The following is a 72,089-nucleotide window of genomic DNA, read 5'->3' on the forward strand; positions in this document are numbered from 1 at the left end:
ATGACTACCAACGACGAAAAACGCCGCCGACCAGACTCGCCGGACTTCTGCAGCCAATCGCCGTCCCATCGAGGCCCTTCCAAGAGTTCCGAATGGACCTTCAGGGCCCGTTCCCTACGTCACAATCCGAGAACAAGTGGATTGTCGTAGCGACAAACTACATGACGGCCACGCAGAGACCACCGCTCTTCCAAAAGGGACTACACAAGAAGTCGCGAAGTTCTTCATAAACCAAGTTGTGCTGCGATATGGAGCGCCTGACGTCCTAATCACGGACCGCGAAACGGCCTTCACTTACGGTACACGGACACGGATCACCGAAGAACGACGTCGTACCACCCCCACACGAACGAACTAACGGAACGTCTGAACAAGACGATCGCGGATAAGCTGTCTATGCAAGTCCACGTTTAACTTAAGACTTTGGACGACGTCCTTCCATATTTCACGTTTGCGTACAACACAGCTATCCAGGAAACTGCGCAGATTACCCCATTTGAGCTTGTCTACGGAAGACGGCCGACTACGATGATTGACGCCATGCTTCCGGACGTAGAAGACGACGACCTCAACGCCGACGTCCAAGGATACCTTCAGCGTGCGGAGGAGGCCCGCAAGCTCGCTCGGGATCGCACAACGGACCAGCAGCTGGTGGATGCCGGACGCTACAACCTCCGATGCCGAGACACCGTGTACCACCCGGGGTATCGTGTCTGGGTGTGGACTCCCACCCGACGACGTGGACTCAGTGAGAAACTTCTGCGATGGTATTTCGGACCCTACCGGATACTACAACGTGTTGGCCAACTTACCTACGAGCTGATCGCAGATGGTGATTCTGGAACATCACGACGACGCACGCGGCCCGAAATCGTCCCCACGGTTCGCCTGAAACCTTACTAAGCAAGATGGTGGACTTTGTTATTGTTTGTTCGGAATGCCTGTTATTTTAGCATCGGATCGATGCACTCTTAAAGGGGGTAATGCTGCGAACGATGACTTGGTTTTGTTTGTGTTTTGCTTTTGCCGACCGGCTGCGCCGGGCTCTGTTATCTGTGTTATCCGTGGGCAAAGTGAAGCGCGTGTCCTATTCTGTATGCCGCACGTGTTATCTCCATTGATTGGGAGAGTGTTTCAAACTAACGTCACCAGTCTAGAATAATATTTGATCTACAGTGTTATGGCTGCAGTTCCACGGTTTCAGAACTACTCGCGCCGACAGATAAATGCCCGCAGAGCATACGCTGCGGTATTCGATTCACCGACACTCTACTGGGCACGTCACTTAGTTGAAGGCTGCTTCGCCGCCTCTGTATTCTTTGTTTTTAGGGGAGCACAAGTTCTCACCAATAAACTTGTTTTTGTAGCGTGCGCTACACTGGCCGAGGTTGAGCAGTTTCGCGTGGCTCCTGGAGAGCCGTGCTGCGCATGCACGAGGCGCAGTGCCATCTCACGGCGCACAGCTGGCACGCCGAAGCCGCCGCCACCGCCGCGACTGAACTGGATTGGTTTGGGTTGAAAATCATTTTAGCAGCAGTACGCATGATAATCAGCTAATCTTAGGCAACCAGGAAACCCAAGAAGAAGAATAGCCGAGCTAAGCCACAGCTAATTTTTCCTTCAAGACAACTGCGTCGTCCTTGGCTTCGTGACAATATTAATTTTCAGGCCCACCCAGCTGCCTGTTCAGTACGGGAATCATTCTTTGCAATTCGCTTCCCGAGTTGCTGATCAAGCCAACGTCATCAGCAAATCTGAGGTTACGGAGGTATTATCCATTAACCCTTACGCCCCCTGTTCCCAATCTAACTTTCTGTATACTTCTTGTAAACATGCTGTGAATAACATTAGTGAGATTGTGTCGCCTTGTCTGACGCCCTTCCTTATAGGTATTTTACTGCTCTCCTTACGTAGGACGAGGGTAGCGCTGGATTCATTGTAGATATCCTCTATTATTCTTAGGTAAGGATCGTACACACCATGATTCCTAATGCCTGAATGATTGCTGAAGTTTCGGCAGGGTCCAATGCTTTCTCATAATCTATGCAGGCTATACATAGGGGTTCGGTATGCTCAGTACACTTCTCTATAACTTGATTGATTGTGTGAATATGGTCCATTGTTGAATAGCCTTTACGGAACCCTGCTTGTCCTTTAGGCTGACTGAAATCTAAGGTTGCAGAAATTCTGTTAGCAATAATCTTGGTATGGATTAGGATGATGTTCGCGTTCTTCCAAGATTCCGGTACACTTGCGGTCATTAGGCATTGTGTATACAGGTTTGCCAGTTTTTCAAGTACAATTTCTCCGCCATCCTTTCAGAGGTCTGCTGTTATCTGATCCTCACCAGGTGCTTTGCCCCGTTTCAGTTCTCTCGAAGCCTTCCTTACTTCTTCTGTCGTTACTGGTGGGATGTTTATCTCCGCTGAACTATTTCCTCGTTCGCCATTATCCTGGATGTCCAGGCTACTGTACAGATCCCTATAGAACTCCTCAGCTAATGTGACTAGTTTATCCCTATTTGTGATGACATTGCCTTGCTTGTCATTAAGTGCATACATCTGATTTTTCCCTACGCCAAGAAGCCCCGTCACTGCTTTCAGGCTACCACCGTTCTTTACAGCATATTCGACCCTCTCTATATTATACTTCGATATGTCAGCTGCCGTACGCTTACTAACTTCGAAAGCTCCGCTAGTTCTATTCTCTCAGTTGGCCTGAATATGTCATGCTTTGCAGTGTCCCAGTTAAATTTTTCGTCTCCGGGGAAAGTTTACCACTATCGTGTTCAGCAATCTTACCTCCGACTTTACTGCACACGCCGCAATAGTCAGTGTAAGATTGTTGCTAACTTTCTGTGTCGTAAACTCTGCTTCCTCAATTCTTCAACTTTTCGTCCTACTGTTAGCTCATTGATCGGCTTCTTTTTCACTAGCTTGTTACGGTTCCTCGTAAAATCTAGCCTGTATTAGAGATCTTACCATACCGTGGTCACTACACCTCACCCTTCCGAGCACTTCCACATCCTGCATGACGCCATTATTGTCTATTTCATTTTTAAGCTCCCCATTCCAGCTCCGCCACGTCCACTTCCGGCTTTCCCGTTTGCGAAAGAAAGTATTCATGAGCCGTAGATTATTTCGATCTGCGAACTCTACTAAGTCCCCCCTGTTATTCCTACAACGCAAACCATAGTTTCTAACTGCCGTGTCTCCAGCCTGCTTCTTGCCTATTTTAGCATTGAAGTCTCCCATAGCTATGGTATACTGTTTTTTTTTAATTTAGCTATTGCCAATTCTGCATTTTCATAGAAGCATTGAACTAGCTGTTCGTCGTGGCTGGAAGTAAGCGCGTAGCCCGGTATCACTTTGGTTTTGTACCTCTTATTAAGCCTAACTAAAAGACCGACTACCCTTTGTTAATGCTATAGCATTCACCTATGTTTCCAGCTAGGCTTTTATTGATTACAAATCCCACTCGCAATTCTATCTTGTCAACTAGACCACGGTAACATAGGACGTGTCCAGGACATGTCGAACCACGTGCTTTGGGGAAATAACCTTGAGTGATAAGACTTTCAAGCATCAAAATATTTAGACAAAGGACGTTAACGAGAGAAACATGCACAACTTCCAACTGTAATTTTATTTTTAGGACGTCGCACGTACAAGCTACAGCATTGACACAAAATAAAGTAGCTGCGCAGTGTACAGGCACGCACTCATGCCGCATCTCCTATGTGATGAGTGCACCCAGGATGGCCACCCCTTTAGTGGCCACAGATAAAGAGGTCATTGTGGCGCAATCTTCACCGTCGCGATGCATTTCAGCTGCTTTACAATCTCCCCAAGATAGCGCCAGCATGACCTCCTCATCTCTGACAGCGAAACAGCTGGCCTTCCTGGGGGCAGGCGCGCAATATTAGGGGTGAGGAATGAGTGCGCGCATGTACTCTGCGCAGCTACTTTGTTTAGTTTGTGTTGTTGCCCACGTGTGTGTCGTTTTGAAAATAAGGAGCCCTATTCTCGACTGAACAAATTCCCGGGAAATCTGGGAATTTGCCGGAAGTCTTTTTTGATTGGCTTTTAATTTTGGTCACGTGCTTCGGGTTGACAAAGCGGTTGTGTGTGCTGTCGTCATTTTGACATTTTATGACGATTAAGGGCACCGTTCTGAAGTTTGCCCTATTTCTCTTTACTCAAAGCACATAATTCTTGGCCGGCAATGAAAAACCAGACTAAAAGCACCAGGCATGCCAACGTAGGCCTGTCTTTGCTATTCGACAACAATAACGCCTGGAATAAACGCCCTCTCTGTGATTGGCTGAGAAGGCATGACGTAATTTAAACAGTTGGCGGGAACGATCACGTCATGCATTGGCAACTTCAGCCTGGGTAAAAGTGACGTAATGTTACGTAACGTAACAGCTTGAAAATGGCGGCTGATTCTGTCGCAAAATAGGGCAAAAATTGCCCCGGCTTTCGGCGCCGCGAAATGTCCGCGAATTTGCAGCAGGCGCAGTTTCGCATGCACGCTGTTTAAAGCATGTTTCCTACCGAAACAATATAGTTTCAACTGCTTCCAAGTCAGCGATCACGGAGCATACAAATAACGCGCAGTATTTTGCTTTTATGTTTGCCAATAAAATAAAACTTTTTTTTTGGCGTAACCGCAACATAAGCGGGCAGTATAAGCCTCTCAATGACGAGGAGAACCAAATGCACGGCATTTGTCCACGCACCTACTAGTAAGCTGCTGGCTCACATGATCGAACTCAAGAGAAAAAAAAACTTCCCCACCTTCCCGAAGGGGATCGTGCGGAAATGCGAATGCATTGGGTGCACCGATGAGTGCGCTGCGGCAAGCAGTCACGGAGAGAGGCGCGCTCTCCACTGCATTTATATATTTTTTTCCGAGCGCAGCGAGCGGAAAGAGGGTACGCGGAGAGGAGAGAGAGACCCGCGCAACACGCCCGCCCCGCGCGCGAGCACTCTCTCCCGCCGAGCTCCGCGATGCGAGCGCATCACACGCCCGAGCGCGCTCCTCCTCTCCACTCACTCTCCGCTACTCCGCCCGAGCTCCGCGATGCGAACGCCCTCACAAGCCCGTGCGCGCTCCTCCTCCCCCCTTGCCCTCCGCTGCTCCCCTCGCCCGAGCTACCACCTGCTCCGGTTGCTAGGCGCGCCACAGCTGTTGCTAGGGCGAGGGGAGCGCGGAGAGATAACAGCTGCGCGCATGCCGGCCAATGGACGCACGACAACCCCCGACTAAGAAATGCATTCGCATTTAATAACAAAAAGTGTCTCGTTTGTTCATTACAGCTCAGATTGAAGTCGCGCTTGACGAATGAGTGAATCGGCGACATCTGTGCGCTCCGCGGTTATCAGGCGTAGCGCTTCACTGCTGTTGTGTGTCATACAAGCGATGGTTGCCGCCGTATTTTTCTGTGATCACGCCATAAACTTGTAACATAGCAGGAGACGATGGCGTGGCGGCGGTGACGGCCGGGAAGGTGATAACGCCACAAAGCTTGCATTGAAGTAGAGAGCCCAGCTATGTTACTAAAAGCGTTTGAAAGAAATAAATGGATACTGGAAAAAAATTCTGTAATGTTCTTTAGCTCGACATCCGCCTTTCGTTCGCTTTTGGATCAATGTTACTCGATCGTCTTGTGGTGTTGCCGCCAATTCTGAACTGCAGAAATGTGTTTCTCTTGCCAGCCTCAGCTACCATCTTAATTTTTATTGTACATGTCAAGTGTTTTTATATATTTTATGCACAATATTTGATATCTTGGGTGTGATCTTTATGAGTGAAGCGTCAAATTACACTGCATGCCGTCAGAGCTATACGTGCATCACGTCACTGAATGCTTACGTTGTGCTTACGCAAAAAACATGGCGAATTTCCCAGGAATTTGTGCAGTCGAGAATAGCGCCCAAGATTTCAGTTGAAAGTAGCGCATGTCTTTACGTCCATCTAAATATTTTGGCGATTGAAACTCTTATCATGAAATACAAACTAGCTCGTACCCACACGTTGTGAACCATTCAAGTTTTATTGAAAGAAGCCGAGACAAAATCAAGAACAAAGTGAGGGGTGTTGGTATGAAAAGCTTGAAGGTGACTTGTACAGTATTTCGTTGAAACAGTGAAGGGCGAAAGTCGCTCTCCTTCACGGCATCTTCGATGATCCTGCAAGTGACTTGCTCTCCGTGTCGGCGCAGTTTGCACCTGAGTTAGGTTGGTTTGCTTGCGGTGGGCTTTGCAGAATGCTTCGCAGGTAGATCACTACAGGCGGCCGGGGCTGCCGCGCTGGGGGAGTGTTTCCGTAGCCAGCAACTGCAAGCGCCGACGGATGCCACGGCTGCCGAGCTCCGGGAGTGTTTGCTTGGCTAGCAGCCGTGAGCGTCGAAGGCTGCCGAGCTGCAGTAGTCTTTCCTTGGGCAGCACACTTGAGCATCGAAGGCTGTGGGGCTGCAGTAGTCGTTCCTCGGCCAGCACCGGCGAGTGGCCACGGCTGCCGAGTTCCGGGAGTGTTTGCTTGGCTAGCAGCCGTGAGCGTCGAAGGCTGCCGAGCTGCAGTAGTCTTTCCTTGGGCAGCACACTTGAGCACCGAAGGCTGTGGGGCTGCAGTAGTCGTTCCTCGGCCAGCACCGGCGAGTGGCCCCGGCTGCCGAGCTCCGGGAGTGTTTGCTTGGCCACCAGCCGTGACGGCCGAAAGCTTCCAACCAGCATCAGTCTTTCCGTGGGCGGCACACTTGAGCACCGAAGGCTGTGGAGCTGCAGTAGTCGTTCCTCGGCCAGCACCGTCGAGTGGCCCCGGCTGCCAAGCGGCGGGAGTGTTTGCCTGGCCAGCACCCGTGACGGCCGAAGGCTTCCAAGCAGCATAAGTCTTTCCGTGGGCAGCACACTTGAGCACCGAAGGCTGTGGAGCTGCAGTAGTCGTTCCTCGGTCAGCACCGGCGAGTGCCCACGGCTGCCGCGCTCCGGGAGTGTTTGCTCCAGCACCCGTGCCGGCCGAAGGCTTCCAAGCAGCATAAGTCTTTCCGTGGGCAGCACACTTGAGCACCGAAGGCTGTGGAGCTGCAGTAGTCGTTCCTCGGTCAGCACCGGCGAGTGCCCACGGCTGCCGCGCTCCGGGAGTGTTTGCTTGGCCAGCACCCGTGCCGGCCGAAGGCTTCCAAGCAGCATAAGTCTTTCCGTGGGCAGCACACTTGAGCACCGAAGGCTGTGGAGCTGCAGTAGTCGTTCCTCGGTCAGCACCGGCGAGTGCCCACGGCTGCCGCGCTCCGGGAGTGTTTGCTTGGCCAGCACCCGTGCCGGCCGAAGGCTTCCAAGCAGCATAAGTCTTTCCGTGGGCAGCACACTTGAGCACCGAAGGCTGTGGAGCTGCAGTAGTCGTTCCTCGGTCAGCACCGGCGAGTGCCCACGGCTGCCGCGCTCCGGGAGTGTTTGCTTGGCCAGCACCCGTGAGAGCCGAAGGCTGGCCAGCTGCAGTAGTCGTTCCTTGACCAACACCTGCGAGCAGGGATGAAAGAACCGCATGCAGGTTAAGGGGGGATGGAGAGCAAAACCGACTAAAAATTTGATTTGTTTATTATAGTGCCAAAATCTAACTCTTCGAGAATAACCCCACGAAGTGGCATCCTCAGATGCGCACACGAAGTCATTTAACAATGGCGCTAAACGCGCCTCACTCAATGCGCCCCTATGTGGCCCCGCCAGGTCACTTCAAGTTTCATGTGATGCAGAGTGGTATTTACGGTGTTATTTTTTCTGTCAAAACGTGGGATAGCGTTTATTTTTAGAATTGCTTACAAATATAGCGGATAGTTGAACTTTTCTGTAGTTCACTGCAAGACACAATGGTGCTGCTTTAGTGTATGCATTGCGAAACGTTTGTTTACGTCAGGTCGGTCGCCTATCATTCGCCTATCATTACATTTCTCACACTGCTAGTAAACATCTATTCCACATACCCTCAGAAATGTGAATCATAGCTCAAAAATCAGCGAAGTTAGCAGGACACGTAGTTGGACACCTCAGTTGACTATCCATCTCCCCTTACACTCAGTACACAATAATGGCAACTCAGAAAAGAAAAGATTGTATCCTAGCACGAAATACTATCAAAAGTGCTAGGAGAGAGCAAAACAGGGTGGAACATGAAACGTTTGGAATGGTGACCTTGCAGATTTGCTTTAAACAGGCTACACACAGAATGAATCAAGACTGTTTGCCAACAAAGCAGTTAATACCATTAAAGGCCAACTGCAACGATATTTTCGGCACCCTAAATGTACTTTTTTCCGGTAGCATGCTTTAAAAGGTGCTACCTGCCAAATTTGGAGGGCCAAAGTTTCGTCTCTGCATTGTTAACGAAGATCCAAAATGCTCTTTTTCAAACCGAAACTGAACAAAAATGGCGGTCATTACGGCCGGCCAGAAGTGACGATGCACTCAGGAATTGAGTAGGCGCGGCCGGCGGATTCATCCACGGTTGCGTGCCAGAATATGTGTTTCGGGTCGTCAGTTTCTTTAAAAACGCAGAACATGCGCGAGAAAGGGTTGGGAGGTTTGCGTAACCATTACTGCTTCGCTGTGAGCAGCTGAGACGGCGTTCGGTATAAGGTAAACACATGCATCGCGAGGCGTCGTGGTGAAGCTGGGAGCTAGCATGCAAAAGGCAGCGTTAAGCGCTAGATGGGCGCTGGCAAAGGGAATATTCGCTGTGCTAATTGAACCAGAGCTTTTAAGAAAGTGAACAAAAAAAACTACCTTGGAAAAAAGCGCCGCAACATGCCGGCTAGCGTGTAAGAATTCGGTTTCAGCACCTATCATCGAAGTTCAAATGCAGACACTGCGCAACCTGTACCTCCTCTGGTCTACTCTGGGGTGGACCGCCAACGTGAGCAGTCCATGTTCAACGGTACCTGGATAAGCTTGCAGCTGCCTTCAGCCTGCATTACATATTATTTTTGTTTACACGGGCAGCCATGTTCCTGTTAGGAGGGTGGCCGCGCCAAATCTTCAGATAAAGGTGCCCGCCTGTATAAAAAGCCGCGCAACGACAAAAGCACATCAGTGTCTTCGCTGGCGTCGTGGACAACCGCTTTACCCAAGCCTCGGTGTTGCCAACCTTGGTATTTCCCATGCCCAATAGACGAGCAAAGTGTTGCCATCAGCAGCTAATTTTTAGTTGTTGTTTTAAAGCGAATCTTTCTACTTCTACCCCCCAAGCTTTCTTTCGCGACCGTTGGTGTCAACAGAAAACTCGCGCGAACAAATAAAAGAAGTTACTGGCACCGCCAGCAATCGGACCAGAAACCAACAGAGTAACAAAGCGAGAGCCTGTTGTCTTACCGATTGAGCTAAGAGCCCACGCGGAGACGGGGAAGACAAGTAGTGCACTCACCAAGCACATCAGCGACTTTACCCCCTGTAGTCTCGCTGAATGTCACGTGATAGCGCCACGCGACCTCTCACGGAGTGCTGCGCTCGGCCAACGGCACGTGTAGCGGCCGTGTGCGCGCGCACCTTGCCCATGCCCTAGGAGTTACAGAAATTAAAGGAAGCTCACAGCAACGCTTGGTATCTCACTTCTAGTACGCCAATGTGCTAAAGCTTGTGGCCTCCTGTGTTCATCTCAAATATCAGAGAACATTGTCGTCCGTCCTCACGCCAAAAGACACATCAAGGAAGACATTCAAATACTTCTCGATGGCCAGGCCATCATTCCAAGCCCCAGGATCTTGCATCCTGGATCTACGACTTGCATCCTGGTGAACAAGGCGTATACAGCGCTCCAAGTCGATCTACCTAGATCTGGAAACCGAACAGGAATGCAGTATGGTAAAGGTCCTTCCACTTAGACGTCGTGATCCTCCAATAAATGTGCTCAACATTTACAGCCCCCCGCACAAGCCCCGCATAACTTTTAACGAAGTTTTCTATCGAGCACTTAAATTGACCGACAAAGCACCCCTTGTGATAGTTGAGGATTTTAACGCCCCGGGCCTTCATTGGGGATACCACTTCGAGCACGCCAGGGGACGTAAGTTAACACAGTTAATCTCCACGCTTCGACTTACGCTTCTAACGGAACCGGCATGTCCCACGCGTATGGGAAACTCGGTTACTCGCGACACGTGTCCCGACCTATCCCTAGTTAGAAATAGTAGAGACGCTACTTGGGAAAACCTGGAGGAGACACTCGGTAGCGATCACTGCCTCCTTAGGATCACCCTCTTGGCGAAGGCTGCAAGAAGAAAGTGGGGCCAGGCCAAATTAACCAACTGGCATGAATTTAGGCTGTCCCAGCATTCTCCCTGTCAGTTTTTGTTAACATTTAGTCCTTTGTTTTCATTTTCAGCTGGTTTCTTCTAAACTTAATATGCACCAACTAGCCCAGCAACAAACTCCTGGATTCGCGTAGGCGCAAGGTGGTGCCGCGCCCGGCGACAGGCTCGCAAGAATTCAGTTCGGCCACTACCCCCACGGAACCACTGGTGCCTCCGTTAGAGACACCGTTAATCCTGGGAGGAGGCCATGTTTCTTAAATCTCAATAATCTTCAATCATGGCTAACCGACCGCAGCGGAAAGCTCGAAGCAAAACTCCAGATGAGAAATTCATGATCATTCAATGGAACTTGAGAGGATTTCGGAATAGAAAAAGAAGGTCCCATCTCCAATTATATCTCCAGTCCCTCGGCCCCGCACCAGCTATTCTGGCTCTTCAAGAGCCTGGAGCAGATGCTAAACTTCCAGGGTATAGCCCATTCCAGGGGGGCCCTACGAGTTGCATCCTGCTGAACAAGGCGTATACACCGCTCCAAGTCGATCTAGATCTGGAAACCGAACAGGAATACAGTATGGTAAAGGTCCTTCCACTTAGACGTCGTGATCCTCCAATACATGTGCTCAACATTTACAGCCCCCCTCACAAGCCCCGCATAACTTTTAACGAAGTTTTCTATCGAGCACTTAAATCGACCGACAAAGCACCCCTTGTGATAGTTGCGGATTATAACGCCCCGAGCCTTCATTGGGGATACCACTTCGAGCACGCCAGGGGACGCAAGTTAACGGAGTTAATCTCCACGCTTCGACTTACGCTTCTCACGGAACCGGCATGTCCCACGCGTATGGGAATTTCGGTTACTCGCGACACGTGTCCCGACCTATACCTAGTTAGAAATAGTAGAGACGCTACTTGGGAAAACCTGGAGGAGACACTCGATAGCGACCACTGCCTCCTTAGGATCACCCTCTTGGCGAAGGCTGCAAGAAGAAAGTGGGGCCAGGCCAAACTAACCAACTGGCATGAATTTAGGCTGCAAGAAGTTTCACCTGTTCTCCTCACAGGCAGCTAGCTATACGGAGTGGGCAAAACAGATCACCGCCTTACAACAGCAATACGTTACAACCATTCAGACCACCGAAGAGAACCCAAGTGTGTACAACCATCTGATGCATATATGGGAGGCACGCCGGAGCCTTACTAAAAGATGGAACAAACAGAAACTTAATCGCAAGCTTCGAGCCCGCATAAATGAACTAACTGGAAAAGCAGCGGAATACGCTGTCCAACTTAGCGACGCAAATTGGATAGAGATATGCAATTCGGCTGCGCGTCAAATGGGATCAAAGGGGACATGGCGCCTTTTTCGTAGTCTCATTGATCCAACTCAAACGAGAGGGGAAACACAACGTCAACTCCGAAGAGCCCTGCACGGGTACCAAGACACGACAACCCAACTCGCGGATACTCTATGTGACAGATATCTCTGCCGCACGGAAGACCCCAATGGACCTGAGTATCAGTACGCTGGCAAACAGAACCCAGACATGAATGCCCCCTTTACACTACAAGACCTTCGGGCAGCTTTAGCTAAGATGCGCAGAGGCACAGCCCCAGGAAGAGACCGCATAACAGTCCAACTATTGGCGAACCTCTCAGACTCGGCCTATTTCCAACGGTTAGATTACATAAATCAAGTCCGGGACGGCCGTCTACTCCCCCAGAATGGAAGACCTCCTTGGTCACTTTTATACCCAAACCAGGAAAAATTGTTAATATTGATAAACTGAGGCCAATTTCGCTCACCTCATGCGCGGGTAAGCTCATGGAGGCGATGGTACGGGATCGTCTCTCTCCACACATTGAGTCCAGGGCCCTCTTTGCTGACACTGTGTTCGGGTTCCGCCCACATATGTCAGCACAGGACGTCCTTCTCCAGCTACAGCGCGACGTAATCCGACCAACTACAATGCCACCAAACGATAAAGCCATCCTTGCCCTCGATCTCAAGGGGGGCTTTGACAATGTCCGGCACAGCAGCATACTACAAAACTTAAGCACAACGGATTGTGGTCAGAAAGCCTTCGCGTACGTCAGAGATTTCCTCTCCAAACGTCAAGCATTGCTGAGGATCGAAGATGAGGAGTACGGTCCATATTACATGGGTACAAGGGGTACTCCACAAGGAGCGGTCCTGTCACCGCTACTCTTTAACATCGCTATGGTGCAGCTGCCGCACAAATTAGCTCGGGTAGAGGGCGTACAACATGCCCTTTACGCCGATGACATAACAATCTGGAGCATACAAGGCAGCCTTGGGGAAATGGAGGACCGCCTTCAAAGGGCTGCCAGCATTGTCGAAAGCTATGCTAATGACTGCGGCTTCCAATGTGCCCCAACAAAATCAGAACTTTTGCACATTAAACCCAATCCTAAAGAGAACACAAGGCTTTACACCTCTTTAACAGGTGCTTCTATCAGAGAAGTGGAAGAAATCAGGATCCTGCGTCTGCTTATTCACAACAAACTTAGCCCAGAGACCACCATTGCCAAACTGAACAGAACAGGTGAACAGGTCGGACGGATGATACAACGCGTATCCAACAAGCGCGGCGGGTTACGGGGCACGGACGCGCTCCGGTTCGCCCATGCCTTTGTAACCAGTAGGATCGTCTTCTCCGTACCCTACCTACGTACGACCAAACAACACGAGAATAGCATTGACGTCATCATTAGGAAGGCCACAAAACGAGCCCTTGGCCTTCCAGTGGCTACCTCCAACACCAGGTTATCGGCGCTGGGAGTGCTCAATTCGTATCAAGAGCTGAAAGAGGCTCATCTCACAAATCAGTACACGAGACTCGCACAGACGACGCCGGGGCGCTACTTGCTTAATCACCTACAAATCAAACACGAGTGCACCCCAGAGGGGACGCGCAAACTCCCGGAGTTGTGGCGGTACAGGCTCTGGGTTCATCCACTTCCGCGTAACATGGAAAAGAACACTCACGAAGGCAGGAGGGAAGCACGCGCTAAGACCCTGGAAAGGAAATACGGAAATAGGCGCGGTGTGTTCTACGTTGATGTGGCAGGACCATCACCTCTAGGGTTCTTCATGCCGCTGTAATTCGCTGTCGCTGTAAGTCGATGGGCTCTCCTACCGGGCTCCTAACTCTACGCAAGCCGAGGCGATTGCCATAGCGCTCGCCGCATCGGACCCGAAGTCAAGAACAATAATCACGGACTCACGCCGAGCCTGTGAAAGCTATTTAGCGGGCACGGTACCACCCTTGGCCTACAGTATTTTAAAACGAGTGGTGCGGTTCGTAGACCCCGCACCTAAAGAAATTGTGTGGACTCCAGGTCATCAGGGTCTGAGAGGTAACGAGGCCGCGCACGCGGCTGCCCGAGCGCTTACCCACCGGGCGCCTCACCCTTGTTCTCCTGGCTCGGAGATTAGCAAACCACTTCTGCGGTTTAGAGAAATCGTAAAACATTACTGCGATAACAGCCGGCTTTACCCAGCCCCTGCAAAGGGTCTGAGCAAGGTCGATGAGCGAACACTGCGGCGCCTGCAGACGAACACATTTATGTGCCCTGCAGTAGCAAAGCATTTCGACCCTAAAACAGATGCGCGGTGTCTGCACTGTGGGGAGGTGTCTGACACCTTCCACATGCTGTGGGCATGCCAGAGCAACCCTGCGTTATCCCCCAACCCTTCCCCTACCAGAGAGGCATGGGAGGCAGCCCTGCTCAATCGCTCGAGGCTGGAGTCTCAAAGGGCTCTAGTTCGACGGGCGAGAGCGGCGGCCTTCACGAACGGGATCCCAGAATAGGGACTGCACCTGTGCGGAAGGGCGAAGGCCCTAACTCTCTTCTATTCTTATCAAAAATAAAGTTTCACTCCTCCCCCTACTCCTCAGCGCCCTTATTTGTACACAAAGACCGCACCCCTACTTACGATTCCGCATCAGTTTTACTTGCGAACGTCCGAAGCTATCTTCCGAAAAGCGCAGCTTTTGAGGCCATCTTGGACGATAATGCCACAGACATTGGAATACTAACTGAAACATAGCTGACTACTTCGATTATAGACGAAGAGCTACTAAAGGATAACACATCATGCCACGTGTACAGACTTTACCGGACCGGGCGTAGGGGTGGTGGTGTCCTAACCTTTGTCAAAACTGCTTTGCCTACCTCCCATGTTAAAATTGACACTAATCATGAAGTTCTTTGCGTAAATACATCCTTTCCTTCTAGTGCAAACATACTTATAGCGTGTTGCCCAGCTCCTGACTCCGATATCGCGTTTATTTACGACCTTCACTCCGTCATGCTTGATATTTACTGTCGCTTTCCTCGTGCCAATTACTTCTATACAGGGATTTCAATTTTCCTGACATCAACTGGAATAACCTGTCCGCACCATCCCGTCATTCAAAAGTTTTTTCTGGATTTCGTACTAATGTTCAATTTCACCCAAGCAGTCAATATGCCGACACGTGACATTAACACTCTTGATTTGGTTGTTTCTTCGAAGCCTGATCTAATTCAACCATTATCGTGCATAAATGGGCTAAGTGACCCCAAAACTGTTTTGTTCTGCATGCCCATTCCGATTCTTCGTCGATTACCCTCCATAAAATATATTCGGGATTACAACAAAGCAAACTTTAGTGCCATCAAAACCGATCTTGAAAACTTCTACAGCTTTTTTAAGGTTTCCGCCCTTACAGGACAGTCAAACAAAATTGGCTACTTTCCAAACATAAAATTCAAGAGCTAATCGAAAAATATGTTCCCCTTATTCGTATTCGCGGCAATTCCAATCAACCATGGTATTCTAATGTCTTAAAAAAACTATCGCAAAAGAAGAAACGCCTCTTTCAAGAGGCAAAACACCGCACAGCCAAGTGGACTAAATACTTCAAGTGCCTTCATGAATACACGCGTCCTCTGCGACGCTCTAAAGACAAGTTTGACCACCATGACATGCTAAACGTTTCACGCGTTAACCCCAGTAAATTCTATCATCTCCTAACTTCGAAAAACAACCACACACATACAATTTCTTTGAGAAATTCCGACGGTTCGGAGGTACCGCAGGACCAACGCTCTGACGTCATGAATACATATTTTATGTCCGTTTTCACCCGTGAAAATGACTTTGATAGGCCCGCTTTACCCATGCCCCATATAGTCAGGTAGCAAGAGGGCCCTGCGTGGCACCCTGCTACCTCCGCCGGAGACTTCAATAAAGTTCACTTCTCTCTCTCTCTCTCTCTCTCTCTCTCTCAACATTTCTCCGAAATGCTTCCGATTTGAATCACTGCTTGGGTATCGCTAAACTTATAGAAAAACAAAAAATATCTTGTGCCCGGGAGCAGATAAAATTACAGCTAAAATACTTAAAGGTACACTAACTCTTTCCAGCAAAATATTGCAAATAATATTCACGCGAACGATAAAAGACATCACGATTCCGCATGACTGGAAGCTAAGCAGCATATCTCCAATATTTAAAGCAGGTAATTCGTCCGATCCTTCAAATTATCGTCCAATTTCTTTAACTTCTATACCTTGTAAGCTGCTTGAGCACATAATCTACTCTAGCGTTGCAACCCAGCTTGAAAACAACTCCTTCTTTTTTAAAAAATCAGCATGGCTTTCGTCCTGGTTCTTCTTGTGAATTACAAATTTTTGAGTTTACTAAGGACCTCCACTTAAACCTCGACTCTTCATTTCAAACCGATGTCATCTTCCTCGATTTTTCTAAGGCGTTCAATTGCGTTCCTCATCAACGACTTATGTTTAAACTTTCCTCCCTTAATCTCGACCCGCTCATACTGTCATGGATACAAGCCTTTCTCACTAATCGATCCCAATACACAGTCATCGCAGGTCACCGTTCTGACGTACCTCTGACGTACCTCAAGGTTCCGTCCTTGGCCCTCTCCTCTTTTTAATTTTTATGAACGACCTTCCCTCAAGTGTTACATCTTCCATACGTCTTATGTCGTTTATTGCCGATTGTGTCGTTTATCGCCGTATACGTGGTAGCTCTGATCAACTTGCCCTCCATAATGATTTAAACGTAATTGAAAATTGGTGTTCTATATGGATGGTGCAAATTAATATTTCTAAATGTAAATTTCTGCAAGTTTCCCGTAAGCGTTCCAACATAATATATACTTATTCCCTGCAGTCTAACCATCTCGCTCTAGCAGAATCGTACCGATACCTGGGTGTACTCATCAACAGCAAACTAACCATATCGCACAGCTTACGGCCGATGCCTCCAAAACATTAGGTTTCATCAGAAGGTCCCTGTCCTGCTCACCGGCCTCAGTTCGTAAACTCGCCTACGAAAGCTACGTCCATAGCAAACTCGAATATGCTTATCCAAGTTGGAATCCACACCAATCTTATGTAATCGACGCCCTTGAAGCCATTGAGAATCGCGCGGCTCGATTCATAACCTCCCAGTACAATTTCCGCACAAGTGTTACTACTATTAAATTATCACTGTCTCTCAACTCCTTGGATCTTAGACGAAAAATAGCCCGCCTTTGTTTGTTTCACAAACTGTATTTCAATTTTGCTTGCTTACATCGCTCCCTGCTTCCTCCACCAATTCGAACTGCGCGCCGTCTCTTCAATTCTTTGAGTGTTCCAAATTTAAAAGGTTCAACTAACGCTTTCAACGAATCTTTTCTTCCGTTAACAATTGAGGATTGGAATCGGCTTCCAAATGCCATAGCCAATGAGCGTAATGCTCTAAAGTTTAAAACCTTACTCGAAACTCATTTGACAACCGCACCGTCGTAATTTCTGTGTATTAGTTGTGTAACCAGTTGCTTTTTCACATTTTTATGCCACTTTGAATCGTGCTATTAGTTATATAACGAGTTTTGTTATTATTATTGCCTTGTAATTCGAATTTTTGAATTGTATCCTACTTTATTTTGTTGGCCTGTAATTGTCTTTGTGTATGCTTGTTTGCTCCCCTTCCCCCTTACGTAATACCCCGTCAGGGGCTTTCGGGAACTCTCACCGGCTGGGAAACAGTACGGTCTCACTCGCGCTGCCGAGAGCATATTGCGTCGCTGCGGGCGACTGCCGCCACTGGCCGGTCTACCGACTGGTGCAAAGTACGGTCTCACTCGCACAGCCGGGAGCATATTGCGCCGCGGTGGGCCACTGCCGCCACTGGCCGGTCCACCGACTGGTGCAAAGTACGGTCTCACTCGCACAGCCGGGAGCCTACTGCGCCTCCGTGGGCCACTGCTGCCACTGGCTGCTCCGCTGTGGGGTGGAGGCTTCAAACCGGCGGGGCTACCGGCCGCTGCTGATGGCGGCTCCTTCGCCATCAGCCACGGCGACTTCGTCTGCGTGGCCAGCTCTCCCCCACGCAGGGAGCTCCTGAAACAAGAGAACAGAAAACGGGGCAAATATTGGAAGCACATTGGTGCAGCTGTGGCCGTTTATGAAAGACCCACTTGGTTCGGTAACTTTAACAGCGATACTCGCGGGAACTGCCCTTTTAGAATTTACACGCCCGCTCTCACGTGCAGCAAGACCCCTTCACCACAGAAACGGTACCCAAACTGCATGATCGGAAGCCAGACCACCCAGCAAAATTGTTCGCATAAGTGAATGGACACGAGCAACGAAGAGCAACCAAGGACGTTTGACTGCAGTGCACGAACAGGCGTAACTGCAGTATTTGCCAATGCGCATGGCATTTTGATCCAACCACTGTACAAGTGCACACAAGGGGAAAAAACACGACCAAGGGGAAAAAACACGGCGGGTAAGTTTAAAGCGCTGGCGGCAATCATCGCGCGCAGACTAGTCGTAATCCGGAACTTGACACCCCCTAGCACTTTAATACAATTTTGTGGGAGGTAGCCGTACGATTGAATTCAACTATGGCTTCCCGTTATTATATACTCCGTGAAGAGCGGCTTTACGCGTGAAAATTTACAAACGTAGGACGCAAAGGGCAAGGACAAGGGCTATATATAAGCGCGTGTACTCTTTATATGTGCACCTGTGTGGCCGTGCGGGTGAGCGAAGGGTAGGTTATACAAGTACATGCGTACTGCTTCAAACAAAGCACAGGGCTAGGAACAGGTCACCGTCAACCGGTTGACGTAGATCGCTTACGGTGGAAACACGGGACGTAGAAAGCAACGTTTTTGCGACGCTCGTACATATGCCTGGCCACGGAGCCTGGCCATAATGCGAACCGCGGACAAAGTCGTGGGCCTTTGAGAACCTGAGATGCCCTGCGGTGGCGTCATTAAAAAGTGCTCCTAGTATACGAGCACTAAGGACATGGCGGACTGGGAGTAGCTATTTAAAGCCTCTGCAATGGCGACTATCGCCGCAAAGCGCCACCCTTTTATGAGACATTAGTTGTTTGGTCCCAGCCAGCTTTTGGGTGGTCGGGCAGAGCCGTTTATGCGGTCGGTTAAAGCGCGGCAATAAGTATTGCACTGCGCAACGGCGAAGGCCAGCACCCGAAATGTGCATACTTGTTGCATTTCATACTTTTCTTTGAAATGGTCGAACACCTGGAGAACGCAAATACCTGAGAAGTGTGGCCTTCAAAAGCTGCTCGGTGGATGAGCCGTTGGGTGCTGACGACGAGGAGGCGGGCTCGGCTCACCCGGCTGCCATTTTTCTCACGTACATCAAAAACCAAAACCTCCATGTGTGGAGCTTTCGACGCACGTAAAGATCCCTGTTTGGTCTAAATAGCTTTACTGGCCTTCAATATACGGTGCGCCTCTTAGCACAGAAGTAGCTTCGAGGAATCAAACGCGCCAATAGTATTCGACAAGTCTGTTTCCTGGGGCCCTTCTTGTGGTTTTAAATTATTCCGCGCCGATTTCCCTACGAATAATTTATGCACTTTTTTGCTGCATTCAGCCACCGAATAAGCGAAAAACCAAAAGGTATATATTGCTCTGAACAGCCCTTCCTTTGTCCAACCTTAACATATCCAAACGTACAAGGGGAATGCACGAGTGGTGTGGTGCTTTATAACAATTAGTTTTTCAGGACGCGTACAGGGTACAACCGCATTTTTAACGGATCCAATTATATCACAGATATAACAGAGGAAGCTGTTAGCGTATGGCACGCACTTTTTCCTTTTGCAAGAAACTTTATTACGCGACCTTGCAGGCCTCACTTTTTTCGTCTTCGATAACATACGGCGCTAATGAAGTAGACGACACATGCAGAAACGAAGGCCGGTCCCGCATTATTCCATTTGCCCAGCGCTAATACCTTGCGCTTTTTCGGCTGTTTTGTCTTTTCAGGGATGCTTTTTTTCGGATATGAGCTTCACCGACTGAAATTCCCTGCTCTGCTGGTACTGCTACTGGTACCGGGGGATAGGTCGATACTGCTGCCGGCAAATTAAAGAGCGCCTCCTCCAAGGAGTTCCATCTCGTGCTGTACAAGTCCCTCCCCCTACTCACCCTCTCCCCCTGGCCTCTAGTCACCGTCCCGCGCCCTGGAGCGTATGCTGGTGGGCTCCCTGCTGCGCTTTCTTTCCTCAGTGCACTCCATTTCCTTTGCCTTTCCCTCAAGCCGCAGTAGAAATGGCAGTCTAATCACTTTTCAGTTTACAATCGCATAATAATCTGTTATAAGATTCCGCAGCTTAGCGGACAGAACGGGCGGGGTGGTCAGGCGTAACAGAGATGTACTCATAGTGACGACCGCGTCCGTAATAGCTATCACAAAATTCATCCCCGTAATCAAAGTAACGATTAGCGACTGAGCGTTAACCCAAGCTCGCTTTTAACAAAATTTTGGTTTGCACCCTCAAGTAGGTAACCGCAAACAAGTTATCGTAGCAGGCCAAATAATCGAATTCATAGGTACCATTTACTTGGCTTCTGTAGGGTTATTTTGATACGCCACAACTGATGAAAAGAAAAGTACACTGCTGGGACTCAAACACGTCCCCTGCTATTCTACCGAGGGGACTAGACGGTACGCCGATCCCAGACCTAACATCCATGGTAATAAATCATCCCAAAGAGGAGATCGCCATTTCAACAAAAAAAAAAAAAAAAAAGAAACGGGCGAAAGTGTATCTCACACCAGGACCGGCTTTATAGATAGCGACCTGCCCATCGCCGCCGGAGATAATGGGAGACTGCCGCCTAGGGACTGCGCGTTCCGTCAGATGGGGCTAATTTTAATCCCCAAACTCGCAGCTTCGCTTCGCTCGCAGTGCGGCCGGCGACTCCTCGCATAAAAAGTAGCGGTCGTACCAATCAACGCCGACTGTAAAGATCACTACGTCTAATACCAGCCCGCAACGAGAATTAATGGTTAAGTCAATAGAACCGTGTCTTTGCTTCGCAAACGTCAACGTATACTACACTGCTACCATTTCCGCCTGCGCGACTGCCATTTTTTATTTCTGAGCATTTTCGTTTATTTAGCCATGCGGAAACTTTGTCGGCTTTCAGTTTAAGCCGAGGAACTTTCTTTTGACGTGAAGCTCGTCCATGCACGTGCAAAAGTACACAGGGAAGGCTCGGATTTGTATATGCACTCGAACAGGGCCCATCCGTGCGTGGAAGCGCTTCATTCTTGCCGGAAAACAATGTTTTTTATCGAAGGGAGCGCTAATCGACGGCTTTTCAGCGGCTGGAGCGCTTTCACCATAACGGAGCACCGCTTTTTCGGAGCGCCGTCGGGGTAGCCCAACAAATGGCAGACTTGAGTATGGCGGCCGTCCCCGCTAAATGCGTGCGGCGAGAACTATAGTTATCTTCGAGATATCTTTTTGAGCCACTGCCATCGTACCGAAGCGATCGGAACCTTTACTTTTGGCTAGGTTTGTCGCCGCGCCTCCTCTCATGGCCGCTCAATGAAGGGCGCACTCGCGCTCTCATCCAGTGAACTTGCTCCTGTTTAAGTCGACTATAACTTGCAACCTCGGTATCACACTCACTGCCTGCACATAAGCTGAACGTAAACCAAGACTGCGCGAAACTTTTCTGACGCACACAGATTGTTTTTGAGGACGAAATGCGGTCACTGACCAAGTCAAGGTGAAAACAGAGAGACGTTTCGGAACCCGTACGGGTTCCGTGATCAAGGAACCCGTACGGGTTCCGAAACGTCTCTGTGTTTTCACATTGACTTGGTCAGTGACCGCATTTCGTCCTCATCATGATACCTGACCAGACGAACTTTCGTCGAACACTTGACTACAGATTGTTTTTCTTGTTATATACTCGTCTATGCATCGTAAGCCAATTGGAACTGGCCACGCGCTGAGTGTTTCTTACAGTGTTTTTCTTTTGTTGCACTATACAAAACAGTGCGCGAAAAGGCTTCTTGTTAATTTCTTTTCTGTTGAAACGCGTTGAATATTTTTTTTTTTTTTGGGGGGGGGGGCTATTTAATCATAACTACGTGCGTTATCGAACGCGTGGAACGCCATGAAACGCGTTAGCCAATGGTTAGCAGCTGTGGACACTTATTTCCGAATTATATCCGAGTGGGTGCGTGTTCGGTGGACGCTGGCCGTGTGCGTGCTTTATCCAGCCTAGCCAAGTAATAATTTCGCGTCAAAAACACTTATTTGAGCACATCGTCGAGCCCACAAAACGTGTGTACGTGCCCGAGGGGGAATCGGCAAAGGCTGAGCACAACGCAGCAAGAAAACGACAAAGTAATAGCGATGGCAGGAGGAGCAAAGGCGTATACGGCGGAAAAAATAGGATTAGTAGCAGCGCCAACCGGTGAAGTGGCATCGAAAAGAACTAAAAAAACGAACAGGCAATAACAAATTCGGCACGCAGAAACAGGGCGCATGGGCAGGTCGCTACGTATAAAGGCGGTCGTGTCCCACACACAGATATGACCCTTGTTGGCTTTATGTAGTCCCTAGGACAACATAAGGGCTGGCACGACACGAAAGCACGTGGCAATTCGTCACTACCTCATATGTTTTTTTTATATCTGTCCTAATGGCTCACTGTTGCCTCTCAAAATTTCCCAACTTTTACTGGGAAAAAGCAGTATTTTGAATGCGCCAGAATTTATTTAGTTTTAATCGTCGGTTTAAACTGCAAAATGTGTTTTCGCCCTTCGCTAATAAATTAACCCACCGAAACGGTTTGCGAAACAGTTCGGGTTGCGATTTAGCGAACCGGAACTGAACCGGAACGGAATGACTTCAGGCGATCGCGTGCCGAGCCGTAACCACCGATATTTCGTTCGGACAGATCAAGAACGTTGTATATATATATATATATATATATATATATATATATATATATATATATATATATATATATATATATATATATATATATATATATATATATATATATATATATATATATATATATATATATATATATATATATAGATATATATAGTCGATCAAATGAAACTAAACACTTCCCTAGCTAACATTTCTGCCTGGTGCGCCAAATGGGGAATGCAGATTAGCGCAACCACAACAAAAATGTATCACAGTAACACAGAAAAAACAGCCCCTATGTTTTAATTACGATCTAGCAGGTCATATTTTACTCAGACGGACAGTGTGAAATACCTAGGTGTAGCAATTGCTAAAAACTTAAAGTGGAATATACATATAAACAATATGTGCGCTAAAGCATTGAGACAACTAGGATTTTTGCCAAGAAAACTATCAGCGGCCCCTCCTAAAGCAAAACTAGCAGCGTATTCAACGCTAGTACGTCCCATTCTTGAATACGCGAGCGTAGTATGGAACCCTCACCAGGCATACCTCATTGATAAGATAGAACAGATACAAAATATGGCCCTCCGCTTCATTTACTCGAAATACTCACGGTACGATAGCATAACCGCACTCCGCGACCAAGCTTGCCTACCAACATTAAAATGCCGCAGACAGGTGTCATCCTTAAAGTTCCTTTATCTTCTTTATCACGGCGCCCTAAACATAGACAAAGACTCGTAAATCCGGCCTCCTTTTTATCATTCACGTAGAACCAGCCATAGCTGTAATATCAGGCCTTTTGTTCCTCGTGGTAACACTTTCAAATTTTCCTATTTTCCACTAACCAAAGAAACATGGACAAAATTACCCAGTGAAGTTGTTGAAGCGCGTTCTGTTGACATGCTTGTTGCTAAAGTTGAAATATTGTATAACTCTGAATATCAATGAAAGTGTGTTAACCTGTGAAATATAAACATGCATCGCCATTATTAGCCCTTCTATGCTAACACCTCTGAAGAGATTTGTTAAAGTGTCGTATTTTTGCACTGTACCACTCCTGTATGAGCATTTAATTAGGCTTACAGTATGAATAAATAAATAAAATAAATAAATAAGTAAAGAGTCGCATACACAGCAAGAACAATAACAAAGGAGGTTTACTCACGTAGCGGCAACGGGACTTGCCTTCATCGGAGTGCAGTTACATGATTTTGCTGCAAAATTATGTAACTGTACTCTGATGAAGGCAAGTCTCGTTGCCGCTACGTGAGTAAATCTTCTTTGTTATGTGAGTTTCATCTTTCTCTAGATTATATATATATATATATATATACATTTAATAATGTAACGTCACTAACGGTAACAAGTAGTCTAACCATTGCCCTATGCCTTTTTTGGCGTTGTAGACTGCCGGCAGTTCTTTCTGTATTTTCTAACGAGCCCCTCATTTCCAAACCCGTTTATCGTGCGAAAGCTTAGCGAGGGCCTCGGTTCTGGCAACTTTGATACCAAGGTAGCATAAGAGGGTTTCCCGCCAGTTACCCGCTTATCAGAGGCTGTAGACGTTCGCGTCACGCCCCGGGGGTTGAAAAGAAGGTCCCCTTCTCCCCGTGTAGTCTGAGTGGTGCTGGCTACCACCCTCAAGCGTCAGATACAATTGTAGTAAATATAAATACCCCAGAAAGTGAAGGAGAACATAGTCGCCCAGATATCCGAATTGGTAAGGCATTCGAGATCTAATCGAAAGGCGTGGGTTCGGGCGCATGTTTTTTAAGTGCGAATGCACTTCTTAAGCGATCCTGAAGCGTCCGCCGCCGTCCGCATAGCAAGAGCTGCGGGTGCGCGCGCTCCTCGTCTTCCTTGGCAACGGGGGGAGATGGGCGCGCGCTGCCTGGCCGCTGATATGGCACATACCCACGTGGGGGATTGGCCAGGAATCTCCTCGTCTTCCTTGGCAACGGGGGGAGATGGGCACGCGCTGCCTGGCCGCTGACATGGCACATACCCACGTGGGGGATTGGCCAAGAATCGGGCGTGAGAAGGGCTAATGCACCCGCTTAAAGGAGTACTGACACGAAATTTCAAAGCTGAGATCCGCTCTAGCAATCAAGTACAACGACAACACAACTAGGTGTCTTTGAATAAATGCATCTTTCTTTCTTTGTAGTTGTGTGTGTGTGTGTGATCTCTCTTTCGCGAACATTACCGAACCGCGCAAATTCAACTCGTGCATTCGCACTTTCACATGCTTCCCCTCGAGGAAATGCGGGGAATTTTTCTTTCTTTCTCACGTAATGAATAAAAAAAATGTAACGCCACTAACGGTAACAAATAGTCTAACCATTCCCCTATGCCTTCTTTGGCGTTGTAGACTGCCGGCAGTTTTCTGTATTTTCTAACGAGCCCCTCATTTCCTATTCTGATTCGCTATATATATATATATATATATATATATATATATATATATATATATATATATATATATATATATATATATATATATATATAAGACAGAAATAAGAGTTGGCAGTCAAGAAAACCTCGGAAAGCAAAGGGGAGGATGTGGTAGGTCATTGAACCAGATAAAGAATTTGGAAAGAAAGAAACTGCAGAAAAAATGCCTGCCATGTTTGATCCGAACCCACGACCTCCAGAATACCAGTCTGGTGCGATAACCACTGCGCTACCGGCGGGGCTATTTTCCCCTCCACTTTTTGGGGTATTTATGTTAAGGTATTTTTGTTCCCTGTGCTGGAGGGTGGTAGCCAGCGCCACTCGGACTACTCGGGGTGAAGGGGACCTTCTTTTTAACCCCCGGGCCGTGACTCGAGTGTCTACGACATGTCAAGAGTGGTCGACCAGCTTTGAACCCTCTTAAGCTTCCTATGGCACCACGACTTCCAGAACAGAGGCCCTCGCTATGCATGTAGCGAATCAGAATGGGAAATGAGGGGCTCGTTGAAAATAAGACAGAAATAAGAGGTGGCAGTCAAGAAAACCTCGGAAAGCAAAGGGGAGGACGTGGTAGGTCATTGAAACACATAAGAAATTTGGAAAGAAAGTGGAGAAAAAATGCCCGCCAGGTGGGATCCGAACCCACGACCTCCAGAATACCGGTCTGGTGCGATAACCACTACGCTACCGGCGGGGCGATTTTCCCCTCCACTTTCTGGGGTATTTATGTTAGGGTATTTTTGTTGCCTGTGCTTGGGGGTGGTTTCCAGCGCCACTCGGACTACTCGGGGTGAAGGGGACCTTCTTTTTAACCCCCGTGCCGTGACTAGAGAGTCTACGACATGTCAAGAGTGGTCGACCAGCGTTGAACCCTCCTAAGCTACCTTTGGCATCATGCTTAGCGAGGGCCTCTGTTCTGGCAGTATATATATATATATATATATATATATATATATATATATATATATATATATATATATATATATATATATATATATATATATATATATATATATATATATATATATATATATATATATATATATATATATATATATATATATATATATATATGTATATATATATATATATATATATTGTCACGAAGCCAAGGACGACGCAGTTGTCTTGAAGGAGAAACAAGCTTATTGGAGCGAACTTGTGCTCCCCTAACAATTCAAAAGAATACAGAGGCGGCGAAACAGCGGTCAACAAAGTGACTTGCGTCGGCGAGCGTCGCAGAATCGAAAGCTCCGGCGTCCGCACTTCAGGCTTTTTATCTTTCGGCGCGCGTGGTTCTCGAAACGTCGATTCACATCGAGAACATAGTAGATCCAAGAAGATTATTCTGGGCTGTTCACGTTAGATCGGAATGCTCTCCCTATCACAACAGATAACACATGCGGCACAGAAAGAAAGAATGGAACACGCGCTTCCCTTGGCGCAGAGATGACACAGACCGGCGCAGCCGGGCGGTAAAAGCAAAACACAAATAAACAAACCCAATGTATGGTTCGCGGCAATATATATATATATATATATATATATATATATATATATATATATAGAGAGAGAGAGAGAGAGAGAGAGAGAGAGAGAGAGAAAGAGAGAGGGGGGGGAGAGACAGAGAAAGGTAAAACTCACACAGCGCGCACAAATAGTACAAGTAAAGAGTCGGATACACAGCAAGAAAACAATCACAAAGAAGGTTTAGTTACGTAGCAGCAACGGGACTTGCCTTCCTCAGAGTACAGTTACATGATCATTTAACTGCACTCTGATGAAGACAAATCCCATTGCCGCTACGTGAGTAAACCTTCTTTGTTAGTGTCATGTAACTGTAGTCTGATGAAGGCAAGTCCCATTGCCGCTACGTGAGTACACCTTTTTTGTTATTGTTCTTGCTATGTACCCGACTCTTTACTTATACTTTTTCTGCGCGCTTTGTGAGCTTTCTCTTTCTCTAAATTGATATACATATATATAGTAAAAAATTGGTATAGCTTCTAACAAAACTGTTTATTGGTCGACGTTTCGGTCGGATCAAGACCTTGAAGGTCGGCATCCGACCGAAACGTCGACCAATAAACAGTTTTGTTGGAAGCTATACCCATTTTTTACTATTTGTTACGGCAACCTAAGACAGCCCTTCTCGCAATCTATATATATATATATATATATATATATATATATATATATATATATATATATTTGAAAACATCACGATATCCCAATTCGGAGTGAACGCTTAAAACGTATATTTCTCGAACCACCACGCGTTGTCTGCCGGCGTTATAAGAATTTAGGTGACTTTCTTACTAACTCTCCCATCAGCCAACCGGAAACTACTGGTTGCATGCCCTGTAATAAACCTCGATGTAAAGTATGCGCACACATGACCACTATACAGCGTGCCACCAGCACGGCTTCTGACCATTACGTAAATATAAAAGGTAACTTTATTTATTTATTTATTTATTGAAAATACTTTCAAGGCCCATAGGGCATAACAGAAAGGAGTGGTAAGATACATACATAAGGTGCAGTTGTTTTACACAAACCGCATAGAAACAGAAATCAAGAACAAAAGAGCGATTCAACAGGAAGCGTTGTGAATGGCTGCTTTAAAGAGAGTGGCATCAATGATGGCAGCGATGGTGGGAGAGAGGCGGTTCCATTCTACGCTGGTTTTGGGGATAAATGATTCATGATACATATCAGTACGACAATATGGTACACCAACTTTACTGAAATGGTCAATTCGAGATGACACGTAACGGGGGGGGGGGGTGGAGTGATAAGTTGATCTTTTAAAGTAGGGTTGTGATGATAAATTTTGTGAAACAAACAAAGACGAGAGCATTTGCGACGGTGTGAAAGGCTGGTGAGATTAAGCGTATTTTCCATAGATAAGATACTGGCAAGACGTGAATAAGATGATAATATGTAACGAGCGGCACGGTTTTGAACAGATTCTAGAGCCTGGGTGAGCGTGGATTGGTGAGGATCCCATATGGCGCATGCGTATTCTAATTTGGAACGGATGAGTGTTTTGTACAGGGTTAATTTTAAAGATGAAGGTACGGAAGAAAAATTCCGGCGCAAATAACCTAGCATGCGAGTAGCGTTCTTTATTACGTGGTCAATGTGAGTGTTCCATGACAGGTTATCAGAAATATGTACACCAAGATATTTATCAGAGTTAACATGTACAAGAGGAATATCGTGAAGAAAATACTCATGCGTATATGTTTTATTGGGCTGCCGGCATATTCTCATATTTTTGCACTTGGTAATGTTAAGCTTCATGTGCCATTTTTTACACCAGTTAGTTACACTGTTAAGGTCATTTTGCAAAATTTGAATATCAGCAAGGTTAGAAATTTTGTGGTAAATTACACAGTCATCCGCGAATAGCTTAATTGACGAGAATTGAACACAGTCTGGAAGGTAATTGATATAAACAAGGAAAAGAAGTTGTCCTAGCACCGATCCCTGTGGCACGCCTGATTCTACCGGAGATAAAGCAGATGAGTAATCATTAGTAATGACAAATTGAGAACGGTTGAAAAGAAAGTCTTTAATCCATTCGAAAATTTTGGGATCAATGTTTAGTTTGCCGAGCTTGAAAATTAATAAATCATGAGGGACACTATCAAAGGCTTTCGCGAAATCTATGAATATGCAATCGGTTTCAATTCCCGAATCAGCATTTGCGAGCAAATCGTTAGTAAATGTTAGTACTTGCGTTTCACAAGAAAACATTTTTCTGAACCCGTGTTGACAGTTAGTGGAAAAGGAATTGGACTCAAGAAATTAAAATAAATGGGAATATATTATGTGTTCTAACATTTTGCAAGGCACAGATGTTAATGAGATGGGGCGATAATTATCGGGGCAAAGAACGTCACCAGATTTGAAAACAGGAGACACCTTTCCCACCTTCTAATCGCGAGGCAATACAGAATGGTACAAAGATTGCTCGAAATTTTTTGAAAGAATAACAGATGGATACACATGTGTACATTTGAGCATTTTAGAATTAATACAGTCAGGGCCAGCAGAGGATGAAATTTTGAGATTACGTATCAATGCATCAATACCAACAGAATCAATAATAATGGGATCCATTGGCAGGAACTGCGGAGGTGTGAAAGGTGGCATAACGGTAGAAACAACGCGATTGAAAGCAGCGGAAAATGTATTGTTTAGAATGGAACAGCATTGACTTGGGGAGACTGGGGTGTTTGATTGAACAAGTTGAATAAGTTTGTTTTCACTGCCGCTGACTATTCTCCAGAACTTTCATGGGTTACATTGTAACAATGATGGCATCGTATCAGTATAAAACGACTCCTTTGCATTCGAAGCGGCTACGTTAAAGTCACTATTAATTCTACGATAGGCCGACCAGTGATCGGGCCGATTTGTTCGCTTCGCGCGACGAAACATGCGCTTCTTTTTGTTACGGAGCCGCTTTAATGAATTTGTAAACCAAGGTGAACGTGGGTTATTTGTTACTTTTCTTTTTGGGACATATTTGTCTATCAGAGATAACAGCTTGTTCTTAAAAAGGAAGCAATTTTCTTCAACCGTGCGATCGGAAAAGTTAGGAAGATAGTCGGCGAGAAACGCCTCTAGCTCAGCTGTGATTGACGGCACATCAGCTCTGCTGTAGTCTTGTATCACTTTAAAAGACTTATTTAAGGTACCCGAGCTTTCAACGTAAAATGAAGTATGGAATGGTCGCTTATGCCTGGTAGGTAAGTTATAGGGGAAAGCAAATCTGGTGTAGTAGAAAAAATAAAGTCCAACGCGTTAGAAGATGTAGTAGTAGTTCTCGTTGGCATGTGAACAAGTTGCGTAAGATTGAAATCACCGCACAGGTTTAGAAATTCTGCGCACTGCGCAGAATTTTGTTGAACAATAACAGAATCATGTCGCCATTGTATGTTTGGAAAATTAAAATCTCCTAAAACGAGCAGAGGAGAGTTAGGGTATCTGAGGCACAGTTTATCGACTACGTCATGAAGTTCGGTGCAAAAAGAATTTGGCGCACTTGGTGATCTATAACAGGCACAGATAATGAATTCTCGGCTAGCAAGAAATATGCGCGCGCAAACAAGCTCAAGTGGCGTTACTACCGGGATTACATGCGAAACAAGTCTATCGTTGACCGCTATAAGCACTCCTCCTCCGGATCGAACGTCGCGGTCGTATCTGTAAAAGCAATACGATTTTTCGCAGTCTAATATCTCGCTATTCTTAATTTTTGCGGAAAGCCAGGTTTCAGTCAGAATGACAATGTCAGCGGAGCAAGAATCAACAGCGGAAGAAAGGGCTATGAATTTGTTAAGATCACTTCGAGCATTTGTGAAAAGGATGGATGCATTGTTTACGTTTTGTGCGGAAGATAGCTATGTGGTAGTGTCTTGGGGGCCAGCAGATAAAGCGTTATCAGCAGCTTGTGTGCTTCGGGAAAATTCAATTTCGCATACACTGTCGGTGGCTGCGCTGTAGATGTAAGTCTTTTTGTTGATTGTAAGCTTGTGAGAATGGAGCGAGTAAGTCTGCCCGCTAGCTTTGCCGAACTCTATCAACTTCTTTCGTGATTGACGCGTTTCACGACGAACATCTTCGCTGATAGAGACTCCTGTGTTTTTTTACTTTTGCCTTTTGCGACAGAATACTATCCTTTGTTTTAAATGACAAGAACTTTACGATAATCGGTCGCGTTTTATTTTATACAAATTTTGCGAGCCTATGGGCTCGAACGATCATGTCTTCTGTGAGGTACATGTTAAAGTGACGAGACAGTAGGTCACGAACGCATTTTTCAGAGTCCTCCCACTTTTCTAGATGGTTGTCAGAGATACCATAGAAAAGTAGATTGTCTCGTCTGGATCTATCTTCAAGATCGTTAAGTCGTAAATTTGTGGCCTCACATTCGTTTTGAACAACTTCGGAAACTAGGTTTGAAATGTATGTTGTTGGGGGCATGCCTTTAAAAGACTCAATCGCTGCTTCTACGCTGCTTTAACTGTGACTCCACTAATGTCGTATTCCTTCTAGAGTGCACTGTTTGTAGGCAGCCATATATAGGCCAAACTGAAACGCCCTTTCGAATACGGTTCAATAATCACTGTTCTCATACAAAAAGTTGTCCTTATTTGCCTCTTACAAAACATGTGAACGGTCCCAGTCATGCATTTGAACATCTTAAAAAGCAACAATTTTAGAATCCTCTTTTAAAAGCCACCACGACTGGGAGCTTCCGGAATCTTATCTCATTTATAAGTTTAGGTCAGCGACGCTTGGTATCAATGAAAGTTACGGAAAACTAACGTGCTTATCCCTCGAATAAAATTGACGACTTCATAATTTTTATCAGATTCTTCATTAATCCTACCCTTGAGTTTCCCATCAGAATTCGCAGAAAGTCCCTAAATACAGCAGCTTTATTAGCCTAATGCGACTCAACAATGCGATTTGTCCTTGGGAAGGATGCCGCATTCCCACACCCCTTTGCAACCTTTAACCCTTTGTGATCTAAGTACCCTACCTATATCGTGTTTGGTTGCTAGCTCACCGTGCAATGCTCTTTTGTGTACCGTGTCTATTCTTTCCATCCGCGGAGGGCACACCCAAAATACAGTCTTCCCTTATGCCTGTATGAATCCGTCCAAACTTGTCTCCCCACCCACTGAATACCCTATTTTTTACATTTCCGTTCTTTTTGAAATCGCAATTGTCCACGCTTCCCTGGTGCCGGAACTTGCAGCCCACACTACGTGCATTGCCATGTCGTTGTGCAATCTTGAGAGCTGACTTGTTAATTCAATTGTTTTCTCTCTTTTTTTTCTTTTTTTGTTGTTGTTGTACCAGGGGCATAGCCCGACTGTTTCCATACTCTCCCTTTCAGAAACATCTTCCTCTCCCTCTCACAGTTTTTCGTAAAGCAATATAAGAAATGTGTTCCAAATGTTTGTGACCGCAACACCATATAACTGTACTCTGATGAAGGCACGTCCCATTGCCGCTACGTGAGTATACCTTTGTTATTTTTCTTGCTGTGTATCCGACTGTTTAGTTACACATACATACATACATACATACATACATACATACATACATACATACATACATACATACATACATACATACATACATACATACATACATACATACATACATACATACATACATACATACATACATACATACATACATAACCCCCCGCGGTGGCTCAGTGGCTAAAGCGTTGCGCTGCTGAGCACAAGGTCGTGAGCTCGATTCCCCGCCGCGGCGGCCGCTTTTCTGATGGAAGCGAAAAGCAAAAATGCCCGTGTGTACGAGATTTCGGCGCACGTTAAAGATCCCCTGGTGGTCAAAATTAATCCGGAGCCCTCCACTACGACGCGCCTCATCGCCAGCGTTGCGTCGGCGCGTTAAACCCTACAATCAACATACATACATACATACATACATACATACATACATACATACATACATACATACATACATACATACATACATACACACACACACACACACACACACACACACACACACACACACACACACACACACACACACACACACACACACACGCACACACACTTCGGACGGAGACAAGCATTCTTCAGTGGGAGAATACTCATGCTTGGAGCATCAAAAACCCTTACGTTGACGTTGGAGACACCGACGGGGCGCTTCCAGCGCCCTCTCCCAGTGAACGTCTGCGCCGGATAGCTGGACTTGGGCTCCGGTTGGGGGATTCTAAGCCCGGTAATCCCTGACACCAGGGATGAGGCTTTCCGTCTCGTTCGTAGACAGCCTGATCTTGTGCTTTCCGTTTGGGAGGCATTTCCAACGGATGAAGTTCTTCGATAACGTGTTCCCACTGTGCAAACCTTGAAAAGACAAGAGTACGCTTGCTTGCAGTGAGCGCACGTGAGCGGTGGGACCGAGGGGGGGGGCCTCCGGGGGAGCCTCCTGGAAGCAGAAATGCACGGCAGGGATGAGATTCGGCGTCATCAATTGTCACAAATGGGTACAGAACAGCTATAAGCTAACAGACCCCTCCATTATCAGTTGTATGTATACGGTGCTTATACATGAACATACCTTGCAAGTTGTTCTACGCACAGCCCTTTCAAACCGCGGCGCAAATTACCCAAATTACGATTTGCCAGTAGTGTCTAGTTCCAGGTGGACATTATATGCAAGCCATTGCATAACAACGTAACAAATTACAGCGGGTATTGAGGTTTATTTGACCTCACCTAAGGCACACGAATGTATGGTCACATTGCATCGGCAGGTGAGGAACAAAACCATCGAATTTCCAAATGTGTCTAACCAGAGCAAAGATTGACAAGGCAACGCTATTCAACACCGGGCGCCACTGCAAGCCACGATTGTTATTTATGGCATGTAATCCTCTTAATCCGTCTCTTGGCTTTGCTACAGATATGTGCCTGCCAAGTTGTCTTTGAACGGGATGCATTCCATATCGTAACGCGCCGTGTATGATTATGCAGGGATATGTCGGTTATGACATGGCATCGGGACGTGGCGCTGAAGCACTGAAAGCCGTCTTGCTAAAGGTAGCTGCAGCATTGGAGAACCCCGGCTTCCCGTTATCGTGACTACGAGGGGCGTCACTTCGTGCGAGAACAACGTAGGGCTCTCCGCTGTCACCAATCGAAAAGGTTTTTGCCGGTCAAAAAGCTTGCGGAAAGGACTGCGTTGATGTTAACGGAATGGAAGCCACTTCTGAGTTCTGTGACGCCACCCCCGCTGATGCAGCCGCCTGCCTTTGTCCAGGAGATAACACACAGAAGAACACATAGCCGACGATCCGCCCCGCTTTCCCGTGCGCAGTGCACCTTCTAGGCTGAACACTGTTCCCGAAACAAGCAAGCTTCCGCTTTTGGTGGGCTCCCCGAGGGTCACCGTAGAGGCACTGTACGCGGACGTTTTCCTCGGTCAGCACTGTTTTTGCTTTAGCACTTTCTGGTTGAGCATCCGGATACAGTGCAAAGGGCTGCTGGTATGTTCGAACGCACTTCGCTGCATGCCCTTCCTTGACATAGCGAATGAATACCAAGTACCAAAGGGTAAGCACATAGAACAGTCCGCGCAAGAAGATATGACTGCTCTTAATGCCACAACGGCCAAATTTCAGGACTCTCTACATCTGTGAAGATCCCTGCAAAGCGGCCAGCTTTCTTACCTAAATTTTAAACGGGCCTTACTATGAAGCGCTTGGTGGAGCCTTCCTCGCAGCGCCCTTGTCTTGAGGTAGGCACAACTCTACCTTCACGCTACCTTACCTTCATACTGAAGGCATTTGTTTCACTGCACTGCCAGTGCCACTGCGAGCGTGCGCAGTAGGGCCACCCCAGCAGCTACGCGTGAGCCAGTACCGCGTATACGGCGTGCACAGAGAACCATAGGTGTCACCGTGTCACCGTGGGACTGGCAGCCACCATAAAGCCGAGACGCAGCTTGGTTCACGCTAGACATAGTATTCGGCGTCCGGACGCAGCGTTCGCGACTAACCCGCCGCGGTGTTTCAGTGGTTGAGGTGTTGTGCTGCTGAGCCCAAGGGCGCAGGTTTCGATTCCCGGCCGCGGCGGCCGCTTTTCTGATGGAGGCGAGAAGCAATAACGCCCGTGCGTACGAGATTTCGGAGCACTTTAAAGATCCCCACGTGGTCGAAATGAATCCGGGGCCTTCCACTACGGCGCGCCTCATCGCCTGCGTTGCGTCGGCGCGTTAAACCCTACAATTAATCAATCTAATCTAAGCTTTTGCTACTTTACCATATTGAATTTCCTTCCTTTTTTCTTGGTGGGTGGGTTGTAAGGTTGTGTGTTGCCCCTGAAAGTACAGCTGGCATTTGAAGCGCGCCGTATAGTGTTGGGTTGCGGAATAATTCTTACCCTTGGGTTCTTTAGCGAGCGCCAATTTCTCGGCACGCTGTTTTTGTTTTTCGCTTCCATCAAAGAAATGACCGACGCGGCCGAGTTCGAGCCTGCGTTCTTTGGTTCAGGAGTAGAGCGCCCGCCCTAGCCAATTACCCACCGCGGCTGGAACAAATGTTCCTGTCCTGGAGGCTGTGTGCCCGTTTGCGAGTGCACAAATACTGATCTCCAGCAGTGATGTCTTTACGGGACACTGTAAGCACCCAGATGGAACAGCACAGGGACTGGGCGTTTTTATTTCGATTTCGGTCTCGAAGGAGCCGGCGTGGGGCACATTGAGAGAGAGAGAGAGAGAGAGAGAGAGAGAGAGAGAGAGAGAGAGAGAGAGAGAGAGAGAGAGAGAGCAAACGTGTTTATAGCGAAAAGTAATGGGTAGGAGTCCTCCGTCCAAGACCCCTTGAGCTTTCCCAGCCTCAACAGCCCTGAACAACAGCAGGCGCTGGTCATTTGAGGTCGGAGCTGGTCAGAGCTCTCTCCCAAATATCGTGAGAAGAAATGGAGGGATTTAACGAATGTCGTGGGGCGTGCGCGCAGCCTCCTACCATATGAAAGAGCGTGCCGGAGGCTTCGCATAAGCGGCATAGCGGGGCATATAAGGTGAGGTGCAATATATGGCATTTAGTGGGATGGGGAAAAGTATTTGTCTGGAGTGCACGGAGCTGCCGATCCTCCTCTTTCGTCAGGTTTATGCGGTGCTGGGTAGGTGATACGTCCCAACTTATACGTTATCAGAGGGGTTGGCCTCTCCTGCTCGCTTCCCGGGACCCGGCGGGATAACTCTTGGGCCAACAGGTGGGCGGTTTCGTTGCCCGGGACGGCAGAGTGAGCGAGTGCCCATATGATTATGATGGATCTGTCTGGTGGACGCTGGCAGATGATTTGTTGGGTTGTCCGGTGAATCCGCCCGCACGAGAAGTTACGGCATGCTTGCTGAGAATCTGTGATGATAACGGTGGCTGTAGTTTGCGTTATGGCGATAGCGATGGCGTCTTCTTCCGCTTGTAAGGGGTCGTATCCGGGTAGGATCAGGCTGCTGACGTGCTTATTGTGCTGCACAACCACGGCTGTCATTGCTCTTATGCCGGGATAGGAAGACGCGTCCGTGTATACTGTGGTTGGTTCCCTCCCGTAGTATGTGTGGATGGCCTCGGCTCTTGCTTCCCTGCGCGCAGTGTGATGCACGGGGTGCATGTTTCTAGGGAGCGGTGAAATGCACAGCTGTTTCCTGATATTGTGGTCGAGATTTCTTATTTGAGATGTCTGACGCTGCAGAAGGGATGTGAGCCCCAGGCGAGAGAGAAGTGCTTGTGACTCCCAGCCTCAATCTTTGACTCGAAAGATGGGCTTCTATGAGCTCGTCGGCTATATTGTGCAGGCCGTGCTTCAATAGCTTGTCGGTGGCCATGCTGACGGGACGTCCGAGGGCCTGTTTGTAGGCCTTCCGAATGATGACATCCAGTCGTTCCATTTCTGACTTGGAGAGAAGAGCATAGGGTATGGCGTATGTGATTCTTGAGGTTATGAATGCTTGGACGAGGCGGAGGGTGTCCTCCTAGCGCATTCCCCGTGTTTTGGTGTTTACACGCCTGATCATATGTGTGACTTGGTCCGAGGTATGTTTCAGCCTATTTATTAGGATGGAGTTTGTTCGATCGGCTTGAAAGGTCACACCAAGGATCTTGATATGCGAGGAGGGAACGGTGGTGTTTCCCTCAATGTGGATGGTGACAGTGGGTGGCCTCTCGAGGAGTTACTTTCTTGTACAAACAAGGAGGAGCTCCGATTTTCGTGGAGCACATTGGAGGTCGCAAGACTTGGCGTAGTGATTTACCGTGTTGGCTGCAGTTTGTAGGTGCTCCTCTATCTCGCCTAGCGATCCTGTCCCGACCAGATGGTAATGTCATCTGCATACAAGCTGTGATGTATGCCCGGAATAGAATCCAATAATGGAGGGAGACCGATGAGCGCAATATTGAACAACAAAGGGGAGAGCACTGCCTCTTGTGGTGTGCCGCGGGTGCCCAGCAGGATGGGATCTGTGGCTAGGTCTCCCACTTTAAGTATTGCCGTAAACGACCTGTGAGGAAATATCTTATGTACTGGTACATTCTAAGCCCTCAGTCGAGAGTATTCAGCCGCGAGAAGATGGCGGCGTGTTTAACATTGTCAAACACCCCCTTGAGCTCCAGCGCAAGGATGGCTGTGGGTGAGGTGCGGGTGGCAGGCAACATAACGGCTTCCTTGAGCTGGAGTAACATGTCTTGAAGGCAGACGAGGGCGAAAGCCAAACATGGTCGTAGGTAGCTTATCGTAATCTTCGAGATGCGTTTGTAGCCTGTTGAAAACGATGTGCTCCAACGATGTGCCTACACATGATGTGAGGGAAATAGGTCGAAGGTTATCAGTACTCGGTGGTTTGCCCGGCTTAGGTATGAGCCTGACTTCCGCTGTTTTCCATTCATCTGGGAGTAAGCCCGCCTGCCAGATGTGATTGAAATAATTCGTTAGCTCAAGCAGGGAAGGGGTGTCCAGGTTAGCCAGGGCCTCGTTGGTTATTTGGTCCATTCCGGGCGCCGTATTGCGGCAAAGCTTGTCCAGAGCAGCCGTAACCTCATGCAGATGGATGTCGTCGTCCAGGAGCGGGTTGGGGCTTCCAGAGTATTGGGAAGGGTTTCCGTAGGGTGAGTGGGAAGATAGCGGGCCGTACGAGTGGCGAGCAGGTTTCGTGTGTTTCCCGAGTGTTGATGAAGGATTCTGGTCATTGTGCGTTGCGATTCCGTCTTGCTCTCGCCGGGGTCTATAAGAAAGCGCAGCAGCTTCCACGTTTTGGAAGTGCTAAGGGAGTTCCGCATACCGTCGCAAAGGACGAGCCAATTTTCTTTGCACAATGAGACGGCATAGCGCGCCGCTTCCTCTGTAAGCTGAGCAATGCATTTTTTCACCTACGGTTGAGCTTTTGTTTGCGCCAGCGTTTAATTAGACTGCGGAGAGCTTCCCATGTGTGGAGGAGCCGCGCGTCCACGCATGGGGCGGTGGTCGACGTCTCAATTATTTTTGTGTGGTTTTGGACGTCCTGGCGGAGACGAGATATCCATTCTTGAAGAGTGATTGGTGGATGATTTGTCGGTTTTTCTCTTGTTGTTGTTCTCGGAGTTTGGTCGAGTCAGTGAGACGCGCCGTGCCGGATTTGACTAGGTACTCTGTGCCGTGTATGGTGGTGGCCAAGATGGCATGGTCACTTCCTAAATATTCTCCGAGGTGCGCCCAGTCCGCATGAGAGATGTGACCAATGATAGCCAAATGTGGTGAAGTGTCCTTGGTGACGCCGTTGCCCTTGCGCGTGTGGGAGGCGGGATTAATCAGGAGAGTTAGGCCATGGTTTTCGATGATGGCATGCAAAGCATTACCATGTGTATTAGAGTACGTATAACCCCAGAGCTGGTGGGCCGCGTTCAAATCGCCCGTTATGAGAAGAGGATGACTTCCCGCTTTGCGGATGGCCTGAGTGACCACATCGTGGAGGCTTGCGGCTTTACAGTTGGGTCTACAATACATGTTTAAAAGGAAGAGGCTGTGTATCGGTTGGGTGGCGCGTGGGATGAGCTCTACCAGGATTCCCAACTTCTCTGCTTGTTGGAGAGCATGTTGGATAGCAGTGATTCGTTTGCTCACCAACGTGTGAAGTCTTTTACCAGTGTCTTCTCCGTACGTCACGTAGTCGGGAAGGCGAGGGGGGGAATAGGTCTCTTGAAGTGCTATGACATCCGGCGGTGAGGTAGACGCCACGACGAATTGAGAGAGTGAGCCGCACTTGTTTTTGAATCCGCGGCAATTCCATTGCCATATGGTGGTTTTGAGGTTGAGGGTTTGTTTATTCTTGTGCAGTGATGCCAATTTAGCGGATTTTCCGCTAAATCTGGCGGATTTCATTTTGTTCTGACGGGAAAAAAATTAGTCTAGCGGCTAGTGGATTTTTTGGCGGGCCATTTTCATACATAGCGGATTTCTGGCGGATACCTCACGCAGTGCACCGATTCAAAATCGCCCTGCAAGAAAGACCTTATGAGTTTGCTTTCAAGCTTGGTTAAAAAAAGTCGTGATTCCGACAGAGCAGATTGACGTTCTGACGTGCAGACTTGAGGACCACTCGAACGCCAAGCCATATCTGGGCTACGTGTTTGAGACGTACGTTAACAACGTGAAAGCTCAGAAGACCGACGGGTTCTCTCTCGCAGATGAAGCTGTGATGCGAGAAAGCTGCACAAGGTTTATTACCACGCTAGTAGATCAAATCAGACAGCGACTTCCCTGCAAGATCACAGTTCTCCAGGAAACATCACTCTTATCGATCGAAAACGCTTTGTGCGTCGTGAAGGAGCCATTGATTCCTCCGCTGGAAGCAATGGCAGTGCCCCCTGAGACAATAGAAAAAATTTAAAACCAGTGGAGCAAAATCACCTCCTGAATGGAGGCAAATATCATCCACTCAGTCGTTCTGGTGTGAAGTTCACTCCTGTAAGGACGCCTGCGGCGAAAACCTGTTCGCCGAGCTGGCCAGATTTGCCATGTCGATGCTCGTGCTGCCGTATTCAAATGCCGAAGTAGAGAGGACGTTTAGTCAGCTTAAAATACTAAAATCCAAGCTGCGGAACAAGATGAAGCCTGAAACTAGAAACGCCATCTTCGTCGTAAGAGCGGGGCTGAAGCGACACCAGAAACGTTGTTTTGATTACGAACTTCCCGCGGCAGTTCTTAGTGCCATCGGAACATCTGCAACGTATGTGCAACCAAGTCTCCTTTCTGGTCCCTGAACAAGTACCTGAACAAGTTCCTGTAGAGATGATATCAGACGACGCCAGCGGCGACGTGTTTTTTGTTGACCTGTGAGTTCTTTTTTTCATCAGTGTGAACATTTATAACTTTTAGCCTCATCTGTGGTGAGGTTGACAAATGACGACCACCGCCGCACTGAAGCTTCAAGTGTTCTAGTTAGACTCCTTGGAAGACTCTTTTATATGTTATTTCAGCTCTCGCAGTTTTGGGGAGATTCTAAGAATGATAAAGGTATTAATCATACGAAATTGCACTGTTTTTCTAATAAAATAGGCCCTAGCGGAAAATTTAGCGGATATGTTTTAGAATCTAGCGGAATCTGGCGGATTTCTTATGGCTTTTTAGTGGATATCTGACGCCCAGCGGTGGCAACACTGTTCTTGTGCCCTGCCATCTTCGGTCGGATGATCCTCTTGGGGGGGGGGGGGGGGGGGGGGGAGTAGGGCTTCTGTAGGGCTTCATGTCGCGCCGTGCTGGGCGATTTGAAGGACAGGCACTCCGATCGCAACATCCACAACCGCCAGCCGGCGGCCCTCCGTTGCTCAAGCTGCTCGTTGTGCTACGGTTCTACAGAACGGGCGCAGTGCTGACACCAGGGATTGGTGTAGATGGAAGGCACGAAAACCGAGCGAGCATTCGCTACCGCTGCACTGCGTTTGCACTGTCAACGATGGAAGTTGCCAGGGCAACTTTGTTTTCTTGCCAAGCCAGCTTGGGTGTTAAAACAATATGCGCAAAACGCAAAAAAACCCCGCACTGGCACGCGCACCTAAAATATGTATGTGCTTGCGTTTTTCTTACTGTGCAAATGCGTTGGTATTATTACACTCGACACATTGCATGGAGCTCCTCGTCGCTTGCGGGTGTCCTTACTCAAGGAAGGGCTAGGGATGACTTGAAAGTGAGGTGTCTCACGTCAATGGTACTGTAGTTAAGGAAACGTGAAGGTCTCATACGAACGGTTACTGGCTCGGAAAATACCCACGGTTGAATCGCCAAGCAAAGCGGGCTGTTTACGGGGACTTCTTCAGTACTGACGGTGGTCAAATTGCGCACACGCCTCAAACAATTGCTTCCAAAGACAACACATAGGTGCATCCACAGCATTTACTAACACTCTGACTGACCCTTGGCGCCTGCGTATTTGCCACTCTGTTAGGGCAGCGATGCAGCGTGGCATGAAAGAGTATCACAGCTGCATGTTACCGGTACTCACCTTCGGGGTAGAAACTTGGAGCCTCACAAAAGGGTTCAACTTAAACTCAGGACACCTCAGGAGCAATGGAACGGAAGATGGATGGCAGATGTAACATTAAGGGACAACATGAGAGTGGAGTGGGTCAGGCAACAAACGCATGTTGAGGACATATTAAAAGAAATTAGGAAGAAGAAATGGGTGTGGACAGGGCATGTAATGCGAAGGCAAGATAACCGTTGGCCTTGAAAGGTAGCAGAGTGGATCCCTAAAGAAGGTAAGCGCGGCAGGGGGCGCCAGAAAGTTAGATGGGCAGATGAGATCAAGAAGTTTGCTGGGATAAATTGGTCGCAGTCAGCTCAGGACCGGTATAATTGGAGATCTATGGGAGATGCCTTTGCCCTGCAGTGGGCGTACACCGGCTGATGATGATGATTATGACAGCATGGCAATATTTAGACTCCCGAAACATCAGAAAAATTTCGTCCGGAAAGCGGCAGGGTCAGTGGAGCTTCATGAGAAGGACTTCGAGGAATTGGAACTTACCTCAGGGGTCGGATGACTACCAGTGGAAGAGTTCACAGTCCCAGTTGCACTGGAGACGACTATGACGTCGACGTAAGTATCCGTACGGGCTCCGGGACTTTCGCGGTGGGGCTCCAGTTACGACAGAGAATCGCTTACAGGGTCCATGCTGGTTTTCTTGATCCACCTGCACTTTCGTTTAATTTAAAACACATATTTTGAGCACCCAGGAATGTTTGTGTTCTTTACTAAAGAACCGCATTTCAACACGCATAACGTATCTTCTAGAAATTCAACGCAATTAAAGCGCTCAAAAAGAAATGCCCCCCAGAACGTCGAGGCTAATAACAATAACGGGATCAGTCTCCACCACTTACCGGGCATCTGGCACGTCATACTTCTGGAATTGAATTATGTTCATAACTAACGTGATAAATACTAATAATTTAGGATTTCTGCGTGAAGTTTCAAGGTATAAGTTATTATCCGGAACTTCCCAGCAGCGATTGACCTGAGTTTTGTTTTTAGTTGTTTCAAACCATATCTCTTCCAGCAACATAACTGGCCTCTAAACACTCTTGTATATATATTTCCCTACGGATTTTATTGGGTGCCTAAGCTCAAAGAAAGTGACTTTACTCCTGTACCTAAGTATGCCCAAAGCAAGAAGTAGGTTCGAACGTAAATCCTAAAAGCCGCCTCACATAATCATATCGCGGGCATAGCTTATTAGTTGCCTCATAAAGTGAGACACATTTATAACACCCATAGGGTCGGTATTGCCGGCATGCTCTGCAGACCTTTTTGTAGTAAAAATGTTCTTGTTGCTCTATTCTGCGCATTGTTTCCGTAAAAAACAGCGTTTTCATATCTCTAAGGTCTGTTTAGGAGCAGGGCGGGGCACGTCAACGGGGCCACTCAACGTTCTGCATCGAACACGAAGTGCCAGGCTTGTACTTGTCTCTGAACGGAATATCGCTTTCGGTATTTCGACGCGGCAGTGTGTCGGTGTGGAAGCGGGCCGAAGGCTTGTTACAGTTTTCCCAGATTCCCATAGGTGGGAATTGTGGGCAGGGATTACAAACGGCAAACAAACAAGGCGCGACCGCTGCCACAAGATTAAATTACCGAGCCAGGATGCTGCTGCATTCTGGGGCAGGATTCTTCACGCTCTTTTACGAAACAGCGACGCGATTGCGTATACGTCCCAAGCTGCACGCGTTTTGGCACGTTTGATTCAGGGCGCACACAGAGAAACATAATAACGAGAAAACCACCCAATTATTCTCATCTCCTTTTGCCCTGGATAGGTGAAGATCCTAATAATGTTTGTTCAAAGCGGCCACAAGCACGCGCAAATTCCGAAGCGATCAGGGTCGGCTGCGGACTTCTTTTAACAACCAATTAGCTTGCCATACCAACATCATGCATGACGCGCTTACGAGAATACGTTCCAATGAGTTGCAGAACCACTCGAGTCTCTGCGGTAGGCAGAGGGAGCGAAGACCGGAGGTAGACGCGGCGGGCGCCCATGAAGTTTAGCCGTGTAGTCAGCTGAAAAGATAACGAACATTAATCCAATCATGACAATGGCGAAAAACCTGCAGGACACAGAGTACGATTTTTCTTACTCTGATTCGAATCTCATTTATTTTTTTATTTATTTATTTCCAGATATTGCGGACAGCATTGCTGTCCAAGCAGGGAGGGTTACAGAGAAGATGACAACAAGCGTTCAAAAGAATTTGCATCACGGCACTCCAAAAATCAGATGGCAATGCATTCCAGCGTTCAATTGTACAAGGGGAAAATGATTTTTGAAATATTTTAGTTTGGGCGAAGAATGGTCGTATCGTTTTTGAGTGGTTCAGTCTGGCTGAACCGTGTGGAGCAGGGAGGAGATATGTATCACTGTTCAAGCCAATTTTTTTTTGTGATAAAGCAAATACAAAAACTTAAGCTTGGCAATCTGCCGACGCTTCTGGAGTGGTTCTAACTCTAGCTGTTTTAACATATTAGTAACGGATGATCGGAGTCTGGAATCAGAAACAATGAATCCCGCAGCTAGCCGTTGGATCCGCTCAATGTTTTCAATATGTTTTGTGTAGTGAGGACACCATACAATTGATCCATACTCGAGGACTGGTGGAATTAATGTGCGGTAAGCCTCTAGTTTAACTTTTTGCGGTGAGCGCCTCAGCTTTCTGCGCAGAAAACAGAGCTTTTTAAGAGCCCTGTTGCAAATGTCATCGTAATGTATGTCCCAGTTAAGGTTATTTGTAATAGTTAGGCCCAAATACTTAACAGAAGATACAGTGTTAATGTACCGCGTTCCGATTTGATAGCGATGAATCAACGAATTTTTCGTGCTTGTTATTGTCATAGAAACTGTTTTAGAGAAGTTAATTAACATTCCATTACATCCGCACCAGTCCGCGAGTTTACACAGGTTGTTATTCAAACGAACTTGAGAATCGCAGTTATCAATAACAGAAAAGAGAACACAATCATCAGCAAACAATTTCACATGAACATTTTCATCAAGGTGCTTCCCAGTGTCATTTATGAATATCAGAAGAAATAATGGTCCTAGTACCGATCCTTGTGGGACCCCTGACAAAACCGGTAATACGTTAGACCTGGAACCATTACATTCAACAAACTGCATGCGTTTTGACAGCTAGGACTGAATCCATAGCAATAGCAATTACAATTAGCAATTAGCAATTACAATTTGCTATTAGCAATTAGCAATTACAATTTGCTAACTGAAACTCGCTGCCATACTGATTTCTTTGCTGAAACAAAATCTTTTCAAATGCACAGTGAAGACCCGTTGTTACCGTCGTCCCCAATTCTTACAATTCCTAGTGCACGTGTGGAAATACAAGCATTATGTCATTCACTTTAAACAAGACTTCCGAGCAGAACTAGACGTATCACATTTTTCTCACCAGCCGTATAAAAAAAAACCTTCTTTTAGACCTGGTATATTGTACTGTAACATGAGGTAAGAATGCGGGAGCTATGTCCTTCGCGCGTCACCATGCTTTGGTTTTAGAAGCCTATGTATCTAATACTGCACAAAGTCACTAGGAAGCGTGCGTGCGTGCGTGCGTGCGTGCGTGTGTGAATGTTGGAAAACAAGAAAAAGAGTCCTCTCAAAATTACGTTTCCGGCTTCACTGTACGTAAGCCCCTCGACCTCTCTAAAAACGTTTCTATCCTCCATGGTGTGCACGAAGCAGTGCAAGCAAACCCATTATACTCCTATCGGTTGCTCGCCCATCCTACAAGCAAACCTTCCCGTACACTTAACTCCTACGCCTTCGCAGCCGTTCCAACCTTTTCAAACTTCGTCTTATTCGAGTTAGCATTAGCACATTGAACACGCAGCATGTTACTTTTCTAGGGACTTACAATCTCAGTGCGGCCCTAGCACACGGTCGTGTAAACAATTAATTTTTTTTCTTCCACTGATGAATTCGAAGAGGGACATAATTCAAGGAGGGTGACTTAAACACGTGATGTATTTCAAATCGCAAGCGCCGTAAGGTAAATGAATATGAACTTAAAGAACTTGCTCCAGAGCATTTTTATTCTCGCCTATGCCTGCAAATCGGAACATTTTTTACCCACGCGACGAAGCTAGAATGGCGCTACACTGCACGTGAAGCGACGCGGTATAATTAATACACCTGGAGATGATTACCGTTCCTCAAAATGTCATATACGCGGCCGATTTATTTTTTATCCCCCAATAGAAAAAAAAAAGACAGCCGCCTATGTTGAAAATCTAACCCGGGAACCCTACTCAATGCCGTACCTCCTCCGCCCCGCCCTCCCCCCTCCCTACACCGCGGAATGCACACGCCAATGTAAATAAACAATAGCAAATTATGCGGTGGACAACCACAATGCACATCTAGAGCAATTCAGACTAAATCTCCAGCCGTCCGATTTAATCGGTATCCCCAAAAGGAGTTCCTTTTTTGCAGGCTGCACAAGTGGTCGATGGGCGCAGCCCTTGCAAGCGGCAACAGCGACGCGAGAGCGGGAAGGACGCTGAATTTCTCCGCGATAAAAAGGACCAACTGATATTTATGTGAACCAGAATTTCATCTAATAATTTTTTCACACTCTACCTTTCTTAATTTTCACTCAGAATAACTTGAAGTAGATTTATTTTCACTTTATGAAACTTTATGAAACGCAAAAAATTATGAAACAGCTCACGTAAACGTAACAATTACAGCGTCTCTATAAGTAAACGCCGATGCACCAGCTATTTTCAAAGTGACAATCACAGCGTCTCTAAAAGTAAACGCCGATGTAAACGCCGATGCACCAGCTATTTTCGTTTAGTATTTCAGGTCCCCGTTTAGACCTCGTCGTACTATATCTAACCACCACAGCCTCTTTGAGCTGCCTTTGCGCTAGATCAATGAATTGTCTCAAAAAACGCCTAGTTACCGGCTGTAACGCCGTCGTCACTTTTGGCTGCCGCGAACCACTCCGTTCGGACGCTTGACCGACGCGCGCTGCCGAGGGCGTTCTTTCTACTTAACGGATGTGTGTTGTAAAACAGAGTCTAATATCCCTTTATAATAACGCATTTAATCATAATTGCTAATGGTCTAGGGCGTACGACATGACTTGAAAAAACAAAATGCTTTCGAGGTCCCAGGATGGGCGCGTCTGCTCATGTATCAGCTAAGGCGCGTTAAATGTTGCTGTTTCAACGGCCGTACAATTTGTAGCGAATAAAACGAAGCTTAATAACGTTATAATACGTACACGAGTTACGCCGGTCTCAATTACTTTTCAAAATACATTTTATAACTTACCTGTTGAGTACCACGCGAAGTTTCAACCCAGGGACACTCTACCCAGGGTCTACTTTATTTTCAGTTTTTTTTTTCTTTCAGAACGCGCTGAGTCTAGCCGATCCACAGTTGCGCAGTTATAACGACAAAGCAGACGTACTACACCGCTTATCTCGTTATAGTCGTATGGTCCATTGCTAACAGTATATTTTAAAGAATATATACAATAGTTCTTCATAAAACAATATATAATATTTCGTATAGTTGACGCTGTGTTTTATTATTAACCACCCGCCTAGCTTGCGCGTTCACTTCGCACTTCGGCTTTTCGCGTCTGCTTCTTTACGGCTGATACGGCCTTTTGAACTGGGCGACAGCGTCTAAGCGCTGCCTACTTTCTACACTGGCTAAACTCGCTTCTCGCTGATTATAGTTTTCTTTGTTTGGTATTTATTATTCTCTGCACAACTTCATCGTTGTGTCCTAGACTTTCGCATTCCGAAAACGAAACTGGGCACGGTAGCATGTTTTTATCCGCTTCGTGCGCACGTGATGCTTTGCGTGAGTTTCAGGCACAACGTACCTTTACACAAGCGCTCCTAACCTGCGCTGATTTACCATCGTTTCGACTCACATACCTTTATTGTCGCGTGCGCTTAAAGTACACCCGTTTATTGTGACAGTTTACTCGTACTATAATTTTCGCAGTACTCAACGCTAATACTCGTTTGTTTTTTATAGTTATTAATTTTTGAAACATATTATTTTTTGACACGCTCGAGCTCATTTTGTATTGTTGACGGTACGCTACACACACTGCAGGTAACTTGGGGCCGAGCCGAGTAAGCATTTTAACTTTCGTAACGGCGTCTAGAATTTTTCCCCATAACCCCCCGCGGTGGTTCAGTGGCTAAGGCGTTGCGCTGTTGAGCCCAAGGACGCGGGTTCGATCCCCGGATTCGGCGGCCGCTTTTCTGGTGGAGGCGAAAAGCAAAAATGCTCGTGTGTCGAGATTTCGGCGTTCGTTAAAGAACCCAGGCGGTCCAAATTAATCCGGAACCCTCTACTACGATTCCCCTCACAACCTGGGCCGTTTCGGCACGTTAAAGCCGACAATCAATCAGAATTTCGCCCCAGCTTCAGCGGCTGCGCGGTGCATTCAGCTCTGCGGCAGTCTTTGGCGTCACGTGACTCGCCTTTGTTCTTAACCACGGTGGCGACAATGTCGTTTAGATGGAATGCAAAATTCATGTGTGCGTTCAGTGGTGCGTATCAAAACAAAAAAAAAAGTGGTCAAATCTATAAAGTAAGTATTTTTATAACTAGCCAAATCCTCATGCTTGCCCCGATAAATATTTACTCATCGCACTCATTTAAAAGACGAGCCTGAGGATGACCAGGCGTCAAGGTAACGCGACATTCCCACTACAGACTTTCCGCTACAGACCGAAACGGTTTCTACAGATCCCAATTCTGCCTTTCCATGTTCTACGGCGGCGGTTTTGTGGTTCCATGCTGCCTAGCGGGAATGCATACCCTCTCGTAAAAGCCGCAGACAATATTCATACGTTAAGCCGCACAAGTCGCAGCTAACGCTAAACATGGCATTGTCATTTAATTAACGCCGTTAAGGGAAAGGGGAGTCGCACTCATAACGCATTATTAACCCTTTGAGGGTCGAAATTTACGTCAAATGCGATCCCCCAGGGTCGATTTTTTTATTGCAGATTTAAATTCTTCGGATGAATCTATTTCGAGAAAAATTTATCGTAATTTTTTTAGGGTGACCATAAAGTGACAAAAAATATTGTTTGTGTTCTTATACACATGTGGTTTATTCAGGAGTAACACAAGAGAATTTCTAAATAAAAACGAGAGAGTAACAAGCCGGCACCTTTTGAGTGAATCGAAATCAGATAGACATCAATTTCGCGGGCGCAAAAAGCGGGAAGCGCCCGGAGGACGATACCGAAACCAGCCGCTGCGCCCCCGCGCGCGCGCGGCCGGATACGCGAGCGATAGACGGCGCACCGCACTTAAAAAATACAAAAAAGGGAGAAAAGAGCCTCATCAGTTTCGCAGGCGCCCTTGGTCTGCGGCAAGCGCAAGAAGCGAGAGGCGCCCGGTGGGCGTAAGGGGCCTTAGGCAGCGCACCCCCTCCTTACCGGATGCGCAAGCGATAGCCGGCGCGCCGCTGAAGTAAATCATAAAAAAATAAAAAGAGCTATCGGCACAACAAAATAATTGGACGTATTTCCGCAGTGTGGCCGCACATGCCAAGCAAGAGAAGTTGGCGAAAAAGGCGCGCTTTTTAAACATACCAGCGGTGACGTACATGCACGTTATTGACCAATTTGAAGGTGTTTGCAGAGGACCTACATGTACGTCCGTGACCCTGAAAGTGTTAATAGGCGTATTGAACGCGCGCCACTGCAAAGGGGACTATTAATGCTAACGCAGCGCAGCTGGCACATCGTAGCAGTTTGGTATTCAAATTGTACGGCACGATTGGTCGCTGCGCCCATCCCTTGCAACACGTCGGACAGCCTCAATGGATATAGCCAGCACGGTGCTCTTGTTTCTGTAACCCTTCCCGTCTGGCATTGCTGACCTTCCGCAAGTGTATAAGGCAGTCTTACAACCCCGTCCCGTTAACCGCTGGCTGCAGCTGCAAAAACGACGCACGCAGAAACCTGTGCCTCTCCCTTCGAGGTGTAGGGCCTTGTCGACGTATCGTGAAGGGGTATAGAGGCAACACGATACGGGTACGTATATTCTTGGAAAAGGAAATGCCAGACAGAGTGGCGGCCTAGGAGGGTGGCAGTTGAAAAATCGTGCCACTAAGTAGAATACGAAGGTTTCGGAGCAAAACGCGTAAGTGGGCAGAGCTCACTTTATGCCTATGGGGGCGGCCTGCAGGCGTGCAGTGATTTTGGTGTTGCACACGGCGAGCTCGTCCCGTGCACCTCTGCTAGGGTGCCCTCGTGTGAAACAATAATTATTGTTGCACAAAATATGCCATAATCATTCCTGCACATTCTGTGAGTTCTTTCTCCAGAAAACTCGTGCGCCATGGACCAAGCACGGGGGCCCTTCCAATGAAACAAATATTTGTCTGATATAAACTTTTTAAACCTCATATCCTATCATGCGTAATCAACACTTGCCATATACACCAGCCATCTCCATTGGTTTTATTTGATTTTACTGTTATTCTGGCTTACACATTTTAGTAGCCACTGTTTTCTGTTGTATACTTTTGTTTGGCGCTGTTTGCCCCAACTGGCATTGCGCCAAAAAATCCAACCATCATCTAAAACGCAACCGATCTTTGTCTTACCAAGAGATCCCGCGCTTCCAATCTCTGTTATAGGGCGCTGTCATCGAGCGACAGCAGATATTGCCTTGCACCTCAACGCCCTAATACCTGGAGGTCGATTTCGTTTTTAGTTCTGCCGTGATGGCGTTTCCGTGTCCATATTCAATACCCTTGTTGGCGCAAGACAGTATTGGTTATCCTCAGCTTATTTCTTTTCGTCAATCTAACCACTGTATTACTTCCTATATTCGTACTACATATTCGAGAATACCCAATTCCCGTTCACCTACTTGCTTGGCCCCTGCCTCTGCTTTAAATAACGGCCATCCTAATCGCCGGACGCCCTATTCTCTGAGCCATAACAAGCCTGCGGCTGGCAGTGCGGGCCCCAAGAGCACGCCTGGGGATGACCCATCCACACAGCTCACCTGCCACCCCAAAACCGTCCGGTGCGAGTTTCACAAGAGCGAAATTAACTAAACCTTTACATCTCGGCGGATTTTCGCAAGGAAAGTTATTAAGTTCAGGACAAAACGGGCGTTCTAGCATTGTTTTTTCCATATTTTCGCGCTTATTCTGACCGCCTGTTGCTGTCTTACTGCCCATCAGCGCGTCTGGGCATGCGACAGTAGCTTTCCTTTCTACCTTCTTTCCTTCCTCCATTTCTCTCTCCACCTCCCTCCCTACTTCCTTCCCTCTCTCCCCTCTCGTCCGTTCCCTTTCCCACCTACCTTGAACATTCTGCCGTCCCGCTCCTGCCCCCTCTTGTTTCCTTCCTACCTCCTTCCCATTCCCCTTCCTTCTTCCCTCTTTGCCTCCCTCCTTCCCTGAACCATTCCCGTCTTTCCCTTCCTTCTTTCCTTCCCTCCTCCTTTCTGCCTTCTATTCCCCCCTCTCTTCTTTCGGCCCTCCCTCGATCCCTCCCGTCCTTCCTACCATGCTTTTTTTTCCTTCGTCTCTTCCTTTCTTCCTCCCTCCCCACCTCCCTTCCCCTCCATTTCCTTGTTTTTGTCCCTTCCTCCCACTTTCTCTCCCTTCTTTCCACATTACTTCCTTCTATCTTAGAACCCCTCCCTTCCTTCCTCTCTCTCTTCCTCATTCCCTCCTGCCTTCCAGCATTTATTTATTTATTCGTTCATTTCCCATTATTTCTTTTCCTCATTTTTGCCTTGCACGATGAGCAAACATTAAACCTTGGCAAGCGATTTAACACAAAAACGTAACTCCAGAATCCGAGTGCTTACGCCTTAGTTCTTATAATATGCTTTTCCTTCCAGAAAGCACTGTTGAAAACCGAGGAACGGGCGACGTAGAGAGAGGACCACTTTATTGTGCCAGCGGCCAGAATCATTCCAAGAAACCTAATAATGATGGCACGCGCCACCTCGTTCCCCGCATTCCCTCAGTTCATGCCAGGTTCGTCGTCCTCTTCTTGTCCCTGTCGCTTTAAATATGTAACAGGCTCCAGGCCGGCCAGATATGAAGCAACAGGTTGCAGCTGGGTGACGGATCTTGACATTATACCACGGCGTCTTTACCATTTGGTCCACGTGGATCCATGTCAACATTACCCTCGGTGGTTTCTAGGTGGTATAGAAGTTGCACAGGTCGACGTAAAATTGTCCCAGAAGAGGTACGAATTTGACACGAACGAACTTTTCCATCTTTGCCTGGGAAAAGTTCTGTCACAACGGCCATCTTCCACATTTGCCTCGGTGTGTCTCTTTCTTCCAAAAGGACGACGTCTCCCAGCTTGACGGACGCTCGTGATCTGCAATCTCCGTTAGGTGCAGAGCGAAGTTTAAAAGGTACTCCCGCCGCCATCGCGCCCGAAGCGCATCCAATAGCTTTTCTCGATTCCTCCATCTTTTACGCAGCATCTCAGCTGGCTGCTGCTTCGTCGAGTTTAGAACTGATGATCCATAAGGTAACATGGTCAGCCGTTGTCCGATCAGAAAATGTCCTGGTGTTAAGGGACTGGGTTCAGAGGGCTCCGAGTAGCCTATGTGTAAGTAATGGGCCGAGAGTTAAGCATTGCTTCTACTTGCGTGAGGATAGTGGAAAGTTCTTCATAAGTGAGACAATTCTTTCCAAGTATTTTCTTCAGAGTAGCTTTGATGGACCGAATGAGTCGTTCCCAGAAACCTCCCCACCAAGGAGCTTGTTCAGAAATAAATTTCCATTGAATCCGGTGACTTAAAAAGTACGTCTGGAGGTCTTTTCCTCGCATGATGGACCAGAAAAGTTTAAGATCTTTCGCTGCTCTTTTGAAAGTTTTGCCGTTGTCAGCGCAAACAACTTTGCACAGTCCTCGTCTAGATACAAATCGTTGAAAAGCGAGCCTAAACTGTTCTATCGTAAGATCCGTGATGAGTTCTAGATGAACTGCTCGCACAACCGCGCAGGTGAAGATCAGTATGTACGATTTCCGAAGTATTCCCTTTGGTTTGTAGAGCAGTGGCCCAGGAAATTCAACGCCGGTTACTTCAAACGGCGGGGCCTGGTGCGTCCTATCCGCTGGCAGTGGGGCAAAGTATGGGGCTTTAAATATGTAACAAGCACATGCTCGATGTGAGTTGTCGAGAAATGCTACTTTTTTCAAGCTCTCCCCGGTTATTTTGTTTACCTCCATTGTGCACATCTTATTATTCTCACGTCATAGGCCAAACAAAAGAAAGTCCGTGACGGATTGATCAAGGTGAGGCATCCAGCAATTGAAAACACTCCGCATTAGAATTCGCTACCTTTCGTCATGGATCCGAGGTTCGTTTACCCAATATCTGAAGCTAAGCTCCATGTGTTGCAGGACAAAAACGCACGGATACTACCTGTCCTTATATTGGCAGGTTGTTGAGGTAGATATTTAGGAGGGGAAACTTATCGGCTTTCCTAGGTCTACATTCAGAGTCACCTTTCCAAGGCGACACTGTTCGTCTCGGCGCGATCACTGCTGCAAAGTATGTCACCACGTGTAATCATGATTCTTTTTTTTTTGTTTCATTCATTCATACCCCGCACTGCTTCTGAATGTTCCTCCCCTCTGATTTTATGGCAACTTTAATGGCATGGGAGCAGTGTAGTCAACATGCTTCCTAATCCGCTACTTCACGCATTTCAGGCTCTTTTCACGTGTCTGGCCAGCTGGCTACCTGCATCGCCCTGCGGTTCCGCCTGTCAGCCTGCGTTGCTGATACCCGGAGAGCCGATCAGCTACGGTGGCCACTTTCCCATCGTAAACGGTGCGCTGTGTGTCGATTCTGCCCATGCGCGGATTCTACCTACGCGCCCTCCGGCGGAAGCTCTCTTCATCAGCCCGTCAGTCCCATGGTAAACATCATCACCTTTCGACGCCCTGGATTTAAGCAGCACGCATCCAAGCGTCCTCTTCAGTAGGCATGGGAGCAGTGTCGTCAACATGCTTCCTAATTCGCTATTCACGCATTTCAGGTGTGTAAACCATATTCACTTTACGCTAAGAGGTGCGATGACCGATGTTTATTACTGCTCCCGTGCCCACGAGTCTTATGTGACACTCTCTGCGAGTGTTTTTCTATGGCCTGTTTTCTTCTCTGCTGTGGAGACAGAGGCTAACCATGGTCCCCTTCGTACGCGATCTAATTCAGTTGATGACTCCGAATGCTTACGCGATGATCCCGCTGAGCAAACTAAGCTAATGTTTAAATTACTTAAAGAAGTACATGAACGTACGCTGGAAAGTGCGGCTGGCGCCTCGTAGGCGTTGTGAAATCTACCCCCCTACCGGAGACTGGTAATTCCGTGCAGTGTGCTTCACAGCTATTGCGCTATATGCATTGGCAGCGATATGCATTGATATGCGTGCCGTACTTGTGAAGCTCGGCGTCGTACTCGTGAGGCGTCGTGAAATTGCCGTACTCGCTCGCCAATGTGCCCCGACAGCAAATTAGTGTCGCATAATGGGTGCCGCGAGAGCAGTCTGTCTTGATTTTACCTAACCGGCCAAACCGCTTCCGCTCACTGACTAGCCAGAGTCACTGTTAATTATTGATAGTGACGCTAGCTAGTCAGTAAGCGGAAGCGGTTTGGCCGATTAGGTAAAATCAAGACACACTGCTCTCGCGGCGGCCGTCTCGGGGTAGGGGGAGGGGGCGGATTTCACAACGCCTACGAGGCGCCTGCCGGAAGTAGAAAGTTTCAACCCGAAATCACTGCTGACATAAAAGCTATCGAAGATGGACAAAAGAGCATCGAAACCGAAATTACCGCCATCCAGCTTGAACTAGACGAGATTGAACAAAAATCTGAGGCTTTTTCCTTATTCAAAGAGCAGCTATCACAAACGGAACAATCACTTGCAGGCCTAACCAACCACACCGATTATTTAACATCCCGTGTCGACGAACTTGACGATAGATCCCGTCGTAACAACCTAATATTTCATGGCATTGCAGACGCTAAAGAAACATGGGAAGAGACAGAAGCAAGACTAACATCTGTGTTATCTTCCGTCATGGATTCGTTTCATCCGACGCAATTGAACGTGCACAGCGTTTAGAGTCCTTTTCGCCGAACAAAGCTCGCCCCGTCATTTCGATGTTTACTAATTTCAAACAAAAACAAAAAGTACTTTCCTTACGCAGTCAACTCAATCTTAAGGACATCGCTGTAAATGAAGATTTCTCTGTTACCAGTCGTATTGCAAGAAGAAAACTGATCGAATTTGCTAACAGTGAGCCTGGATCCCCTTCTTTCCAACTCAGCTACAAAAGATTATTTATAGACAAGAAATGTTACATCTACAACGCTAGCATTGACACCGAACAACTAATTGAAACTCGAGACGAGCGCCCCAAACGTATTACCAATGCCGCCTCTCCTGCCTTATCGTAGGAAAACGAGGGGAGTCGCCATCTTGGTTCATCGCTTTCTTCACCTAAAATTTCCATTTTTTTTTTGCAATGTAAGAAGTGTACTTACCAACATGAGTCGTGTACCAACATGAGTCGTTGTCATCGGCGATTGACACATGCTCCGCCCACATTATTGCACTAACAGAAACATGGCTTTCCACGCATGTGCGCGACACGGAATTTTTTTGTAATGCCTCTCACTTTTCCATTTATCGTTGCGACCGTACTGAACGTCGAGGCGGAGGCGTTCTTTTAGCCATATCAAAAGATATTCCATCCAAGTGCGTACATATTAACAGTCATTTAGAAATAATTTGGGCCTGTATGATGCTTCACCATCAAAATATAGTCGTCGGTGTTTGCTATCGACCTCCTCCTTCCTCAATTAGGTTTATGAATGAGCTACATGACGCAATCAACGCAATTTCTACACGCTATCCTTCCTCGTTCCTTTTTCTTCTGGGTGAATTTAACTTTCCTAACATTTGTTGGAGTACGCAACCGCCTCACTTATCTCCATTTTCGACTGAAGCAAGCAATTTTTTAGATTTGTGCTCTGTATTTTCTTTAAGCCAATTGATAACACAACCGACTAGAACACTAAAAAGCACAGACTTTACACCTTATCTTAACGAACCGACCTGATTTTGCTTCATCTATCATTTATTCCCCTGGATTGAGTGATCATTTGTTGTTTACGTTTCACATTTACGGAATCCCTCCAAGAAAAGCAAAAGAGAAAAAATATATTCGTGACTACAAGAACGCTAACTTCGAAGCTATTAACAACGAACTGTCAGCCTTTACCAACTCAACCTTGCTGCACTTTGATGACCGGTCTGTTCAATGTAATTAGGATTTATTTTATAGTAAAATTCACCAACTAATTGATAAATACATTCCGAATTGTGTAGTTACATCTTATCCCCACGCACCATGGTACAACTCGTATATCAAGCGCCTGTCTAGCCGTAAGAAGCGCTTTTAAGTCCCCCACTAGATCCCGCTGGGATACTTATCGCGTCACTTCTGAAGCTTACGTCCATGCAATGAAAAATGCTAAAAAAAATCTTTCTTATCTACAGTACTGCCGTCTATGCTCAAGACTAACATTAAGAAATTTTAGCGCGTCATTAATCCACCCGCTCATGATGATATTGGCCTCGAGGACGACTTTAACAATCCAGTTTTTAATATGTGTGCGTCTATCTTAAACGACACTTTCGTAAAAAAACTTTTCCTACACTACTGTCGATAAGCTTAAGGCCGTCCAACATTTCGAATATATTGCCCTGTCTCAAGTGATTGTCGATGTTCTTGGCATTTCCAAATTAATTGACGGTTTACAGAATCATTCATCCCCTAGTTTTGACCTAATTACTGCAAAGTTTCTGAAAAATACAAGTGCTTATTGTTCTATACTACTAACAAAAATTTTCCAACAATCACTAAATAAATTTACGTTACCCGCCGCGTGGAAAATCGGGAAGGTGGTTCCCCTGTACAAAACTGGAAATAAATCTGATCCCGCTATTACCGCCCAATTTCACTCACCAGCACATGTTTTGAAATGGTCGAACATGTTATTTTTTCTAGTCTGGTTAATTTTCTTGAATCTAACTCATTTTTCACATCGGCACAGCACGGCTTCCGAAAATCATACTCTTGTGAAACTCAACTGGTAACATTTACACACAGTCTTCACCGTATTCTTGATCGTCCGTCTAATGCAGATTGTATTTTTTTTTTGGACTTTAGCAAGGCTTTTGACAAGGTCTCTCATAAACTCCTGCTTCATAAACTACGTCCACTAAATATCGATGATAATCTTCTAAAATGGACTGAATGTTTTCTTACTAATCGTTCGCAATTCGTTGCAGGAAACGGCTACAACTCACCTCTACGAGACGTACACTCCGGTGTACTTCGGGTCAGTGCTGGGGCCGCTCTTATTCTTAATTTACATTAGCGATCTCTCCTCCCTGATAACTTCTAAAATCCATCTTTTTGCGGATGATTGTGTGATTTTCCGAGAAATTAACACCGACAACGATTGCGCAATTCTTCAGTCTGATCTTACTAGTATCGCTAACTGGTGTCATGAATGGCGAATGGAGCTCAACACTAACAAATGCAAAGTCCTGCGTGTATCCCGTACAAACACCACTACGTCAATTGATTTTCTTAATAATTTCGCTTTAGAATTTGTTGTCTCCTATAAGTACCTTGGCGTTCACATCACATCAAACTTGTCCTGGGCCCTTCACATCGAATACGTTATTAACAATGCTAACCGTATGCTGGGATATAAAAGGCGAAACTTTTTTAACGCCGCGTCCAAACTTAAACTGTTGCTTTTTACAACACTAGTACGTTCAAAATTAGAGTACGCCACGCCGATATGGGATACCACTCACCAAATGCTAACGACTGCACTTGAACTTGTACAGAACAATGCAATTCGCTTCATTCTCTCCAATTATAACCGAGGTGCAAGCATAACGGCAATGAGAAATACTCTTGGCCTACCTACGTTGTCTTCTCGTCGAAAGCTTTTTCGTCTAACCCTGTTCCATAAATTGTATCGCCACCCGGAACTCTGTAAATTAATTCCACCACCTCAGTACACTTCCCATCGCATTGATCACTCTCACAAAGTTGGGCTTGAATCGTGCAACACAAAAACCTTCTGTCATTCATTTCTCCCCCGTACATCTCGCGAATGGAACCACCTTCCCCGTGACATTGTTAATATAATGATAACCTGAATTTTCGCGAGAATTTAGCTAATATTGTATATTCTGGAAAAATGTAATGTTTTTGTTGTTATGATACTCACTGCACTGTATTATTATTTCTTTCTTTGTAACCCACTCCCCCTCTGTAATGCCTTTGTCCCTGAGGGGTACAATAAATAAATAAATAAATAAATAAATAAATAAATAAATAAATAAATAAATAAATAAATAAATAAATAAATAAATAAATAAATAAATAAAATAAACTGCTGATAGTGGATTGTCTCGTACTGAACTAACAAATTTTATTCTTCACCAGGATCTGTAAATTGTGCTTAAGCTGCTTGTTCCCTGTTTTTGTTATTCACTAGGACTTATTATTGCACCCTGCTACCGATTGTTTCCTGGTTTTGTGTTTATATAGCCACTGTATTCCCTACCCTGCCTACTTTGTGCTTTATAATTTGTATCGTGCTTTCGATTTTTCCGCTCCCCTCTGTGATGATGGCAATAACTTTATTTTGCCTAAAACTGAATGAAAGGAGGAAGGAGAAGTGGGAGCCTTCCTGAATTCCTCCCCCTCAGATGGCGGCCTGCAGCCCTTGGCGCGAGCGGCATCTTCGGCCAGTTGGACGACCTTGAGCTGTATTTCGGGGTCGGAGCTAAGCAAATAGGTTCCCAACGCTCCGCACTGGTAATTCGTAAGCATGCTCGTATAGTTCGTGGCTGAGCATCACAAGCCCAAATCATGTGAGTAAGCGTGGCTCACTGGGTGCGCCACTTGCATTGGTCATTATAAAGGTCGGGATAAATGTGGCTCAATACTGCAGGATTGGGGATTGCATTAGCCTGCAGCTGACGCCAGGCTACATATTGACGTCTGCTGAGCGTGGGATGCGCTGCGGGATATTTCTGGCGCTCCATACGATAGTGTTGAGTGAGGTCCCGGTAGGTCACCAGCCTGTCCCTAGCCACCTGGTCCGAGCCAGCACCGTTGCCAGGGGAATCCCGGGAGCTGAAACCTCGGGTCGCCTCATGTGCTAGTTCGTTGCCTGGGAGAAATGCACGTGCTGGTGTCCAGATTATTTGCGCGTTGCGCATACGAGCGGCTTAGACGGAGTGTAATATGCGTAGGACGGTATTATAGATCCTGCCAATTTCGTAATTCGGGAAAGCTGTTTTAGAGTCGCTCACTATGATATTAGCCGTTGTGGAGGCGACGGCAAGCGCAATAGCGGCCTCTTCTCTTTCCTCAGCGTGGTTAGTGTAAACAGAGGCGGATGCCAGAGAGTTGTCTTTAGCACCCATTGCCACGATGACCATGGGGCGCGTAGGGTGGTAATCAGCGGCGTCAACATAGCATGCGTCAGGGTCATCTCTGAAACGGTGGTGCAGGGCAGACGCTCGGAAATGACGGCGGTCTTGGCGGTGTACCGGGTGCATGTTTTTGGGTATAGGGGAGACATAGATGGCCTTTTGAAAGTGGGGAGGTAGCCGAGTCTTGGTTCCATGTTGGCAGGGTATTCCATGTACGGGCAGGGTGTTCGATGTACGGGCAACTCCCACACTATGTTCCATGGGATCGCAAACCACCTCCCAATTTTGCTGGGTTAGCCGGGCTGCATGTGCTTCAATTTCTTTATTGAGTCGAGCCAGTCGTCTCCTGAAAGAGCGATTGTGTTTTTCTCGTTGTAGTCGGCTCTGTATGCTTGTCTGGGCTTCCCACATGTGCAACAGACGACTACCAAATTCAGTCAGCCCAGCCTTCTTTGGTATGATTTTGGTTGCCAGATTGACGTGTCCTGAAGCTCTGCCACCCATTCCTTGATATTGTTGATGTGGCCACTGGTAGGGCCGGGGACCGTCGAGCGCAAAAGTCGGAACTTATCGCAGTCTCTGATGTGGAGCTTTCTGCCCCGCTGGAGCCGTTGGTGGCCCGCCACTGAGAAGTCTCCACGATGTAATGGCCACTGATTAGGTTTTCGTAACTATTATTCCAGGTGGCTTCTGTGGCATTTTTTGTGGAGGTAAGATCTTGGGTAGTATCTTGCGTGACGCTATTGCCAAGACGAGTAGCATATGCGGGATCAGTGAGGAGCGTAAGACCCAATTGTTGTGCTTCTTGCCGTAACATGCGTCCTTTTTTGGTGTTCTTGACATAGCCCCAGGCTGTATGGGCAGAGTCAAAGTCACCAACAACAATCAGTGTGTTACGCTGTGCAATATCAAGCGTATGTCGAAATAGTTTCGCAAATGAATGTTGGTGGCTTGGGCTACTGTGCAAGTTAAGAATAAAGAGCTCTGTCCTCCCCGTTTTTTGTTGGATATGACTTCGGTGAGGACTCATTCAATATTCTCTTCAGCAAGGTTATGATGGATGACCGGTATGCTACGTTTTACAAGGGTGGCTACCCAATGATGAACTTTCTGGGATGCACAGTTACTAAATGCGGCATATCACGAAGATTTTGGAGGATTACCCGCCTCTTGCAGCGCAATGACATCTGTTTCGTTAGGTGCGGTGGCATTAAGATACTGTTGTAGCAGCCAGAATTTAGGTTTGTACCCTCTACAATTGAATTGCCAGATTTTGTGGTGACTTTCAGTTGTTCTCCGCTCCATTTTGGGTGCCGGGGCTATCCTGTGGTTTCTGATTGTCGATTGCTGATGGCCGTTGGTACGGCTTGGTTTTATGCAGGCCGCCGCCTGACGGGCTGCGCCCAACCACGTGGCTGTTTTCTAGTGCGAGGATCCTGTGTTGAGATTAGCATGTTGCTTCGTGAGCGTTTCGAAGTGTGGACAGCATGGCTTCGAGTTTGCACAAGCGGTTATCCCACTTGTCAGCCATGTCTCCCAGAGATTGGGCTGTCTGAGCGGTAGCAACAGGTGCTGCGGCTTTGCGCTTTGCGGGCGAGGCGGCCTCGGATGAGGATGTCATTGCTATTTCTATTGGCTGAGAAAGAGCAGGTGTGGTGACTGGTGTGGAAGTTGCTGTCGCGTCTATGAGGGAGGCGTGTGGTGTCCTGGTGCGAAGTCGAGCGTTTTCATGTTTGAGTTGTTTCTTTTCTTGAGCCAATATCTCTAGTATTTGTTTTAGTTGCGTCAGTTCAGCTTTGATCGTAGTGAGCGGGGTACTGTGCAGCTAGACGGGGGCTGCTTAGTCGGAGAGTGGGAGACCTGATTTGTCCAGCTTACCTTCGCATTTTTCTTGCTTCCGTTCGCCGAAGGGGACCTCGACGCCATTTCCTTTGCGCTCGTAGCGCGGGTCTTAGAGCGGGAACGTCGTCCGTTCGACGAGGCCATCCTTGCATGTTCCCGAACTAGTAGTCAGGGGAATTGGTCGTCCCTCACTAGCAGTCCGGCGTCCGGTGGTGCCGTAGCACTGCCCGTCTTGGAGAGTCGCGAGTCCTTTCACTGGTGTCCACGGACACGTGTTGACGGTTGCCCACTGGCACTGGCGTTGTACGAAGGGGGTCTTCTAGCGTTGGCGGCACTGTCGGTCCCCGGTTAAGTGGTCCTTGCAGCACAGGGCACATCTCGGTTAACAGGCATGATTTGGTGGCGGATTAGTTGTATGGCACGTTTACGGTACTCACTGGAGGGGCGCGGGCAGACGTCCACCTGGTGTCCGACCTTACTGCAGGCCATGCATACTTCGTGTTTCTTTTTGTGAATGAAGAAGCGATATTCAGAACCTCTGTAGTATACATAGAAGGGAATTCGTGATTCGTCGAAAGAGATGGGGACTGAGTTCGTCTTTCGCATGCGTCGAGCTTGAAGGACTGTAGGGTTCTTGGAGTAGACCAGGCTGTGGGTGGTGTCATCCGCTGTATCGTAGTAGGGAACGTTGGGAATCACCCTTTTGCTGGTGTTGTCCGGTGGGGCGGTGTGTGCTGTTGCAGTGTGGCAAAGCTCTCCAAATTGCAAACTGCGAATGCGGTTGTAGAGTTCTGCGCGAGCTATGGAAGGCGTACTGATCATGACGACGTTCTTCCGAGGGAGGGAACGAAGAATATCGTCCACCGCGTCGGTTGCTGTGATGCCTGCGGCCCTGAGCACAGTGTCTCGAAGGAGACCCTCACTAACTTTAGATACGTCGAGCCCGTTGCAGGGGCGAAGCACCACCATGATGTCTTCCTGCGACAAGCGTGGTTGTCTCGCGCTTGTTGACCGGTGCAACGCCATCGAGGAATCTCGGGCAAGTTGTTCTCTGGCGCATGCGCCTCTTGTTCGGTGCATACTGCGTGGCTAGGCCCAACCGCGTCAAAGTGCGGCCTCTCCGCTGCCGGTTACTGCGTAGCCAGCCGGCACCGTTGTAATCCTCCTGTAAAATGTCTTCACCTTCCACGATAACTGCATCCATCCGTGACCAGTGGGTGGGCGAGGTTACGTGGTGGATCAGATGTTCCTGGACAAGAAGACGCTTCGGTGAGGGCTGAGGACCCGGGTGCAGCCATTCGCTTACGCTCTCTGGCTGCGCAGAGTCGCCGAGAGTCTGTTAGGCTTAACCTCCGCTTGCCGTTTCAGAAGGACTAACGCCACCCGGGAGTGGTGCAGCCCAGCTTTGAAGGGAGTTCGGCCTTATCTCCCCCGGGAGTTAGGCCAGGGCCCGAGCGGTCGCCAACGAACTTTGGCGGTCGCTAAACCAGTTCATGGATGATGCAGAAGCTCCTGCCACCGGTTCCCGGTTCGGACACACTGCCAGAACCACAGCCCGTCACGGCCGAAGCCAGTGATCGAACGACGAACCGCTTACCTTTTTTTTTCACAGCAGCCTTAGATTGGCTTCAAAATGTGAAATAAACGTGTTCAACAACAACAACGCCACCCGGGAGACCCCGAGCGGTCGTGATGGTCGGCAGTAGTCTTCGCCGGTGGTAAGCGATATGCTGAATCCGATGGCGACGGCTGCAACCAATTGTTGAATAAATTTACGGCACTGTAAAGTTGTAGAGACAGGGCGCACAGCACTCCCCTCTGTATTGCAGCTGCGCCTGAGGGTGAAATCAATGAAATGAAAAATTAGTGCCCTTCCACTCTGTGAAGAATGATGACCTGTGAAGCTGGATGCAGTACACAAAATGCACAAAACAAAACACGTTTGTGTGTAATTTGCGATGGAGCTATTAGCACTTAGCCCAATGAAATTTCGAAGGACTCGAGATTCCTTCTAGTGGACATACATGGAGCTGTTTGTTTCCTACCCGCGTCGTAGGCATCTCAGTGTCTGAGTAACACACCAACCCAATCCGCTCGACCACTGAGGACACCGGAATGTTCCCATTGGGGCATGAAACCTATATCTGCGCGTGCACGCCCCCCTCCCCCTTCCCTCCACTCCCAACTCGTGCCTGCTAATCCGGCAACCAGTTATGAGCGCGTGCTTAGAGGTGAAAGGCACCGCCAAAATTGTCGCTCTGAAAGCCCTTCAAACTGAACAAGAGATATTGGCTCACGCCGACGTTGCTGTTCATCCGGGAGAGATTCCCAGCTGCTCGGCGAGCTGAAACTTGCGGTGGAAAGTGTGGTGGCAGCGGCTTTCTGTTGCTTCCGCACCCATTCGAGATTCTGTTCCACCAGGCGTTCCTTCGATTCCCGCTGTTCTTCCTCCTAGCGAACAACACGCGTCTGTGAATAGGGAGTTAAAACCTGGAAGGTCTCGAGCTTTATTCTAGTGGACAAACATAAGGCTGTCCGTTTCCGTCCCGCGTCGTTGGCATCTCACTGTCTGCGTAACAAACCAATTAACCCAAACCGAAACCGCTCTACATGTCGCATTGAGCCGCGAGAGTTCCACGTTTAAATTTCCCACCAGCACAACGCGCATGTCATCGGGAACGGCATGAAGACTAGCTTTCCATCCACGCCCCCCTGCTTCCTCCCTTAACGAGTGCACGCATAAACAGGTAACCTGTGATTGGTGCGCGCTTAGACGTGAAATACACGATCGGGAATGTCGCGCGGAAAGCCTTTCAGGCTGAAAAGGAATTTTGGGCTCAAGTCCGCGTTCAAAGCGGGCAATTTGCTTTGGTGAAGCCTGATAAGGGCGTTACCACCGTTATCAGCCGATTGCGCAGCTTGTGAAAGAGGCATCGGTGGTGGCGAGGGGAATAACAGTTGTGAAAGCGGTGTCGGCGGTTGCGAGGAGGAGCACCGCAGTGGTGCCGAGTAAATCGACTTCACCGGAATGAAAACTGAGGGGGGGTGGGGGGGGTTAGACATATACTGCTTCGCAGTAATGAACAAATCTCTACGTGTAGGATTGTCTCCTCGCTCAAACATTCAGGTTGTAAACACCAACACCCCAGACCCGCTGCTACTGGTTCCAGGCCGTACATGACGCAATCAAGGCTGCAAGCGCACTCCCTGACGTCACGGAGATTCAGATACACATAGACTACCCCAGTTCTGTGAAGCACCCGAAACAAGTGAAAAAAATACCTCTGATCTACCAGCATAATCACAATCTTCACAAGACAGCACAGCAAAATGATACGTGTGCATTGAGTACAGGCGCACGGTCAGAATGTCCTGAACCAAATAGTGGACCATATTCCCCACTCTCCCTCCCCACTTGAAGCCTCCCCTAGCCGCCTTCCTTGTGATCCCCGCCCCCGTCTTTTAGCCAGCCGATCTCTTCTCAGAAGGGACACACGTGTCCCGATTCACCCGGGTGTCTGCTCCCTCTCGCCTAATCTTGTCCGGGTGGAGGAAGTTTCTCACTGAAAGCTTCGGGCTGGTGTTGCCCGCACACCTTCTGGCCTTGGGGACCTTCACCAGATGACCCACGAACTTGCCGTAAGTGGTCGACTCGACTGAAACTGATGCCAAACATCTAAACATCTTTTGTGGATGTAAACAGGAACAAGGACAGATCGGGACGACGCACTCAGAGGGGCTGGTCTCCGGTGGGATAAACCGGAGGAACTTGTGGGTGCAAAAGGACAGATACCTACATCGCATAGGGGGGCATGTCCCAAGTACATATTATCCGGCATCAACCATCAGTTTAAGTCAGACATGTACATAACGCGTTACAAATAACGAGTTACTTCTACCTCGTTACTATTTTGGTAACGAATATCGTATAAAGTTATTATTTTTAAAAAGGAACGGATGACGTATTTAGTTCCTTTTAAGGCCAAGTAACGAGTATCGGAATCTCGTTACTTCTCATGAGTAACGTGCACAATACCGCTTAATTAAACGGCCGTGATTTTATTCTAACCTGTACATGCGTCTACAGGCACATTGGGCTTATGCTTGCCTAGAAAGAAGCAGCGCCGTTTTCTACATTTTGGTTGTTATGGGCGTCATTTCTATTGTGAATGATGTTATGCTCATCACGACCTCTTGTCGTAGCATTCAATTTACACAAGTGTCGGTGCAATGCCCGATATACCAAAAGCCGAGATTATCACGACTCGAGCACGGGTCTCCGGACTAGGGCACAGTCCAGGGGAAGTCGAGGGGGCGATTTACCAGAACAAGACTGCCGTTTTCTATTCGCGGTGAAATATATTTCCTCTCACTTGCGCCTCCGGGTTGAAGGCTGGTAAATCTTGATTGGTGGCTTGTTGAGTACGTGGGCAGTCTGGTGTCTGGTAGTACCAGTTGACCACCATGTTTTTTTTTCATGCAAGGAGTTTCAATAACTCTTGAGCAGTCAGTCGGCTAATCCTGGCGGCAACTATCATCCCACGGTTTGAGCCATCGTGGATCGCAGATAGCTCACGACGCTCCGAGACTAGAAGCATGGGGAAGGACGAACTCTCAAAGTTTCAGGGAAGCAAGGATGGAACCACGCGCCCAAATAAACCTCATCTAGCGGACGACTTTTTTAGCTATCCACTGTCAACGTCCGTCGATGACCCCGGGGGTCATCGACGGACGTTGGCAGTGGAATCGACGGACGTTGACAGCGAATATGCTTTTTTATGTACTCTGAAAGGCATCCTGCACTAATACAGTCACGAAACCTACAGCGCAGAAAAAATTTTAAAAAATGCTACTCGTAGTGCAAAAACCCCAAGGGGCCTCAGCAAAGGCAGGTACAGGGAGAGCACTTTCGCTCGTCCTTGTATTATATTTAAACCTACGCGGTAAATGTTTTTAAGTGCGAATGCACTTGTTAAGCGAGCCTGAATCGTCCGCCGCCGTAGTCCGCATAGCAACAGCCGCGGGTGCGCGCACTCCTCGTCTTCCTTAGCAACGGGGGGAGATGGGCGCGCGCTGCCTGGCCGCTGACATGGCACATACCCACGTGGGGGATTGGCCAGGAATCGGGCGTGAGAAGGGCTAATGCACCCGCTTAAAGGAGTACTGACACGAAATTTCAAAGCTGAGATCCGCTCTAGCAATCAAGTACAACGACAACACAAATAGGTGTCTGTGAATAAATGCATCTTTCTTTCTTTGTAGTTGTGTGTGTGTGTGTGATCTGTCTTTCGCGAACATTACCGAACCGCGCAAATTCAACTCGTGCATTCGCACTTTCACATTCTTCCCCTCGGGGAAATGCGGGGAATTTTTTATCGAATACGGGTTTGTAACCGGTAATTGGCTATTGGGCGCTTCCCTTTATGTTCCAGCAAGTTATCCCTGCTTAGACATACTTTCCTACAGGAGGGTAAATCAAGCCCTCAAAGCGTGCTAAACATGAGTGCCGCCATGATGCGGGACCGCCGTTAGGTGGCCGAATGGAGCAGCTGACACTCACTATGGCTGCGTAGTTTTTTTTATGAACTAGTGGCCGTTTTATTTGCCAATGACACTTGTTCTTTACTCGTTCGCGTTGTAAACGTGTTTCCGCACATTTTGGGACCAACCTTTGGACACTGCGGCCATCGGACTTGGACATATCGCCTTATTTTGGTGACCCCCGCCCCCGGAGCCACCTCGCTAAGTCTGGGCGAGGAAGCGCCGACACCGAGTCGCTCCCCGGCATGGAGAAACAGCTGAGTGCTGAGGCTGCTGGAGCAGCTGGCGCCGTGGCTGCCATAGCCTCTTCTCCTCAGCCTCTTCCTGAACCCCATGGAAGAACACTAGTGCATCATCAAGTGCGCACTCTGCGGCCTCGCACATCCCACTGGTGATGCGGTCTCCCAGCAGCGGTACCGCACCCCCTTCGTCCTTCGACAACGACAGCAATGGCAAGCCCGCAGCCCAAACCGCAAGCGCAAGGACGAGGACCCCCACCGCAACCGTGATCGGACTGGCTATTTTCCAAGGCTCCTAAGTGATTCCTCTGCATCTGACAGCAAGCATACCACCCCATCGACTGTGCAAAGGCGTCGATCCCGGTCGAAGTCCAAGCACCGTGGTTCTCAGCTACCCCTTTCGGCTACGAGTACATCCAGTGACCAGTGACGGTTCTGCTCCATTAAAACAAGTACCTTCATCATAGCTGAGGCAACATGCTTGATGAAGACCTTCCTGATATTATGCATTTGAAGGCCCCTGCGAGCTGCTTCATCTGCCTTATCGTTCCCTGGAGCACCACAACGGCCTGGAAGCCACTGAAATGTCACTTGGTGCCCAGTGTCTTTGGCTAGGTGGTGCAAGTATGTATTTAACTGAGAGGAGTGTTCGTGAATGCTGAAACAGTCGTCGCGCTGTAGGCTTTAGAGGGCTGCCGTGTAATCTGCGAAGATGGTCCCTTACCCCGGCCGTTGGCGGAAAATGTACCGGATGGCTTCCTTGATGGCGTGAAGCTCGGCTGACATAGATGACGTTGCCCGCTCGAGGCGATGAGAGAACGACTGGCCAGTGGACGAAATAAAGATCCCTGGGGAACTGCGAGCAAGCGTACATGAGCCGTCTCTAAAAATTTGTTTTGTGCCTGTGTATAGCCGACTAACATGGCACAGAACTAACTGTAACAAGCCGCTTTGAGGCATATTCTTTTTAGAGTCACTTCCGGAGATGTTGCATCTAATATGCAATGGCGAAAGGGTCCAGGGCGGGAAATAAGACGGCATTGAATTTTATGGCTGGGAGGGAATGGAAAGGTGCAATGTATTCAATGTTCGACCAACCTTGAGTTGCTATTTTCTACCATGCGCGTTAATATATGGATTTTGACGTGCATACGATGTCGCAGATGTATAGGCACGGTTTCGTGGAGCCTAATCCGGTCCAAGGTCAGACAGCCAGGTTCAGCGACAGTACCCAAGCACGAAGATCCTCTGGGAAGTCCAAGGAAGATATGAAGCCAATTGTTTCTTGCCAAATCTAGCCGTTTTCTGGCAGTTTTTGGAGTACAGGGAGACTGTAGTGCCGCACGCCGTCGACGTGGGCTTCACAGAACACTATCATGGAGTGACAGTCAGTGCCCCACCGACTGCCGGCAAGATACCCGAAGATCTTTGACATTGCAGATATGCGCGTGCAGAGCTTTTTACCTCCGGAGCCAACGAAAGATTACGGTCGATTAAGATTCCGAGGAATCTTAGAGTACCTACATAATGCAAGGTAGGGTCTCCGAGGACTAATGGATACTGCTCCATGTTGTTGCGAGTAAAGGCATAGAAACACTTTTCTCAGGGGATAGGTGCAGTCATACGGGTGACAGGTACGCAGATATTTTCGAGACACCTTTCTGCCGTCTTTTTTGTGGGGTGCGACGTGATCGCGTCGCACTCCCCGCGCGGGGCACCTTGAGTAATCTTGGTGACGGTATTAGTGACACCGCGCACCCCAAGCCCCCATACTCACGCTGTAACCGACCGTGGTAAGGAGTTTTAAGGTGAAGGGTAGAAACTTCAAACGGTGGCCGTCAGGGTGCAGGTCAAGCTCCGGTGGATGGGCTCCCTGTCTGTTTACCAGGCCGGGAGCTCCAGGACCTCTCTCAGTATCCGGGTAACCCGAGCGAAGAAAGTGCGAAGAAAGCGAAGAAAGTCCCCTGCTTCTATACTATGATATATGGTATTTTCTAACCCCCTCCCCCAAACGTGATCGGTCCCTGAAAAGGGGCCGCACCGAAGTTTCTTTTCCTCCTTTGCAATCAATCTCGCTTCCAAAGCCCGATAATTTCTCGCGCTTTCTGATCATAAAATCTCTTGATAAGACAAAGCCAATCACTTCCCAGTCCGTGTTTCTAATCTCCAAGTATCTTGAAAGCCTTGTCGGTAAGTCGTACAAGGCTAAGAAACTGAAAACGGGAGAACTCCTGACTGTAGACAACAAACAGCAGTCCGCTGGTCGATGTTGACATCAAGATCACGCTCCATCGCAGCCTTAATAGCTGCCAGGGCATGATCTCTGATCGGGATCTTATAAGTGAAACTGAAGCCGATCTGCTTGAGGGCCTCCGTGATTAGGGCGTGACGGCAGTGAGGCGAATAACCATACGCCAAAACGACCAGATAATACGAACCAAACACATAATCTTGACGTTTGACCGCTCAACACTTCCTGAGTAGTTCAACGCAGGCTCCACGAGATGCCTGGTCCAACCCTACGTGCCGAACCCACGCCGCTGCTTCAAGTGTCAGCGGTTTGGGCACGCCGCAACCTCTTGTCGTGGTAAATCGACGTCCGCAAAATGTGCAGCACGAGATCATGCAACTGACAATTGCGAATCCGACAAATTCACCTGTGCAAACTTCCAGGGACCGCACGCTGCTATTCCAGGAGCTGTGAAAAGTTTAAACAAGAGAAACGAATCATTGCCTTGAAAGTCAACGAGAACATCCCCTTCCCAGAGGCGCGAAAGAGGCTCGCCTCTTTCCCCCTGGGGAGGTACGCCGACGCAGCTCGCCGGGGGGCGGAGCGGCGTCTGGTTTCGGCGGGGACCCAGTACCGAGAGTCGGACTTGGTCCCGCTCCCCCCCCCCCCCCCCCCGGGTTGCTTCGGGCAGCCCAACCCGCCTCCGCACCGCTCGCTGAGGGCAGCGACTGTGGTGGCAACAGCCACTGTCGGGACCGATGCCCCTCCTTCCCCTGCTTCCCCACCCTCCCAGCTTCCACTGGAGCATGCGGAGGAGATGGACACCGGGGGTCCCGCATCGGCTCCCACCTCTGCCGCACCGCCCGTGCCACCTGTGGTGCTCCCGACAAGTATGGCGGTAGCGGCTCAGAAAACGAAAGGCACCCGAGTGGGTGCCAAGTTCAAGGGGGCTGGTCCATCAGGCACCCCTATGACATCAGAGAATGAGATGGACGTGGGACCGTTCCTGTTTGCGTCGCAGAGGAAGGAACGGGTCCTTGCATCCAAACCTGTAGAGAGGCCGAAAAAGCCCCCTCCGAGAGTCCAAGCCCCGAAAGACGATACATAAACAACACACTCCCGTAGCTCCGAACACTTCATAATGGGAAGAGAAAACATAATCCAATGGAACTGCAGAGGCCTTAAAAATCTTGATGATGTATACGAAATACTGCATGCTAATCAGCCGAGTGTAATGTGTGTTCAGGAAACACATTTGTATTCCAAGCACACAAATTTCTTGAATAGTTACATGGTATTCAAAAAGGACAGGGGTGGCTGCACACACTCTTCGGGCGGTGTGGCAATAATCGCCTGAAAATCCTTAGCATGCCAGCCTCTCACTTTTAACACTTTCTTTGAGGCTGTAGCGATCCGCACAATAATATTGTAATGTGGCGGCAGCACAGACGACACGAACCATGGTGAAGAATGATGAGCGATCTATTTGCAGCTTATTTACATGGCGGCCAAGCCAGAGCCCGCGCAGGCAGCGCACACCCACAGATCTTCGTCGTCGTAACCTGGGATGACAGAGCGACGCTGCGTTGCCCTCTTCATCGTCTTCTCGTGACATAGCCCCCCGGTTGACAGCGACCGTTCCGGTCGACGCCGCCGTGATAGGCGATGTGGTGAAGACGAAAGGTGAGATGACAATGTACAATGAAGCCCTTGTCGCCACATAGGATGGTGATGGTGTGGGCAATGCCTGGTCCCGCGACACGACCTTGTCAAGGCACCGGCGAAACATCGAATGTATCCGGAACCACGTCGTACTGGGCTGGGGACACGTCGTCGTTGTCTGGTCACGTCATCGGGTCATGGCGGTTCTGGATCGGCTCGTCGCGGGGCGGTCCAGGGCGGGGGGACGAGGCGGGGGGACGTCGTCGAGTGCTGGTAGCGGCGGGGCTGGGGCTGCCGATGCGGGTCACGCCCCCTCGATGATTGCGACGAGGCCGATGCAGTACGAAGCTAAGGCCAGGACGGGAGGGATCCGCACACTCCGCCAAAATGTAACGTGGCGGCAGCACAGACGACACGAACAATGGTGAAGAATGATGAGCGATCTATTTACAGCTTATTTACATGGCAGCCAAGCCAGAGCCCGCGCAGGTAGCCCGCACCCACAGATCTTCGTCGTAGGCTGGAATGACAGAGCGGCGCTGCGTTTCCGTCTTCATTGTCTTCTCGTGACAATATTTAGTAGGTTGATAACGGTATCCTCCATTTTCATTCCTCCCGATTTTGCACTTTCGAGCTCCGATTTCGAGGCTCTGGTTGACTAGCTACCCGAACCATACATAATCACAGGTGACCTTAATGCACACAATTCTCTTTGCGGCTATTCTCTCACGGATGCCCGAGGTGGCCTGATAGCAAAGTGTTTAACATCCTCGGGAGCATGCCTTTTCAACAAGAAACAGCCTACATACCATAACTTAGGACACAATACATACTCAAATCTTGACTTGGCTGTTGGTTCTGCAATTCTCTTCCTTGTCTTGAGTGGGTGTGGGCACGCACCCATATGGTAGTGACCACTTCCCCACCTCACTAACATATATAGGTGACATGGCCCCATGCAGTCGATCTTCCCAAAACAGGTTCAACGAAGGAAGAGCTAACTGGAACACATTTACAGAGACATCCAAACTACACCACAAATCCATAGTACACCTACACGTTGAAGAAGCTACCCAACTCCTCACGGCACACATCCTCGACGCCGCCGTGAAGTCCATTCCCCACGCCTCTGGTGCCCTGCGCAACCAGAGGAGGCCGTGGTGGAATGAGGACTGTAGGCGGGCGCGAGAGGCCCAGAACAAGGCGTGGGGTATCCTTCGTCGGTACCCCACGTCGGAAAACCTCCTTTTGTTCAAAAGGGCAAAGGCGTTAGGAAAATGTGTGCGTCATGAGGCAAAACGAGATAGTTGGCGCTCATTTATAACATCAATAAACTCCTACACCGACACACAGAAAGTAGGGACAAGAATACGCAAACTCAAAGGACGACAAACACACAGCCTGCCTCTGGTCAGCACAACACGGGACACACTTGAAGACCCGGCTGACACACTCGCACAACACTTCCAACACGTGTCCAGTTCAGCACACTACACAAACACTTTCATGAAACACAAACGATCGGCCGAAAAGAAGCCGTGACTAGATAACAGTAGGTCAACATCTTCTTATAACTCAGTTTTTACTGCATGAGCTGAGGGCTGCTCTGAGCACTCAGCTCCAGGCACAAACAACATCACATATACAATGATACAGCACCTACGCTCAGACACTCATTTAACACTCCTCCATCTTGATAACAAGATATGGCTTTCGGGGCACATTCTAAAATGTTGGAGGGAGGCCATAGTAGTGGCTTTCTTGAAGGAGGGAAATGACCCGTCGTCCCCCTCAAGTTACCGTCCTATAGCCCTGACGAGCTGCCTGTGCAAGCTTCTCGAGAAGATGATCAATAGGAGACTCATGTACTTAGAGTACAATGGCCTTCTCGAGAGCTGCCAGGCTGGGTTCAGGGCGGGGAGATCC

At 48.0% G+C, this 72,089-nt stretch overlaps 1 protein-coding gene across 4 annotated transcripts; it reads right to left on the bottom strand.

Annotated features, from left to right (window-relative positions):
* Positions 1-6,075: 6,075 nt before the first annotated feature.
* LOC144165215 (uncharacterized) lies at positions 6,076-46,477 on the bottom strand. 4 transcript variants are annotated; one of them, XM_077695350.1, is made up of 6 exons: positions 46,408-46,477; positions 43,004-43,115; positions 41,583-41,748; positions 32,702-32,929; positions 17,361-17,728; positions 6,076-7,520 (listed from the first exon to the last, which is right to left on the bottom strand). In XM_077695350.1, exons 4-6 carry the CDS (start codon positions 32,881-32,883, stop codon positions 6,175-6,177), a joined length of 1,896 nt encoding a protein of 631 aa, XP_077551476.1. In that variant the 5' UTR covers positions 32,884-32,929; positions 41,583-41,748; positions 43,004-43,115; positions 46,408-46,477; the 3' UTR covers positions 6,076-6,174. The 4 variants fall into 4 exon arrangements, with proteins under 4 accessions (XP_077551476.1, XP_077551460.1, XP_077551468.1 ...); XM_077695334.1 differs by having other exon boundaries at positions 32,702-33,011; XM_077695342.1 differs by having other exon boundaries at positions 32,702-33,011; positions 41,583-41,753.
* Between the last annotated feature and the right edge of the window lie 25,612 nt (positions 46,478-72,089).

The sequence above is a fragment of the Haemaphysalis longicornis genome, unplaced genomic scaffold (genome assembly GCF_048455015.1).
Source record: "Haemaphysalis longicornis isolate Haplotype H1 unplaced genomic scaffold, Haemaphysalis longicornis Haplotype H1 scaffold_1, whole genome shotgun sequence".
Lineage (NCBI taxonomy): Eukaryota > Metazoa > Arthropoda > Arachnida > Ixodida > Ixodidae > Haemaphysalis > Haemaphysalis longicornis.

Bases quoted from the DNA above. Each gene is read 5' to 3' on its own strand.
- LOC144165215 (XM_077695350.1), bottom strand. From the start codon at position 32,883: ATGCCTCCCAAACGGAAAGCACAAGATCAGGCTGTCTACGAACGAGAC. The intron at 17,729-32,701 runs GTAAGGGTTTTT...CTCTTGTTTCAG, and splicing joins TCGGTGTCTCCAACGTCAAC to GAGCTCCCTGCGTGGGGGAG. The intron at 7,521-17,360 runs GTGAGAGTTCCC...CCCTGCTCGCAG, and splicing joins ACCGTACTGTTTCCCAGCCG to GTGTTGGTCAAGGAACGACT.